General features: G+C 41.4%; 1 protein-coding gene across 1 annotated transcript; it reads left to right on the top strand.

Moving 5' to 3' along the window:
- Positions 1-11,399: 11,399 nt before the first annotated feature.
- On the top strand, positions 11,400-37,374 carry VSTM2A (V-set and transmembrane domain containing 2A; the record flags this gene model as incomplete). The annotated part of the gene is made up of 5 exons (XM_080701946.1): positions 11,400-11,475; positions 13,214-13,374; positions 14,767-14,817; positions 17,562-17,898; positions 37,286-37,374. 5 exons carry the CDS (start codon positions 11,400-11,402, stop codon positions 37,372-37,374), a joined length of 714 nt encoding a protein of 237 aa, XP_080558072.1.
- Positions 37,375-72,089: the final 34,715 nt, after the last annotated feature.

Here is a 72,089-nt window from a genome sequence, read left to right on the forward strand (position 1 = left end):
ACAACTAAGATTGGTTATCTGTGGAGATTCATTATTTATGTTAGTCTTTTACCTATCTCTAAATGGTATTGTTTGCCTTTATTGTTGTTAATTTTTAGGATTTCTAGTTGGAATATTAATATACCTTCAAATATAGCATTTGGAAATATTTTATCCAATTCTATTAGAAACTTTTAACTCTGTTTACATTGTCTTTGGATATACAATATTTTTTTTATTTTTTAGGGAGTTTGTATACTCTTCTGTTGCCTATGCCATTGAAAGCATATCCAAGAAATCACTGCCAATTTCAATGTTGTGAGGTTTTATGACCCAGATTTTCTTCTAAAAGTTTATATTCTTAAGATTTATATTTAGGTCTTTTATCTATTTTGAGTTAATATTTGTATATGGAATTAGGTAAGGGTCCAATTTTATTCTTTTCCATGTAATTATTATTTTTCAACAATATTTAGTTAAAAAATTATTATTTCCACCACCAAATGTTCGTGGAAACCTTGTCAAAAATAACTTGACAATATAGGGAAGAATTTAGCTCTAGGCTTTTATTTAACTCCAATGGTTTATATATCTGCCTTTAGAACAGTACTACACTGTTTCAATTATTGTAGCTTTATATGGTTTGAAATTAGAAAATATATATCTTCTAGCTTTGTTCTTTTTCAAGATCGTTTTGGGTATCTAGAGTCCATATTCCATATTAGGATAGATTTTTTTCTGAAAAATAAATATATAAATATATGATCGTTTCACCTAAAAAAAATAGAAAAAAAAATATTCTCTGGTAAGAAAGAAAGCAAAAAGAAATATTGAAATGTTATCTTTAAGTCATCAAAAGCTTGGTATCAGACAAATGAAACTGTTATGTGAGATTATCATTTTTAATTTTGGATAAATTGCTATAATATTAGATGTCAACCACTAAGCCAAGCATGGGAAGGAGGGATGGGGAAAGAATGGGGTGGGGATCGGGTGGGGGCTGACTGGGCGATGTGTGCATGTATGTCTACAAAAGTTTGTATCCCACTATGATGTATGAATACAGTGCACCAATAAAAAAATAAATTAATTAAAAATAAATAAATAAAGAAAGAAAGAATAAAAAATGAAAAAAAATAAAACCTCTTGAAGCAAGTATAATAAATTTAGGCCAGTTACATTATGGAACAAGCAGTTTTTACCTCAGCAATAGCCCAAACATTGAGCATAAGTACATTCAGCTTCTAGATGTTCCCAGGGACAACTTTTTAAACCAATGTAGACAAAGCTATCTAATTAAAATATATTGAGCAAGATAACTGAAATTCTGTACCAACAAAGCTAGTAGTTTGTCATGAAATATAGAATATGCATAAGTATCTAATCAGCCATTCTCAAATATTCTAAATTTTATAAGAGAAGGATGGAGTGGTTGGAATTTTAGAACAAGTGATTGGAGTTATAAAGGGCCAGAGAGGGCTTCCTGAAGGGATATTAAAGTATTGTCTTTATGTTGATTCAGAATAATCCAGATGAAAACTAGAAATGGAAAAAATGAGATTAGAGATGATGTTCATGGAGAGAGAACATCCTGTGTGCTGACAAATCATAATTCTTGCCAGGTATAGAAAATAAATATAAAATTAAATGCATTGATGCAAAAGATGAAGTCAATGAAGAAGACGGGAATCTGATCTTAAAGACCTCCCAAAGCCATGAAGCAATTACTCTAATGATGACGTTGACTGAGTAACAACACCTGTCTTCCATTTCTGCAGGACCCTTATTACCACACAGATGTGGAGTCCAACTGTACTGAAGGTAGAGAAGTATGCTAACCTGGCAATCCAATAAGAGACTGCGCTAATACTGTAGGGACAGAAGTGTTGTAAATCAAGTAGTAACAGGATAAATCAGGAGGACTTGTTAACTTAGGGTAAATAAGAAAGAAAAAAACAAGGCAGCACATTGGCTCAAGCTCTCTTAATTGTGGGATGATTTGCAATATACCATCTATTGCTTAATTAGAAAATAACAAAATAAACATGAATTTGGGGAGATAATCACAAGACAAGTCCTGAGTATGTTGAATGTCTGTGATGTATTAAAGTGGCTAATTTTAAAAAGTTAAATGGTCATAGATATCAGGAAGTTTTGTGTTAATTATATGAGCCTAGAAATTATCGACAATGCAACTGAAATGGAAATAGTCAATATTGTTAAGGATTGGGTGAGCTATAACAAGAAGGCATCACCAGAGAAAGTCATTAGTAGACTAGCACTGAACAGTGGTTATAAAAAGAGGGCATTACAAAAAGTGCACTGTGGACAGTCCAAAAAAACAGAGAGACAATGATTAGAAGAACATGATGTTCACAAGGACTCAGGAGAGACAAGGTAATTCTGAGAAATAAGAACAATACTGGGGGCATCACAATACCTGATTTCAAATTATACCACAGAGTAACAAAACAGCGTGGAGTTGGCATAAAAACAAACTCACAGGCTGATGGAATAGAATAGAAAATAGACAAACCCGCAGCTACAGCCAACCAGTCCTTAACAAAAGTGCAAAAAACATACCCTGAAGAAAAGACAGCATGATCAACCATGGGGAAACTGTACATCCTCACATAGAAGAATGAATCTAGACTCCCATCTCTCACTGTACACAAAAGTCAACTCCAAATTAAAAAAAAAAAAACCCTAGGAATTAGAGCTGAAACTGAAATTACAGTAAGAAAACAGAGAAACAACTTTCCAGCATATAAGCATAGTCAGAAACCTCCTCCTCCGTAAGACCCCCATAGGTCAGGAAACGAAACAAGAGTTAATAAATGGGAGGCTGTTGCATTCGAAAGCTGCTGTACAACAAATGGAACAGTCAAGTGTCCAAGAGCACCTGCAAAATGGGAGACAAACTTGCCAGCTACTCTTCAGAGGGCTAAAATCCAGAATATACAAAGAACTCAAAAAGCTCAACAGCAAGAAAACAAATAACCCAGTCAATAAGAGGGCAATTGAACTAAATGGCATTTATCAAAAGAAGAGACACAAATGGCTAACACGTGTATGAAAAAATGTTCTACAACCTTAGCAATCAAGGACACGCAAATCAAACCTGCCCTGAGGTCTCATCTGTCTCCAGTCAGAATGGCCATTCTGACTGCAGTGAGAGAGAATTCTATTCAATTATATTCTAGATGATAAATACAAATAGTAAAAAAAATATTGGCAAGGATGTGGGGAGATAGGAACTCTCATAACTGTGGGTGGGATTGCAAACAAGTACAGCCACTGTGGAGACTGGTATGAAAGTTCCTCAGAAGACCAGAAATGGACCCACCGTACAACCCAGCTGTACTGCACTTCTTAGCATCTTTCCAAAGGAAGTGAAGTCAGAATACTAGAGAGATATGTATATCTGTGCTTATAGCAGCACCATTCACAGTAGCCAAAGTATGGAACCAATCCAGGTGCCCATCAACAGATGAATGGGTAACGTGAATGTGGTGTATATATACACATTAAATTTTACTCAGCCATAAAGAAGAAAAAATGTAATTCACAGGAAAATGAATGGAACCGGAGAACATCATTGCTATGTGAGATCAGCAAGACTCAGAAAATCAAGGCCCCCAAAATTTTTTTTGGTGATACTGGGGTTCCTGGAAACCCTTCTACTTCCGGGCTATACTCCCAGAACTATTTTATACTTTTTATTTGGAAACAGGGTCTCTTAAGCCAGCACAGCTGGCTTCAAACCTGCACGATCCTCCTGTCACCACCTCCCAAGCGTGGGGATTATAAGCGTGCGTCACCACGCCCAGCAATGCCCCCAAAATTTTAATTTTGTCTCATATATGGAAGCCAGAGGAAAGAAGGAAGGGAGGGAGGGAGGGAGAGAGGGAAGGAGGGAGGGAGAAAGAAAGGAAAAAAATGGAAGGAAGGAAGGAACAAGGGAAAAGGAAGGAGAAGGAAGGAAAAAGACATTATGAAAATGAGAAGAGTGGAGTAGTGAAAGGGGATCAGGGGAGAATGGAGAAGGAAACAGAACAAAGACATGTTCGCACACATGAATGCTATCATTAATCAAAGTTTATATTACACCTTGGTATCTAGTAGAGCAAGTCTGCAAAGCTGCTGTGGACTGAATGTGTATGTGTGAAGAAACGCGGTGGGGAATCTAGTAAAGAGGATAAAGACGTGCAGAGTGTTGTTCATACGCCTGGACCAGCCTGGGAACACACCCCCTTGGACACTGAGCACGGGTACTCCTCTGACTGGGCAGAGAGTGTATCCAGCACCTGAGATGGAGGAGCTCCCCTGGCAGGAGCACTCTTATGGAGTGAGTCTCTATTGCCATCGCTTGCCCTGTTCTTACTCCCCTTGCCCCCGTCTGTTACATTTGTGAACTTTACTGCGGCAGCACACCACACAGACATGCGCGCGCGCACACACACACACACACACACACACACACACACACACTTCTGCTCTCAATCTGACTTCCTCCACCTTCAGTAGCCAAGGCCTCCAAATTCACAACAGACCCAGGCATGTGCTCTGAAGGCCTGCTCTTGTCTCTCTCTTCTCCCTAAGCTGCAGTGCCATTTTCCAAAGCTTAGTTTCCTGTGCTCACACTTCCTTAAGCCTAAGGTATGCTTGCTCCTTCTTAGCAATTACCAAGGCTGACTGATGACTCAGCCAGCCATCCGGGTGACTCCCGCAGGGCCCCGGGCCCTCCAAAGGGAATGCCAGCTGACTCTGACTCTCTGAATTTAGAACACACTACTTGAGATCAACATCTTCCTTCATCCAACCTCAAATAACCTCCTAGCTAAGTCCTAACCACATAAAGTAGATTTGAATTGCAAATCCTGTTATTAATTCCATGTGCTCAGTAGTCTGAAGTTCTGCGTTTGACTCGGCCTGTTCTAGCACCCAGTTACTGGGCAAGGTGCTCCTTTGGAACCCCAACATATATGGAGGTCTTATGTATCCCCAAGTATCCTAGGCAGGCTTGCTATCAAATGGCTATTATATGATTCTCTATGGTAATACACTTTACTAAACTTAGTCTGACCACATTTGGACCCATCTTGAGGTCCAGATAATCCTTGATCTTCAGCCTGGTACTGGGCCTAAAGACCTCTCCTCCTCTTTAACTGGAGTGGTCTTCTCCTTTATCCTGCCAAGAGGGCACTGTATCTAAGCTAAAGTCCACTATTAACAGCTATGAGGAACCACTAGTAGGCTCTTCACATTCTTAACCACCTAGAATTTCCATGATACTTCTTTAAATCTCGGAATTCTGGGAATTCCCATAGTCCATGAGTTCTAGGAAGAGAGGTCCAAATGTGGTCAGACTGTTTAGTAAAGTGTATTGCTATAGAGAATCGTGTAGCAGCCACTTGATACAAGCCTGCCTAGGGTACCTAGGGATGCGTGAGACCTCTGAATATGCTGGGGTTCCAAAAGAGCACCTTTCCCAGTAACTGGGTGCTAGAACAGGCCGAGTCAAATACAGAACTCTGGACTACTGCCTAGGCCCTCCCCACTCAAATCTCATTAATACAGTCTCAATACATGACTGCTTCCTTAGTCTTATTTGGAAATAATTCCAGTTTTTCTCTCAAATATCAGTTGCTAATTTCTCCAAATTAGATAGATTACAACTGACCACAGCTTGTCTCTGGAGATGCTTAGAATGCTCATGCCTTCATCCTGAAAAGACCACTATAAGATTTAATGAGCCATTCTCTTTATTCCATCTGAATTTTATATCTCAAATTCATGAGTCAAATATAGGGATATATGATGATAAAATCTGCTAGCTTTTATTGAGCAACTTACTGTGTACCTGGCACAGTGATAAGACATGTGCTTTATATCACTACATCCAAACAAAATATGAAACAGAAACTGTTATCTACAAGAAAGTTGGGTGCTAGGGAACTTAAGTCACTTGCTTAAAAAGACAGAGATACAAAATACTGAGAGGAAACTTGAACTCAGGTCCATCATACCCCAAATCACATTTAATTGGTGTCACGCATACTTAAAAACATAAGGCTAGGTAAATGTTTACAAATCACTGTTTCTTTAAGGAGATTTCAAAAGCATCATTAAAAGTTATCATTTGCTTTCACTCGAATTGTAAATATAGGCATAGAACCAAGGACAAGCTTGGAAATTATAGACTCCACCAAAAATTGCTGTTCTTTCTTGTATTTTCACTTTCTTTCCCCAAATAATTATCTGTTGCACAAAAATAGATGTAGACAGTACTTATTCATGTCTAATCAAACCCACAGAATTTTTAATGAAAAAAAGCATACATTGAAGTTAATAAATACCACAAATCCCAAGCTTGAACAGCAACATAATTTTAAAGCAGAAAGAAACATTCCCAAGATAGTGGATTCAGTTCCAACAACCTCATTCTGTCTCACCTGGTGGTGTCTTGCTAGATTTTACGGAGAGATAGAATCATCTTTTTTAAATGAAGAACTCAACAGAAACAACCTACATTTGATCATGGGCCCATTTACTTTTCTTGTAAAAAAAAAAAAAAGAGAGAGAGAAAAGGAAAGAAAGTGGATATAAGGGCTTGAGATTTGTAGAAAGCATCTCAGTGGATTGTGCTCTGAACTTTGCAGAAAGTGAAACTGCTCCTGGCTTTCTCCAGAGGTCTCCTCCAGGCCAGACATCACAGTTTTAGAATGACATAACAAAACCTCATGAATAATTGGAGTTCTAACTTTGTGAACTTCCATTACCAAGCTAACACAGGCTTCCACAACATAAAAGCCAGGCCTAAGTAATTTACATTTCAGCCCTGTATACAAGGAAAATATAAAGGGAAAATTTCCATCTGGGGGACTAAATCAGCCATCACCATGCAATGGGCAGGTAGAGTCTACAGGCCTACTGCCTAGGACCAGTTTCCTATTGTGCCCAGAAACCACCAGCCAGTCTCTCTGTTCAGTTGTCTACTCTGTGAAACACACCTATGAGACAAGAAGAGGCTGTGTTGAGGAGACCTGAGAACTCTTTCAGATTCTAGACTTCAAAGCAACTTGGTTGCCAGAGTCTAGGAAGGAGTTTCAGCTCAATAAATTTTGTTTTTGTTTTGTGTGATCATTTTTTCAGTATAATTGTAGAACCAAATGCATGGATGATTTTCTGTGCTTATCTTAAGATAAAGTTACATTTCAGACCTTTGGATTATAAAGAAATGAAGTGCCTACTTGCTTTGCAATGCAGGTAAGGGTGGCAGGTGCCACCCAGGTGACATACTTGAGTGGCTTGGGTACACTTCACTAAACTCTTCTTGGCTTCTCAAACACAACACGAGCTCACTGTGAGAAGACCTACTGTACATGTATGGAAAGAGATATCCCCCTACACACACACACAGTCTCACCTGCCATTACTTCATCCTGTCTTTGAAGTTGTAATCTCTAGAGGAAATGTAAATTTACCTGACTTGGCTTGTATAATTCAGTGAGAGGCAAATTTTAAAAGCTCATTTTTGATTAACGTGACTTAGTGGCTCTCTCCTAAGACTCTTTGATTTTTCTTCAGTTGAAATAAAGTTTCTCTGTGGACTTTTTTATACAGGTTCAGCATTTAAATTTTGCAATAGTTTCTTTTATTTTCCCAAGTGAGAAATAAATTAATCTAAGAATGAGATTGTGAATGAAATTTTTTTCTCAATACCTGGAAATGTTCTCTCTTAGGCACTTTGGATTATTTCTAAAGTGTTCCAGAGCACAGTGGTGTATGCCCCCAGGGACAGGGACAGAAACCATACGCAGCACATCTAAGCCAGTGAGATATTTACAAAGAAAAAAAAAATCCTGCCTTTCCGGAGCCACAAGGATTATTTTTCAGTTCTATAGGTGGATATTTTAAATATTTTAAATAATTTTTAAAGTTATTTTTATGTCTTCCAATTATTTGGAAAAAAATTTAAAGTTTACTTTTGGTCCATAAGGCTCAACTTTGGAAAGTTTTTGAAAGTGTGATATAGAAAGTCAACCTATCACAAGCAAATGGGAGTGAACTATAGTGATTCCTTCCAGGTCCAAAATAAAAAGATGCCCAAAATCCTTCTCAGGAGATAGTGATTATGTAGTCCATGGCCATAGAGCCAGAGGACTTCCTCTCCAGCAAAGCCACTGCTGGGTCCACAACTCTGAATCCTTACTGGAAAGCCTCAAGAGACAACAGTGAAGCAGTGCTTGAAAGAGAGCTTTACGCACATTTGAATATGCAAAAAAGATAAAAAGGGATGCTTTATTATTCTAAGAAACATAACAAGGGAGAACAATGGAAGGACTGGGCCTGAATTATGTCTGAGGAAGGAGCATATCAGATAACCGTTCCTCTGATAAAAATTCAGGGGAAAAAAAACAATGGTAGTGACATAGATGCTTACAACTTGAAAAAGCAAAATAATATTCAAAAGCTAATTCAGAGCAAGAGTACTACCAAGAAGTGAGATGGTAGAATTTTATTTTTGGAAATAGGTGCCCCCCCACCCTGCCTCCGTGGTACTGGGGTTTCACTCAGCAGCACTCTACCAACAGACCTCTTTTCATTTTTTTTGTTGTGGTTTGGAAAAATGATCTTACTGGGATGCTGAGCATCTCAATCTGTTGCTGAGGCTGCCCTCAAACTTGGGATTCGACTGTCTCAGCTTCCCAAGAACTGAGGTTACAGGCATGTAGCAGCACAACTAGCTATAAATAAATATCTATTTGCAGTCATTTATGAGATGAGGCATCAACAAACACTTGGGGAAGTCAGAAATGGGTGGAAAAATGTTTCTCTTATATATGGACGTGGATAAGTAATCTTTCTTGATTACTGACCTCCAGACTTGTAAAAAATGAAATGTTTTACAAAGACTTTTTAAAGTAATGAGACTTCATCTCAGATAATATTTTATGTACTAGATAGATTTACTTTTTTATTAAATTTTCTTATTATTTAACACTGGCAATACGGATATATTTTCTTTGATAAGGTGTGTGTTCTGAAGAGGAATGGGAATGTATTCACCAGCACTGTGTAAAGTCTTAGAGAGGACACCAGATATCCAAGAAAATATTTTTGTCTACATTGACAAGACTGAAAATAGGATGCCTACTGAGCGACTTTCATAAGAAAAAGGACAAAGGTGTCTCTTCTCTATTTTTCCTTCCTTTCTACTTTCCTTATTTCATAGCTTGGCTGCTTATAACAACAACTCTCCATTGAAAGGATTCCAGTGATATATCTGTTCTATAACAGCTTTTCTCACATTTCCTTTTTTACATTTTTAAACTTATTCTTCTTATGCTTTTATAAAGTCAGTGATCAGATTCTCCAGAAAGCAGGTGAAGAGCTTTGCTCAGTCAGTTCAGAACTTCTGTTTAAAATGCATGCCCTTTTCTTTATAGTGGAAACCATTCTAACAGCAGATAACCTTGGAGGTAGGTCATTTTCACGACCTACTAAACGCATGTTTACAGTGAATGTGGAAAGAAAGCTAAAGCCTTGTTATCACTCTGCACACCTCCTTTTAGACAGCAGCATGCAAAACTGTGGATGCAAATCTCTAAATATCTAGTACCTGCAATGCTTTGCAATCTGCTTTCCAGACAAGGTTTAGCAGGGACCAGGCCTGCTAAGGTGGATTGTGTTTTGGGTACTTAGCATCTTAGAGGAGCACTTGAACATAGAGACATCTTTTCCGAGAATGCCAAACTTTAATATTCTTTTTGTTGAATACAAGGGTATAGAAGCCTGGTTGGTCTAAACATGAACAAGCATAAAATATCCCCACGAACAGGTGAAAAATCTCCTATTCTGCCTCTAACCACGGTGGTACATAAATATCTATCTTCAGGAAACAAATGATATTGTTACCAAGTTACCACCTTTTAGTTTTCTGACATATTAAGTTGCTGCCACATTCAGAAGCAGCAGAGATGTGGTTTAAAAACCTCACGGCTATGCTAATTTCTTTTCTGGCCAGTAAAGGCATTAGCCAACTACAAAGTCTTTATCAGTAAAATGAAAGCACATATACTGCATTGGTTTTCTGACAGCATTGTTAAGACAAATTCATAGTTCCAGCCAATATTAGAGATGTGCAGTATCGTTACAAAGAGATAAGAATGGGAATTTTTAAAACTATACTTTGCTTTTTTGGAAAATGATTTCATTTGTGTTAAAAGAAAAAAAAGACTGAAAACCTCTGCCTAATGGTCAGATTTCAGGATAAATTCTGTCCCTAACGTGATAAAGACTATTGCTTCAATTCCTAATGGAAAAAAAAAAAAATGGAACATTCTTCGCCAGCTTCACCCAGGCAGGCACTGGATCCCTTCCAAATTCTAAAACTTACAGCTTTTTGTCCCCGAAATAATCTCTCTTCTCCATATAACCCTGGGAACATTACATAATTATCGTTATGCAAAAGAAGAAAAAATTGAACAAAACAAAAATACACTGCGCCTGGAGGCCTGGATGGGGCTCGAGCCCCTCCCCCCCCTGGGCCCTGGGTTGGAGGGACCTAGGCGGAGGGCGCGGGGATAAGAGATCCGCGCGGCGCACGGGGCTCCCCTTCTGGAGGATCCCGGCCCGTGACTTGAGTACTTTCCGCGTCCTCCCCGGCCAGCCCCGGGCAGGGGCTCCGGCCAGGCTTCTCTCCCATCCGAGGCCACCCCGCAAGAGACCTGGGCGATACTGCAGCCTCGCAGTAGAGCAGCTAGGAACTGGTTAACAGCACTCCCTCCAATGGCTGTGCGGTCTCCCCAAAGCAGTCTGCGCCCTGCCGCATCCCTCCCCTCTCCTCGCTCAGAGCCCCAAGTCCCTCCCAGATCTCCAGCCGCCGGGCCCGCCCGCCGCCCGCAGTCCTGGGCCGAGGGGAGGCCGGCTGCGGAGGCCGGCTGCAGAGGCCAGCTGCGGAGGCCGGAGCAGAGGCGTCGCCAGGCCAGGCGGCGGCAGGTGCGGCGCTCCGGCGCGCACAGGGTTAAGGGCATCATCGCAGCCATTAGAGGGAAAGTTGCGGCGGCCCGGCGAGTCCCGCGGCCCGCCCCCCGGCCCACTCCGCTGCTCGGCTCCACTGGGGAGGGCGCCGGGCGCCGCTGCTGACGCCGGACCGCGGCAGGTGGCTGGAACCTGAGCCCGAGCCCTGCTGAAGCCCAAGAGCCACCGGCCTGCCGGCGTCTGTCCTAGCCACCCATCCAGCCAGCCATCTACCCAGCCATCTACCCAGCCATCCAGCCAGCCATCCAGCCAGCCATCCAGCCAGCCAGCGGGATGCTGTCTGCGTTGCGCCCCGGGCTCTGAGAGGCAGCCCCGGATCCACTCAGCATCCTGCTCTGCTCCGGTCACACTGATGTGACCACCCCCCGAGAAGGATGGGGATCTTCCTGGCCTACGTTGGATTTGTTTTCTTTTCGGTTTTCTATGTGCAACAAGGTCTTTCTTCTCAAGGTAAGTCTGAGCTGGATGGCAAATAGGCATCTGCTGGGCGTGTGTGTGTGTGTGTGTGTGTGTGTGTGTGTGTGTGTGTGTGTGTGTTCCCCTTACATTCAAAGAAGGGACCAACAGAGGTACTGGGGAATGAGCAGGGCTGGGTTGTATAAAGAGTGTTCTGTTTGGCGTTTTTCTTTAAAGTTTATTATATCTTGGCAAGCTGGGTTTCAGAGGAAATTTAGTTGGTGACTGGCGATGAGGTGGGGCTCCCCCAGCCCAGTGTGTGTGTGTGTGTGTGTGTGTGTGTGTGTGTGTGTGTGTGTGTGTGTGCACGCGCGCGCGAGCGTGCGCTTGCAGGGGTAAGCACTCATGTGCACAAACACCAAGCCAGCCAGGTTGGGGACTTTCCGCCGCCCGCTGTCCCCTCGCCCCTGTGGGCAGCGAGGCTTTAGAGGTCCCTTTTCCGTGTGTCTTCCTGTGCATGTGTGTTTGTCTAAGGACAGAGTCCTCTGGACTTGCCTTCTGGGCAGCAGCAGCCTGCGAGCCCCGAGCCCCAGCTGGACTTGGGGCCACAGGGGTTTCTTCAGCACCAGGAACCCAGCTCTTCTGCTCCCAGAGGCAGCCTGTCTGCAGCAGAAAGGGCACATGCCTTCCCGTGGTGGGAGCAGAAAGGTCCTTTCAGATCCCACTGCCATCCTCATAGCTCACGTTTCCTAAGTGCTGCCCCATTGCTGTCCCATTTCACGAGAGATCAACCGGGGATTATATACGATTTTAAAAAGAGACACTAATCCCATGGAGCTCTAAAAAGCATGGTGGGTGCCTCCCCCTCCAGCATCCCTGCAGTCCCCCAACCTCCATAAGTGTGTGATGGCTGTGCACTCCTCGGCCACAAAGCCAAGGCTACTTTTATGGAACCATCAGTCCTTTGCAAAGTGTCCCTTAGACAAGATAGCAGCAGCATGGCATGCTCACGAAATGCCTTCGGCAGGAAAGGGACGTTTTGTTTATGTGAGTTTCGCCAGGGAACTGGAACTGTGATTCTTACACTCTGGCCTTATCATGGTTGGTGATGAGAAATATTATCTGCTGTGACTTCAAGATAATCTTGGATGTGAGCTAAGCCTGGGTGGAAGGCTGCTAGATCCCAGGAGACAGGCCAGTGTGCTCTACCCTGATTTGACAGGAACAGATGGAAAGAAAGAAATATACACAGCTTAGAACGTGTGTGGCAGGCTTCTCAGGGCCGTGGCTTCGGTTCACCAGAGCCCGTAACCGATTTTCGTATGTCAAGAATGTGCATTTTGACAGCTCCTCATGGTCCAGTCTGTAACATGAAAATCCAGTTAGTCATGGATTATTCAGAAACTTAGAGGCGAGAGGCTTTCTTCATCCATCAACTTGACAGATGGTCTAGATTGTACCTCATGAATCCCTCAGTAAGTTTTGTGGAATACTGCAGTCTGACGAAAGGCATTTGCATCTAAGTCTAGCCAGCCAGCTCATGGAGTTATTGGCAAGCTTGTTAACCATTCCATTACCGGAACTTAACCACCGACAGAGTGGTTTAGTTGTGATACCAGAAATAACAGGCAGAAGAGGGGTGGGGGGCAGGCAGGGTCAGGATGTCAGAGGGGGACTCATCTTGCTGTTTGTTCTTCTAAGTCCAGAGGAAAATGTAACAAGGAGCTCTCAAGGAAAGGGGCATTGGGAGCCTGGCATCCCTATGCCAAAAGGATGCGGTTCTGTTTTGCAGCAAAATTTACCGAGTTTCCGCGGAATGTGACGGCCACAGAGGGGCAGAATGTGGAGATGTCCTGTGCCTTCCAGAGCGGCTCCGCCTCGGTGTACCTAGAGATCCAGTGGTGGTTCCTGCGGGGGCCTGAGGACCTGGAGCCTGGGTCGGAGGGGTCACAGGTAGCGGAGCCCTGTGGTCTGTAAAGCCCCATGCATCTGTCCACACTCCTAGTTTTCTGGTGTCCCACCTGGTGGGGGGACACAAGGTGCAGCCTAAGCATCCCTGTGGACCCTCCAAGCTCTTGGTTGGGGGGGGGGGGACTCCCAAGGTTACCAGGGAACAAGACTACCTGGATAAGACAAGCTTATTAACACTAAGTTAAGGCCACCACGGAATTCATGCTGGAGTTTTTCCTGGTTAAAATGGGAATAACTTCCTGGTGCTCAGTACTGGGGATTAAGATGCCTGATGCACTATGGTGCATATACATCTCAGGATGCCTGGGGTCCCTTGCCAGATGCTGTGTGTGTGTGAAGGGGGGTATTCTGTCCAGGTCTCCATACCCACACCACCCAGTGGGTTATTCTCAGGATGGTCTTTAACTGAGATAGGTGAGTGTGGGGAGATGGGGAAAAGATGGAAGAGGAAGGGAAAGAGGAGATAAAGGACCGCAGGGTGACAGCAGGGAGAGGAGAGAGGAAGGGGTGCAGGAGCCAGAGGGACCAGTGGGGACCACTAGCAGGAAAGCAGTAAGGAGAAAGGGTAGCAAAGAGAGTCTGGGTGGAGAAGGAGAGGGAGCTGAGCCAGAGAGGCCAGCTGTAGGGGCCTTCGTCCAAGGAGGAGACCTGGCCAGGTGCACCCAGGACAAAGGCACAGGAATTCAGCCTGAAAACTTCCTCAGGGCCCCCACCCACCTTGGCTTCTGTCCCTGCCCCTCTGGAACCCACAGTCCCAGACCTGGAGGAAGAGGAAGACACCCCCCCCCCCCACCCCCCCCACCCCCCACCCCCCCACCCCCCCCCCCCCCGGCCGCAGGCTGGTCTCCCCTAGCCCAGTGGGTGTCAGGGCCAGGACTGGAGGGAACAGAGCGGGGCAGGGAACAGGGATGCCCGGGGGTAGCACAGGGACCTAGGGGGTGCCGGGAGCAGGGATTGGGAACCCGGCAGTAGCGCGACCAAGTCATGGAGGGCAGGGACTGGGACCCAAGGGGTATTGCGGGACCTTGGGGGCGCGGGGGCAGGGATTGGGGATCCCGGGGTTGGTGTGGGGCCCGCGGGGGAGGGAAGAGATCCGGACCTCAGGAGTCCTCGGGGCGGGGCGACCGCAATAGAACCGCGGGATGGCGCGGGGACAGCGGGATGGTGCCGAGCGATGGGGATGCTGGCGCGGGGACCGCGGCGGCGGCGCAGGCGGCCCGTGTGGTCCAGCGGCACAGCGTGGACCAGCAAGGCTGCCCAGCATCCGAGCTCCTTCCCGGCCCTGGGGAGCGGAGACGTGGCCGCGCTCCCACGCCAGCCAGCACCCCGGGACTCGCGCCCTCCGGGCTGAGCCTCGGCATCTTTGTCCTGCAGGTGGAGCTCCTGCCCGACAGAGACCCGGACAGCGACGGGACCAAGATCAGTGTGAGTGTTGCGGGCTGGAGGCAGGGGGCGCTACCTGGGCAAGCAGCCCGCAGACCCAGGCGACAGTGGCCCTGCCTGGGTTTTAGAAGTAAAAGCCTTTAATTTGTTGTCCCTGAAAATGGCAGTTTTGCAAGCTCGGGATGAGAGCTGGTTTTCCCTCTTAGCTCATCGGGCATATGAAATTTGAAGCAGCTTTAGAGTCAGTAAATAAAATTATGTTTTAAGCATGTAAAATACCTGGAATTAACTAGAGCATCATTTTGCTATCCTGAGAGGTTACCCAAAGACAGTTTTTCCTGGTCTTTGTAAGTTTGGAGGGCTGCAATGCTAATACCCATTAAAAATTGTGGATATGAGTGTCCTTTGATAGAAAGTAACAAAATAACACAAAAATCTTCCAGCTGGATTTTGAAATTGCAATGAAATAAAACAGCTAAATTTTTCAATGCATCTGCATTTCATGTAATGTATTTCAAATGCTGCTGTTCAAAATCATGAGACTATAAAGCCAGAAGCAAATGTCGACCTATAGTCACTAGTAGAGGAAGCCGGCCCATTGAAATTACTAAAACCGTATACTTCTTCACTGTTGGTTATCAGTTTTAATAACTGTGTGTAAAATAAGAAAATTAAAATCTTATCTTTTGCTATACCTCCAAGACAGCCATGCACAATAACTTTATGTTAAGAATTCCGCTTACCTTACCAAATAGCAAACAGCTTTTCACTATTAGAAATGAAAGCCATTTAATATAAAAAGAAGGAAATCTGTGAGCTATTATTGTTCTCAGGAATCTAAAAATTCAATGATGTACATGTAAAAAGGACATCTTTTTTTGAGATTTTGACAATAACAGAGTAGAATCACATTGGCATTACGTTATGTCTAAAGTGTAAAACATAGGTTATACACAAAATTAAAATCTGTGCTCTAAATATGTAATCTCAACATGAAAGAAAAATAAAATATAAATAATTTCTAACTCACAGCTCATAAAATCACATTCTTTTAGAATATTTCAGTTTAAATTATTGCTATATGACAGACATTATTGTTTTCATACAATGTGTTGTTTGCATGCCAGAAAACCTCCTCCATTGGTTAAAAACTCAATTAACAGTGTTTTCACAAATATTTGACTTTTTACATATGCATATTGTTGGTTAACTATTCCTCTTTCACCCTGACCATACCTGTAGACCCATGTGTGGTCAGAGATATAATCATGCACACTACTGCTAATAGACTCCCTAGGCCAGCGGTTCATAAAACCCAGGGAGGAGAAGAGTCCTAGATGCAAACTGAGGCAAAAATAACTTTGAGCCCACCAGAGCCACTGTGTGACCTTGAATATGTGTCCTCAACAGCAGTTGTTACCTTGGGATTCCCTTGAAAAGCTGTTATAAAACACCGATAAAGCTGGCCCTGGTGAGGCAGACTTAAAGCTCTGCTTCAAGGCAACTGAAAGTTTTAACAGCTTCTAGATGACTTTAACATACAGTCAGCATAGAGGATAAAGCTGTCGCCCTCCAAGCCTCAGTCTACTGTACTGTAAAACGGGATAATAATGACAGAAATATCTGGACTGCCTCCGACTTTGTAAGGAGGCTTAACCCAGAATATATGCAGAACCAGCGTCCATTCTTCTATAATGCTAGTATAGTTCTGTGAACCTTTGCATACACATAAATACATGCTTATGTTGATGGTCCAGATGTTGCACGCTACTTGCCATATACCTCTATCTGAAAAAAAAAAAAAAAAAAAAAAAACAGAGGGATACCTCTCAGATCTTCTAAATCATTTACGGCCACTTAAGTTGCAATGGCTGTTAGCAGAACTAATATCTTTCTGTTTCCTTCACTCCTTTTCTATCAGAATCAAACAAACCCTCACATCCTAAATGTCTTGTTAAATCTGTCACGCTGTCAATCATGCATAACACATGATTCATTTAAAATCGAACTCTTCTTACATGTAGCATATGCATTATATGCTATATATGTTATTTTACATACATATAGATATCTGATCTTACCCTTTATTGGGAATAAAAACTTTATTAGAAGCAATTAAAAAGCCAGTTTCAATTGGGAAAACCAAATCAGTGATCGATGGCAGCCCGGGTTCCTGTGAAGGCCTCCTGCCTGTCCTCTGAGCCATGCGATTTCAGGTGACATAAATATGTACCCTGAGCCCTGCTGCTCCATAACTGTAGGCAAGACAGAGTCGAACAAGAGGGAAGAAAACTGTGAACACTCAAGTCTACGTAACAGCACCTTTAGAAGTCGTCCCAGTGTGGGATAAAAGTAAATCCTCTCTCGAGCTGGCATGGCCAACAGCAGAGCTGTGTGACTCCCAGACTGGAGGAAGGCATTTTGTGGCCCACGGTGAAGCAGAACTGAGCTGGCCTCGTGGCTTCTTGCTCCATTCAGTGAGATGTCTATGCAGAAGCCGACCTCCCGAGAAGGGATGGCACCATTGTGGGCCACATGGCCACTCTGGCTCTGCAAAGGCCAACCTAAACATCCTTCCCCGTCAGTGGACGCAGTAGCTACAGAATAGGGTGAATAAACCCTTCAGTGCTGATGTTCAGGAAAAGCCCCTTGTCCTTGGCTGGGGCCATAAGACCCTTTCACCCCCCACCCCCAGCATTGGCGGGCTCGGGGTGAGTAACGGGATCACCAGGCTCTGACGCCGCACTTTCTTATTACCATTGATTCTTGTGCCTGCAATTTTTCAGACAGTGAAAGTCCAAGGCAATGACATCTCCCACAAGCTTCAGATTTCCAAAGTGAGGAAAAAGGATGAAGGTCTGTATGAGTGCAGGGTGACGGACGCCAACTACGGGGAGCTCCAAGAACACAAGGCCCAGGCCTACCTGAAGGTCAGTGCCAGCAGCCACGCCCGCCGAATGCAGGCCTTCGAAGCCTCGCCCATGTGGCTGCAGGACACGAAGCCGCGCAAGAATGTCTCTGCTGTGGTCCCCAGCAGCGTCCATGGCCCTGCCAGCCAGCGCACGCAGCCCACCTCCAGCCCGCAGGCGGTAGCCAAAGCCCCCAAACAAAGTCCACAATCAGGTATGGAAATCCATTTGAGCCTTTCATTAACCACTCACACACCCTCCACAGGAAGGTCGGTGGACACGAAGCAGACAGTGAGACAAGACGGTTTGGGATGGGAGGCCAGGGTTGGTTGGAGTAGGAGCCAGGAGCCCCAGAGAGCGGAGAGTGAGCCCCGGGCCATCCTGCTCAGCGGACGCTTGCCGAGCAGGGGATCCAAGAGCTGGACCTCTTCTTTACCGTATTTACACACTGCAAGCACAATAAATCATGTCCTCTCAGTCACATTATAAATACACGTTCATTTCTCTGCCGATTTATGTATCAATAATGGACCAAATTAAGAGGCTTTCACTTAATCAAAATGGAAATGGAAGCCACACAGCACATCTCCTGCATCCTTAGCGACCCAGAGCTTTTTAAAGCAGGGTTGCTCTCAAGGACTCTGGGTTTTGAAGGAGAAACCTGAGCTGCCTGGAAGGATAGGGGGAGAGGTGAGGGATGCAACCAGGGTGGGTAGACAAAGGCAGCTCCTTCCAGCAGGCTTCGTGGTCAGCTGAGCAAATCTGTCCCCTTGAGCGCTGATTTGTGCCCTCCTCCAACCAGTGGAAACCCACTCAAGTCTCACCCTGAGGAGCCACAGAGTGAGCAGGATCCTTCCGCACTCTGGCTGTCCTCAGGCTCTCCCTCAAGTGTGACAAGGTGCCAGGAAATGCAGGGAGCTCAAAACATGAGGCTTAGCCAGCCCTGGTGGTGCATGCGCACCTGTAAGCTCAGTCTCATGAGGATTGCAGGCTCAAGGCTGGCCTCAGAAACTTAGTGAGGTCCTCAGCAACTTAGTGAGACCCTGGTTCAAAAAGAAAATCAAATAGGGCTAGGGTATAGCTCAGAGGAAGAACATCCCTGGGCTCCATCCCCAGTACAATAAATAAATAAATAAAAGCCAAAAAGGAACCATGTAATTTATGATCCTTTGAGGTATTTATTTTAAATTTATCACTGAGGTTTCTTATACAACTACTGGTAATAGATTTATATTGTTAACATTTAGGATCTCTTTAGCTATTAAATTAAGAACTCTGATCACCACGTACACATACACAAACATCTTAGAAATAATTCTGATCAAATATCTATACATATTGAGTAGATACATATATACAGGGACATTTGGAAATATATGAATATAGATGTAGAAATATATGTCGTTAAAGGAACATACATAAGGCTATATACATAATTTTTTTTTTTTTTTGCGGTACTGGCAATGGAACCCAGGGGCATTCTACCTCCAAGCTCCACCCCCAGCCCTATTTTTTATTCTTTATTTGGAAACAGGGTCTCACTGAGTCGCAAAAGACCTCACTAAGTAGCCGAGGCTGTCTGCGAACCGCGATCCTCCTATCTCAACCACAATACTCTTGTCTCAACCTCCCAAATCCTGGGATTACAACTGTGTGCCACTACGCCCAGCTACATAAATGTATTATTTTAAAAGCATTTTTACAAGCCAGGATATGTATATATATTGGATATATCAGATTTGTATTGGTGTGCATTTACATTTGTGTAATTAGCATACAAGGATTGACATAGATAAATGTGTGCTTGTTTGTGAGAAATGCTTTAAAATTAATGCGTGCCGGTGTTGGGGTTGTAGCATGATGGTAAAGCACTTGTTTGTCCATTTGCACAAGACCCTGGGTTCCATCCCCAGGGCCACAGTAAATAAGGAGAACCTTGTCAGGCAATGTGGATCTCCTGGTGGGGCACGCCTTCCCAGCGGGTGTGGTCTGTCACTGCTGGGCGCTTGGCTCCAGCCCCTGTGAGCTCACCCTGCTTCACTGCTGGTGGGCGTCTCTGCCACCATGCCTGGTCAGGACAATCCCCCAGTGTGGTGAGCTATTGCTCAGCCCCTCTGACGTCCAATTTGTGGCTTTGTCTTGTTTTCCTCTATATCATCTCCTTTGTTTCCAAATTAAAGGATAAAACCAAAGAGCTAAGACTGGTTTTTATCAACAGAGCCAATAATGGTTTTCATTGTATATAAGGGTGCACACACAAATTTGTATCTATTAAAATGCTGTAGCCATTATTTGACAAGACTTAAAGTCTTTGAAGGACTCCTCTTCCTCCTCCTCCTCCTTTACACTGCCAGAAGGAGCTAGACCCAACATGCAGAATTATAGTGTGGCCTCAGTAGATTATTTACTGTCTAATTAGTGAGGACTCCAAATCATGGAAATGCAATTATTAGCCTTCCAAGAATATTCCAAGCTAGATATCATATGGAATAAAATCAAGCAGACTATGTATTCCAAGTGGAAGATTCTTAGTGCAAAATTTGTTTTTAAATATTATCTTTGCTTTGTGAGATTAAACAATGTACTCTAAAAATATCTATTTTATTTTAATATCTCTTTCTCAGCACTGTGATTAGAGCTAAATTATGAACTCCATCTTAAATAATTTTCAAACAAAAATCTCTTGCTCACTTTCAATCTTTCCACCAGCCTTGCTCTCAGGCACAAAGTTCTTTTTTTTAGAATTAATGGTACAAGGGGAGTAGCAATTTTGTCTCATAGAAGGCTATATTCATTAAAAGCCTTTTTCACTAAAGCCTGTCTGCTTACAGCAAAGATTAATCTCAAAGTACTTTTTTCCTATCAACTAGTACCAGGAAATGTATATGCTCTTGGCAGCATTCTCTAACTTCTTTCTCGGTGCCCAATGTCCCAGCTACCCATTTCCTTTCTGTGTAAGTTTTGTACTTGCACAATTATTGGCTATAAGGCCAGATCTGGGATGGATATTTATATATTATATTCACTGTCACAACCATACACCCTAGTTTCTAATTTTGCTTTAGAAGTTTTCAAATTATATGCAAATAAAGCTGATTTCAATACCCATGCTTCATTTTTCATTCATTCATTTATTTAATTCATTCATCTTCCGTCCCTTCAAGGAGCTCACGGGGCAGACACAGAGGCATAAAAATGCAAGGCACACAAGCCCGGCATAATGGTGCACGCTTGTAATCCCAGCAATCAGGAGGCTGAGAGCAGAGGATTGCGTTTCACAGACAGCCTCAGCTACTTAGTGAGGCCCTTTGCAACTCAGTGAGACCCAGTTTCAAAATAAAGAATAAAAAATAGGGCAGGGGTGTGGCTCGGAGGTTGAATGCCCGGGGTTCCATCCCCAGACCCGAAAAAAAAAAAAAAGTAAGACACACTTCATCCCCTCAGGAAGCTTATCTTTTGGCTTGGGGAAAAGCAAAATGTGTGTAAATTCTAATCATAATGCATTATTATTGCATTAAAAGCAAGACATGGTAAAGACACACAAATTAAAATCTTGCTGGGCTAAGGGCTCTACTCGTCTTTTATGACTTGATTCAGGGAGACAGCCGGCAGCGTAATGTCCACCTGTGGGCACAAAACAAGTCTATTCGGATTTTATTGACTTAATTATTTAGACGATGGAAACGCTCAACTCTTAACTCATACTCTTTTCCTGTTTGACAGGAAATAATGCCTGTGTCTCTATGTGGGAAAACATTAGCTGAAAATGACTTCATATAAAATATTCAAATTGCCAGGCAATTAATTTAACCAGTTTCCTTAAAGCAGAAATTAACATGAAGAAAGGAAAATGAAAAGATCGGTCCATGGCCATGTGCTCCTTACAAGAGGGAGAATGAGCCATCATTAACATGGCTGCTCATATCTTTTCCAGATCTTTTTTCAAAAGTTAGTATGTGACTCCCCTCTTTTGCTTGAAACTGTTTATAACATTTCATAAGTCAGTAAATTAAAAATTCTTAAGTTATTTTAATTCTTAAATATGTGTGAAGAAGTGGGGAATACTAGAAATTGAACCCAGGGCCATTCTACCTCTGAGCTACACCCCCACCCATTTTTTATTTTTACTTGTAATCTTGTAATCGAGGTCTCGCTAAGTAGCTAAAGCTGCGCTTGAACCTGAGACCCTCCTGTCTCAGCTTCTCAAGTACTGGGATTATAGGCGTGCACCACCAGACCCAGCTTCCATTTCTTAATTAATAATTAGAACCAAAATAATGAAGAAAAAGCTAAGGCAAACCGATAAAACTTGGCTCTGGCAATTTCTGACAAGTTTCCCATCTCCAGTATTTCACGCCCTCTCTAGTTTTCTGTCCCCAGAACCAAATGCTTTTCCTATCAAACCCATGTCCCCTACCATCTGCCACTGAGGGTTGGGGAGGCTGTATTTATACAAAGCTTAGAGAGAAAGTGCCAGAAATTTCAGTGAGTGGAATTAAACGCGTGGGACTAGAAATTACAACAGTACTCTTTAGTAGATGTTCTAGGGGAAAAGACCCTGCTTCCATCTGATTGGACCCGGGTGGCTCTGGGAGAAGGGGATCAGAGGGCCGGCATGACAAAGATGAGGAAGAAAGGTTTTGGGGGAGAAGAGTAGCCCTGGCCAGCAGGCTGTGGAAGAGCCCGGCATCCCTACCAGGATGAAGCCACTTAGCCCTTCTCCACAGAGCGCGTGGCAGCTCCATCCAGCTCCCTCTGCTAGCTCTCCATGACTAGGGCACCAGGCCCTCCTCTGCCAGTTTCTTCCTGCCTCGCCCAGTACCCAGTCCTTTCAGAAGCTAAAAGTCTCCACCACAGTCCACTTCCACTGGTCTTTCTTTAGTTCTGTTTCCCTTCTCTTCTATTGATTCTCCCAAACCACCTTAACAGCAGGCAAAGAAAACGGGGAAGCCGGCTTCTCCATCCCACTGAAGCCAAACCTCCCCGTGTAGACCCACGAGCCTTTGGCCCGCCGTGCTCAGGCGGGCACTGTGCTCTTGTGCTCTGCTGCGTCTTGCATCTCCCTCCGGAGAACTCTCTCCCATCACCAGGCCTCCGCAGACGCAGGTGCTTTCCAAGTCCCTGGTTTCCTGAGCTTTGATTACCGCGCCCTCTTGAAGTCCTTCCCCACTTCTAGCAGTGTGCATCCCATCACCCTGCAGCCATGTGAGCACTCAGCACCGCCCCTCTTCTGTGGTCCCTCTGTAGTTCCTCTGGATGCCTCTCTCTTCCTGGTCCACTTCCTTATCTTGCCCATTCCCCTGCTTTAACTGTGAACTCTGCCTTAGAATGTCCCCCCATTCATATTTCTATTAGCTTTTTTTTTTTCCTGGAGATCCAGACCAGAGCTCATGATTTCCCCTCTCCACCTGTGTGTCCTGCCGGCCCGGATAGAGGACAGGTAGCTGCACACTTGCTGGGCTCCTCGCTTTGGGAGATGGAACCTGTTTTCCTCCCTGGTGCTTGGGCTTACCCGTGAGCGCTTTGACCACAGGGGTGATGCTGGGATAGAGAACATTCATTTGTCCATTTACGGGAGCCAGGTAGTAGGGTGGTTTGTTTCATAGCAATAGACACCCAGATCAGACACCCAAAACTCAGATATTCAGAACTGAATTAGTGACCCCAACTTTCTCTTTCCTCCTGCATCCCTAAACGTTCACTAGCACGGCCAGTCAGTCACAGGTCTTGAGGAGTCTTGAAAACGTTCTTGTCTCTTCTTGTGCCAGCTGGCAGGCTGACTTAGTGGTCTCATCCTAATTCTCTTCCCAAAACATCCTTGAAAACCTGAACACTTACAGCTCTGTTTACACGATGCCCATCCTCAGCATACACCCCCTTCGCTTCCTGTAGTCCCTCTGCTCCTAACAGTGAAGCTGTTTCAGTCCCGGGGCGAGGAACTCATCACACCAGCGCATCTATGAAAGGGTTGCCATTTCCAGAGGGCTACCACTGTCCCAGACAAATCCCAGGCTGGTTTCTTTGGAATTCCTAATCCTCACCCTCCCCTTCCCACTTGGTATCTCCAAATGTTTCCAGACACTTCCTTCCCACTGTGACGCTATTTTCTTTATGTGGGTCTTTCTCAGTTAGCTGAGTCCTTCTACAAATGCAGATTGCCTTAGACTTCTCCTGTTCCTTGAGTTATAGGGGGCTGGACCCATCCAGTCACCTGCCACAGGAGTCCATGGTTCCAGTGCAGCCTGTGTCTCGCTCTGTATCATAGTCCCCTCACATTCTGACCCTCACATTCCTGGAAATCTCTCCATCTCAGGCAACCCAGGACAGGCATCACCGTGTGTGGGGGAGGGGCACCCACAATGCCTAAAACAACTTATTTAGAGACTTCTCTCTGGATGTCACCTCTTCCAATGTTGTGATGGACTTCTGCAAAGCTACTCCATCCCTCCTGTGATCAAAAGCCAGTATTTGTAAAAAAAAGAAACTGGCCATGGTCTTGGCAGTAGTTACGGTCTCCACACGTGGAGTCTGTCCTGTCTCCGCAGGAAGGCCGATTCTCTGAACTCCAAAATATGATTCTTGTGTTTTTGACACGGTGTGAACCTGACTGTCGAGAGGCAGCTGCTGCTTTAGCTGCCAGTAGCCAGGCGCTCACCGGAACGCCTCTGCCACCAGGAAGCATGGCAGCTTTCCAAGACGGCCAGACCTAGCAGAAATGACCTTAAACCACAGCTTCAAAGCTACTAGGAAGAGGGAGATTGGAGGCCCAGCATCTCAGCAAGAGGCCGTCTTCCTGACTTAATATGCAAGTAAACAGGGCCCTGCTTTGAGGTAGAGTGCCAGCAGTGTAATTCATACCTTAATATTGATTTGGGCTTAAATGATCCAACTTGGCTGCTTACACAGGATGAATTAATCAGATCCTTGTAATTCTACCAGTTCAATGGCCACTATGTAAATCAAGTGTCTGTGAATAACAAGCAGATTTAAGGCAATGGTTTGGGTAACACAGGCTAGGACTCTGCTAGGGCATGTCTGAACCAGAACGATGTGCCTTAAGAGTCTATAGTGGTTAAATGCTGCACAGAGCGGGCGTGGTGGGCACACTTGTCATCCCAGCATTTAGGGGGCCGAGATAGGAAGATCATGGTTCACATCCAGCCTCAGCTACTTAGTGAGGCACTCTGCAACTCAGTGAGACCCTGTTTCAAAATAAAGAATAAAAAGTAGGGCTGGGGTGTAGCTGGGAGGTAGAATGCCCCTGGGTTCCATCCCCAGTACTGCAAAGCATAAATAAATAAATAAATAAATAAATAAATAAATAAATAAATATGCTCCACAAGGCAGGTTTAACCTTGTTGGGCCTGCTGGCTGAGCCTGCGTGTAAGCAAGGCACTAGAGTGGACTGGGGGCTTCTCCACTCACAAAGGTCCCTGGTTATTGCCAGATCCTTTGCATGAGGAGGCATGAAATTGAGTTTCCCAATGTCCTGAGCCACCATCTCTGGATTTTAGGCCTCGTCTAATTTCAGGAAACCATGTAGGAGCAGCTTCCTGGTTAGGTTACCAAGGTTGAGAAGCTGCCGGAAAGATGGCTGTCTCATTGGGCAAAGTAACACATGCCCCAAAAGAAAAAGGAAGGGTGGACTCCCAATCCTGAGGGGGGCCAGTCCTGCTGCCACTGGGAGGCAAAATGTGACGTCCCTGCAATGGTCTTGGCGGGGTGGGGGCTCCCAAGTCCTCCACCTCTGGCCCTGGTGCAGGGAGCCAGGAGGACACCCAGGTCTCTGCTCATCGGCAGAGATGGGCATCTGTTTCTTTACCTCTTCAACGGTAACTACAGTACAATCCTCAGAGTTTCAAGAGTGATATGTGGAAAGCCTGGCGTGGTGGTCAGGCTTGTAATCCTAGAATTCGGGAGGCTGAGACAGGAAGATGGAGGTTCGCAGACAGCCTCAGCTACTTAGGCCCTTTGAAACTCAGTAAGACCCTGTTTCAAAATAAAAAATAAAAAATAAGGCTGGAGGTATAGCTCGGAGGTAGAATGCCCCTGGGTTCCATCCCCAGACCTGCAAAAAAAAAAAAGTGATTGGTGAAATCACATATATTTAAGACATAGCACCTACCAGTCCCTTAATAAGTGACAACTCATTGCTATTTTAGTATGACTCTGACTGCATCTGCTGTATGATTTTCTTCCTATGGGAAACAAGATGAGCAGATAGCTCTCTTCCTCAGCTGCAGGGGACATTGCACGACACCCAGTAGACACAAAAGCTGCACACAGTCTGACTCCTCTAAATGCTGTTAGTTTTTCCTCTGTGAACATACAGATAAAAAGTTTAATATATAAATTGGGCATAGGAAAATATTAACAAAAATAGATAATTGCAAAATTAGAACAATTATGCCATAAAGACAGTGATAGGAAGGTGATCTCTATCTCTTGAAAGATATGAGACAAAAATTACAGGTGTCATGTAGGTGGGGTAACTGAAATGGAGAAATGGGTCAGAGGGTCCAGGAAATGGTCTCTTCCACCTGGCTCTCTTGGGCACATGTGTTCTTTGCTGACTTGGCCAGGCATGGGCCAGCGAAGGGAGGTTGGGTCTTTTCCTGGCTCACATCTTTCTCTTTATAATCCCAAAGTGATCTTGGGTTTCTTCAGTCCCCATGCCATTAACTCATGACTTCCATCTGTATTAGCCGTAACGTGTTAGCCACCAGTGATCTTCATCCAGGTTCCTTACTGTAGAACAGCAACATTCCAAAAGATTTTTGCGAATCTAACCTGAACAAACAACATGTATCTGGGTGGGATAATCTTATGAACACCATCATATTAATTAAATCCAAGACTCCGAAAAAGACCCTCTGACCTGTTGGTCACAGAGTGATGAGAGATCCATGTGGGAATGGGCAGAAGTGAGAGTGTTTTACAAGATTTGGAAAGAAATAAAATGAAAGTAGAAGCCAATCATAAAAAGTCAGAGTTTGTGGTACCGTATTAATGCAGATTTGATTCCCAGTCTCACTACCTACAAGCGTGTCACATTGAATAAGTAATTAATATAAAGTTGATTTCCTTATTCAGTGCCCACAAGCCTGTCGCTTTGACTGAGTTGCCTACAGAAAAGTCTGTATTTGTAAAACTGATATGGCAATAGTTATCTCCCAAGATCATTTTAGCTGTAAGAAAGATAATAAATTTTAACCATGAAGGAAAGTACATAAACTTTGCCTGTGTGTGAGTTCAGCTACTGTTTCCTCTCCACCTCTCTGACTACAGAATATGAAAATATATCATTACATTACCATGACTTAACAGGATAACAAAAAATAGAAAATTGAACAGAGTATATTTTAGAAAGTTCTAAAGATATACAAAATAATGTAATATCTGATGAATTAGAAATACAATTACAGAAGGATTTGTTTATTTAAAAGAGATAAAAGGGAAACTTACTACCACAATTTATAATATATATTCAAATGAACTTAGACTAAAGAACTAAGCAAGAAAGAAAAACCAAATATAGGATAATCAGCATACAATACAATTTCAGAGGCTTTAAAAGTTTAAAGTTAGAAAATAACTTACAAATGAAAGTACCATTTTACTGTTATTTAAGATGTTCATTTTATTAAATTTAGTAGAAAAGGGAACCACTAGACAAGGGAGCATTGTGTCTAAAACATAGGAAGAAAACTAAACAGGTCAATGATTCACACACCCTGTGATCATGTAATCTACTCCCCATCATTTAGTAGTAATAAAAATGATCATGTCATGGGAACAGAAACAAGATAAATGTAAAAAGTATTTCAATCCTCTACCTAATAGCAGTAGTTAAATAGACGAAATTGAGGGTACAATAGGGAATTCTCAGTGCAACAAGAAAAGACAAAATATATCATCTCCTTTTGAGAATAGGCTACCAAGTAGTATAAAAGTGAAGCCCACTGAGCTAGCTCAGTGAGAGAATCAAGGCTGAGAATTGAGTCCATGACGCATTGCTTGGACGGCCAGCCTGGCACTGCAGTTAGGGTATTTCGGAAGTATTTCTAGATTTGGTGCAGGTCCAGTCACAATCCTTAGTGCTTTTTCTAAAACTCGGCAGATATAATCACAGCAACAAGCCTCTCTAAGCTGTCGTGTATCAGGCACCTGCACTATCACCCTTACCCCAGGCAGATATTTCCCTCTCCAGGGACATTTGGCTAGAAAGTTTGGCGACAGGGCTTGAGTGGTACAGCTCAGGCGCTCTGAGACCTCACTTCTGGGAGGAAGAAGTTCCAGGCAAATCAGTCATGAGTCAGACACGATGCTTGTCGTCAAGGTTTTCATGTGACTGGAAACACACACGTGGCTAGGGCAGAAAAGTGACTAAGTTAGGAAGATCTAATGGCATCAGGAAAAACTCAGTGCGTAAAGTAACATGACAAAATAGAGCATACAACGTCTCTAAGGGAAACCACGTGGCATACAAACTCTACATCCATCTGAGCTATGGGCGTAGAAAGCTGACATGAAAAATATAGGAAAGCTACCCTGGGAGTCAAGTGATGTTTTAAATTTTTCATCATTTTGTTTGCATGTGTACTATTTATAGAGTAATAATTTGTTAATGGAGAAATTGAACATTTAAAGATTACCAGGTAAAAATAGCAGGCATGCATCTAGTGACAAATGAAAAGAAATGACGTAAAATAGTGTTGTGTGATTACAGAGGTTGTGATGGAATAAAAAGTACACATGTGCGTGTAGACATATGTGTTCACAGGAATTCACAGAAGTGTGAATATAAAGCACTATTACAAAAACAGTATACTCAGAAATTGCTTGTAGTACTGAAACTATTATAACATTTATATATGCATATATACACACATATATACATGTATGTACACACACGTACACACACACACACACACACACACACACAAAAGCAGTGTGTAGATATCTTCTTTTCTGAGTCCTTGATGGAAAATCTATCAAGTCATATTTTTGTTTTTCTAAACAGAAGGTGTGGTCTAGATGAATTGATACTGATTAAATAAGTTAAGTGCACATAACATCCATAAATAGAATATCATCTGTCCTCACTGACTTGACTCATACAGCCCCGATTCAAAAGGATATTAAGGTCATGAGCGGCCCATCATCCCTGGGCTGCCAGGGGAAATCAATACATGGGAGGATTTATAAATAATAAGCATTTTGACTCAATGTGACTGCTGCAGAAAAGACTAGGAAAGAGCATTTTTGCATGAATTCAGAACCCCATCTCCATCAAACAGACTCAGTACAGGCAAAGCTCTTGTGCTTGATTTAAAGCAGATTGTAAAAACCAGGAGCTAAGATTTCTTATTCCATAGAGCTGACAACTCTGGAGCAATTGAGGAAATAAAGATGAAATTAAATTAAGCAGTGTTATCTTCACGGTCACAAACATTTTAATGGTGACTAAGCTATGGCACCAAATAGTCCACGTTTCAAAGTGGAAGGACGTCAGCCACTATGTAGCAACAGAGTCCAGCAGATCACTTTGTCTCTTGACTATTTTATGTCTTATATTACAGACACATCCTTAGCAGCATCTTCTTTGCCAATTTGTAGAATATTTTATTAAACAAATTCATATTCTATGAAGGCAATTTTCTCACTTCCAGTGTTGTGAATAATTAATTTGAAAAATGCTACATTTAGAGAAGAAGCAGTAGAATCTCACACATATGCGCACACACACTCACAAACTTCAGAATTGAAAATGCGTTCTATCTCAAACTATCTGAAGATAAGAATTCTGACTTGATACTTTTGGTTATTATAGTCCCTAAAACTCTGCCTACAATGATATTAGAGTAAAATTGGTGTTTAGGGATTAAAGAATTGGGTTTTGTTTTATGTGTGATGTAAAACATTTATGATGATGATACCATTGCTAAGAGTATACATGAATTTGTTTTTAATTTGGTGACTCTGTAAGAAAACAGACTGTGTGTGTTGTACTGGCCACAGGAAACTGGAAGATAGCTCTTGGGCCACCAGAATCACATACTTAATGACCACAGCAGTGCCAGCTCATTTGAAAGGCTATTTGATGACAGGAAGATTGTCTAGAAGTTTAATGAGAAGCCCCTGGCAACTCACTTTTGTTCTCTGATTTACATGTCTTGATACATATGTAGATGAATTAAAACTGCCTTAAATGTCTATGATTTCTCAATTCTGATCACTAAGAAGATAATTTCTGATGTGATAACATAAAACATTACAATTCTGAAAAATTTTAAATAAATTAAATAGGCAAAACCATTAGCTCAAAGTTAAAAAGTATATGGGCAAAATCTTAAGATGTTTTGGGTTAAAATGAGTGTGTTTTCTGAGGTTATGCGGTTGATAATTTGTATGCATTCCTGGTTTAGGTCCTGAAATAATTTCTTCTTCAAAAATCAAATGTTTCTGAACAACAAAAATTAACTTTTAACGTGGGCAAGTTACTTTCCTTACAAGTTATGGCAGTGTCATTAATTTTCAACTTGTATAAGAAGAGCCGTGGGAATTGAATTGCATATTCAGAGTGAAGTGTACTTCCTTTCCTTTCCTTTCTTTATTTCTTTTTTTTTTAACTCTGAATCTTTCAGTTGCTATTTTTGTAAGAATAAGCAGCGCTTGGCCTTCTCTGCTGAGGAAATTGTCCCTGATGGCACTGGAAATGGGGTCTGCAAAATGGTGAAAATGTGGGTGAAAAGTGCTTTTCTATATTTCACCAACTGTTCAAAGATACAGTGGCAACATCCCCATTCGCTCCACACAGGAGTAAGTAAAGCCCATCTCTGTGGCCTCCTCGTACTTTCTCTGGGCTGCTCCCACTGCCTGGGTAGGTGTCCCAGTGTCCTGTCCCTGCAGGACGCTGGCCTGCCAGTGGTCTTCACTGCCTCCTCTTCCTTCTCCAAACATACATACACCCTTAGCCAGATGCCATCACTCACCAGTTCAGTGTACCCAAACCACACGTATGCCGTTCCCAATATGGAATTTGTGATCATTCAACTTCTGGGTCAATATCCATCTTTACCATGTGAGCAAGAAGTTTATTAGTTAACAATAAAAGGACACATGCAGGAAGCATATTTAAATCTGATGAGTAAATAGTTTCCAGCACGCTAGTAGCATTTATTTATATGTCAACAAATGTAGCGCTAACTATAAATCATTCTTATTCTGGCATTAAAGCAGTTAATAACTATATGTGGTACCAAAACTTCTGTCTTGGAAAACATGTTTTTCCAACAAATTATACTATCTTCCCTTCCATTTGGTCAGAGCCACTCATATTTCTCTGTGAGACATTGAGAAGGTGCAGAGTTTCAGGTATGAAGAACTGCTGGGTGAAAATACAGCACAGATCAGCATGTAGCATCTCAGTTCTGGAGTCAGACATGAGCTTGACTGGAGTCCAGCTGAACTCCATCCTGTAGTCGCTAAGCAACGTGAATGGAGCCTGAACTCTCTGGGCCTCGTTCCCATCAGCAAAGGATTTATTGTCACCTCATGCAATCATAGCCAGGGGTGAGGAGACAACCAGGGGTCGAACACTAGCTTCTTCTTTCCTAATGATCATCCAGTCCTCTCAAGAGTAGCCCGGCTCAGATTGGGGAGTTATGGGGAAGCGCTGTGGTCTTGGGAGGCAGGAGATGGCATCATTCACCTGTGTCTGCTCCAGAGCAACAGCAGAAAGTAGACAGATACCCCAAAAGGTCACAGGACTGGCTGTAGGTAAAGTCTGGAACTTTCCCTGGAGAATGGGAGCGTGTCCCTCAGCTACAGCAAGAAGCCTCGTAACTAGAATAGAGCTATAAATGTGCGATTAAAGCGAAGTGAGAAAGGAAATTCACACAGCTCCTCCAACATCTCCAGAACAATAGGATCAGCGGTTTATGTATTAGTTCAAAATGAAGCACATTTCCTTTTAAAAAATGAATTTCTGGAAGGATTTCTAATAAAAAGAATTTCTTCTCAAAAAAATTATAGGTAAAAAATCACCCTTTTAGTTGACCTTTCCCCTGCAATAACGACTCAGTACATGCAAACCTGAATAAAAATTGCATTAAAAGCTAGCTCAAATTTTCTCATACGACTATTTCCATTTCTTAAAGCTGACATCTGTAATAAAAGAAAAGTGAGTTGAAGAGCCCTGTCTGCTCTGGGAGCTGTAATGGACACTCAATCCTTCATAAACTGAAACTCTTCACAGATTAAAAAAAATAATCTTGCCAGACTGCTGCTGCTTTGAGATTGGAGGGAGTCCAGTTTTAGACTGGCCCATAAAATGAGCATCTCTAATAGTCATTTTTAAAATTAAGCATTTTGAAGACAGATTCTGGAGCCACACTGAGAGAACTTGTTTTTTTGTTTGTTTTATTTTTTTTTTTCTCTCTTCTTGCCTCTTTTGCTTTCACTAGATCCTCAAATAAGAAAGCGAAGAGAACAGCCTTTTGAGAATCAGGCCTAAAGTTGCAGACAGACTCCCTGAATGGGGCCTGTTTTGTTCACATAGGAAACAAATGCATAGGAGTATCCACGAGGCCAAGAAAAAGGGAGTCTATGAAGAGCCGGGAGAAGTGACACCAGATCAGTGCTTTAGTGGTGGTCTCAGTGCTCTCTTGAATCTTGAACTGAATACTCACCTCCTTTTCTGCTGTATTTCCTGGTAGCCAGAAGCCCTGATTTTTACGAGCTTCCTGCCACTAACAGGTGATGATACTTTGAACAACCAATGTAGTCATTTTTATTCCCAGGCTGTTAAATTGGAATCCAAAGCTTGAAGGAAAGAGGTTTGAAAGAAGGGGAACATATCAATAATGCTCACATGAATTAAGAGGAACCTCTACATTCGAGAGTCTGTGATTGGAAAATTTGAAATATTGTGATAAGTGTTGGGCATGTTATAATATAAAGAAAAAAGCATACTTTACTAGGATACTGGTGGTACTTCCATATCCAACATTTGTTCAGAGTTAGGAAAACTTAAATTTTATAAGAAAAAAAATTCTCTCAGAGATGTTATATCCAGCTCCCTTTTTTTTCTGAAAGGACTGGCATTCATTCAAATGGCAGTGGCTTATCAGTTGGAGCAATGTGCTCACCCCAGGGAGTTTTGGAAAGAAGTCATCCCTGTTCCCCGCTGAAGGGACCTTGTGCTTTCATTTCGGTGTCTGTGCTTTACCCCCTGTTATCTGTGGAACTGGGGGAAGAGTTATTTCACATCTCCGAGTTACATTGTCCTCCCTGTGTGGTTGCTGTATGGGGTGTTTGAGATGATTAACCAAGATGATGTGGGTAAAGTGCCTACTGCCTCTTGCCTGGTGCATGGTAAACACACTCCTAGTACACGCTAGTTACTTTGGAGATTCAAAGGGCTTGATGAGAGAGAGATACAGCCTTATTGCATATGGCCCGTCATTGGCGGTGCATGCCTGTAACTCTAACACTTGGTAGGCTGAGGCAGCCTTGGAAAAATCCTCAGCAACTTAGGGAGACTGTTTCAAAACAAATAAAATAGGAATGAAGGTATAGCTTGAAGGTAGAATGCCCTGGTTTCAATCCCCACTAACAGAGAGAGAAAGAGAGAAGGAGAGAGGAGGGAGAGAAAGAGAGAGAGAGAGAAGAGAGAGAGAGAGAGAGATAGAATATGGCCAGTGTCTTCCAGCCTAATAATTGTAGACACAGGAAGAAATAAATGTACAGATGGAAGCCCAAAAAGGAAGGTGCTGACAGGGAGCTGAGCTCTTCCATCTGGCAGACAGATGAGAGGGGCTGGGAGTAGGCAGAGTGAACATGCTGCGGCTGCCGCACACCCTCCAGCCTGGGCTGCCCTCATGAAGGGACGTGAGGCATGCTCCGAGCTCTCCAGAGCTCCTCTGGAGTCAAGAGGGGTGCAGCCCCAGTGCTGACCAAGCTAAATTTTACTACTGGGCTTTGATTGTTCTGTATTTTGCTTTCCTTTCAAGAAAATAGATGGCACTTCTGTGATTCTCTGAAATACTAGTGATAGTGGGGATAACATCTTCAAGACTCTTTCAGTAGTGCTCCTTGGTCAGACTTTCATCTGTCATCCTCTGGGGGAAGTCCTGCTTGTCCACATCCCAGGAGAGAAAAGGCCAACCCTGGCTCATGACAGTTATAAAGGGTCAAGAAACAGAGCCAAGTTTCTGTACTGCTCAGACTTCTAGGGAGACACCTTGGACTCTTCTCCACTTACAAAATGAAGAAATACATCCTCTGTCTTACAAAGGCACATTAATGACACCTGAGAATGTTCTGAAAAAACAGAGGAAAGGCATTGCTATTAAGCAGAAGTCCAGGGACATCATGAACTGGCATTAGGAGTCCAAGAGAGATGGATAGGTCTCCAGGTGGGCATGATGCATGCATGCTTTTTTCACGTAATTTAGACAATAGCATCCCCCCCTTCTTCTTTACAGGGTATTTTATGTTGGGTCAAAAGTTTAGCAACTCTGGAGGGTTTATTGTAGATATGGAGAGCAATTTAAAATTGTCAAAAATATCGGTCCTTCTTTTCAATGAGCTAATAGTGTGATCAAAGAAATAAGTTGTGACTATAATAAATTATGAGCAATATGGTCTGGACAAAGGTCACAGAAGAGGCAAAGCCAAAATACTGCCTGAGTTCGGAGGAGAGAGAGATTCCCACCAGTGGCTCAGGGCAGGTGACATGAAGGCAGCAGTTACCTAGACACATGATCTCATTAGGGACATAGCAGATATCTGCTTGGCTGAGGCATAAAGCAAAAGACACAAAATTAAACAAAAGAGGTGAACCAATTCCAACAGAATATCTAGCTTACTAATATGAAAGCAAAAACTAATAATGCAGATAGTTATGCTTACTCAGAAAACCTAAAAGAAATAAGTGTCATATCAGAGATCTCAGAAGAGACTGGCAGTAGAGGAAATCAAAGCACAGCCTCCTGGCAGCCATACAGGCCCTCATTGTCTCACAAGAGTGACGCATTTCTATATGCAAAATGAGAACAGAACTTGATGGGCAGCCCACGTTTGCTCTAGACAAAACATTATTGTACTATTCTTGTGGAATAAGCCAGAGGACCTCTGACAAACATCAAAATTACGTGTTAATAGCATAAATCTGAATGTATAACAGCAATGATAATTGCTTGTTAGCATTAAGCAGGACAAATTGCAGTATTTCAGGTTCTCAGATTTCACTGTCTAAAACTCTCCAGAGGTGCAAGGAGAAAGGAGGACATCTCTCTATTATGGACATAAATTTAAAAAAGAAACAGAAAACCAACCAATGATTTGGTGACAGTAAGGACTTAACTTTCAAATTTACTGCACAAGGTAAATACGCTATGATTTTCTTGACAGAAATAAGTTTCTCCTACTTAGCCAAATGCACAGAAGTGATGGTCCCAGAATGGATGGATGTTTGCAATCAGTAAAATAGTATACTCTGTTGCAATGGTGAGCTGCATATTTGAAGGCAGTCCAAAACATTGAAAGCCTTAAAATATTTTAATAATATAAAACTGGGTATCTTTCCAGTTCAGATAGTCCTGTAGACCTGTAGACGATGATGCTTTAACTTGCGCCTGCTGGCCATCTACCGGGAAGTGGTGTGTTGAGAGGAGTGACCGGTCCCGTAGTAGCTTGCAAGTGGTGATGGGCTGGGCATGCTCTGTGCAGGTGGCTGAACTGAGAAGGAGCCAAAGACAACCGTGAGTCTAGCAAACGCAAGCCCATCTGCAAGGCTCAGGCTACAAAGGAAATGTTACTAAGCAAAATGATTTTCAAGGAGATTTTAAGTGTTTTAAAGAGTTATAAAAAGTGTTTTTAAAGAGTTTTAAAACTTATACCAAGTTTTATTGCTTTCAGAATGTTACAAACTTTTATTTGATACCAGATATATTTTGTGTCAAATCAAGAGCCTTTGGCTAAAAGGTAGATTTGTGATAATTGGTCTTTTTTCTTCTTCTTTTGTATCAAATGATTCCCTGTCAAAGACTCTCCCTGTAGACGCTACCAGGAGGGCATGCTTGTATGTGGGAAGCACGGATGTTGTGGTTCTGCAAGGAAGTATGTGTATTTTCCATTCATGATCTCTGTACTCAGAGCTATGTGTGGACTAAATTATCAGTTTTACATTGATGAACCTTGCCACCAGCTTGCAAACGGGACCACTCTGCAGGGATCCCCACTTAACCTCTAGGTCTTCAGCCACCTAGATGTCTGGGAGGAGATAGGTTACATCTACAGCCCACTTACCAAAAAAGCAAACTAATGACAACTCTTATGTATGTAACCTAGCAGAAAAACAGTAGTGTGAGTCACCAGGTAGCCATTCTAAAGCCCCAAGTATTTATTCTATGGTGGTATTTGAGTTACAATGAGTTCTGCCCCAAATTTTATTATTTACCATTACAGAGCCAAACACAATTTAGCTGAAATATTGAAAGTTGAATTTCTCCACCCTTATCCCTCTCCCATTAGCAAAGAAAAGAAATGTTCTATGCCTTGTTGTGTCTTCATCTTACTCTAATAAAGGTACTTAATCTATTACTCTTAACTAGAAGCTTAGTGCACATATGTGTGTGTGTGTGTGTGTGTGTGTGTGTGTGTGTGTGTGTGTTTACATAAAGAAAAATGCAGGAATGCAATTTAATTCCTCCAGCTGGGCATGGTGGCACACACTTCTAATCCCTGTACTTGGGAAGCTGAGATAGGAGGCTCGCAGGTTCACAGCCAGCTTCAATACATAGTGAGGTTCTCAGAAATTTAGTGAGACCCTGTTCCAAAAGTAAATAATAACAAATAGGGCTGAGGGTGTATCTCAGAGGTAGAATGTCCCAAGATTCAATCCTTGGTACTGCAAAAAAAGAAAAAAAAATAGAATTTAATTCCTCCCTCTCTTGCGCTCTTTCAAGAATCTCCAGCTCTTGGTAGTAGCACTAACGGTTCCTCAGATTTGAAGGATAAAAGCCTAGAAAGCTCTTTTTCTGAGAGCAAGGCCCAGCACATCCTGACACGGCGAAACCCGCACTCTGGGGTCCCTGTTTCTCCTGTGGTTTCTGCTAAGGCAGAGGTAGAGCAGGGCCTGGGTTTCTAGGTACTAATATTGGAACACCCAAATGGCTGTAGGGCATGGCCTTCAAGGAATCTCTTGAGGGGACAAGTGTTTGGATCTGTCGCTCTCAGAGTTGCCAACCATGGGACGGCATTGTTTGAAAACAGACAAAGCAAACACCACCAACTTGCCGGACTGAAATACTCTGTATGTGTTGTTATTTACAGTGCATGCCAAGACATTCATGAGCACCACAGCCAAGCTGGCGAGCTAATTAAATATATATATGTATGTGTTTAAAACAGCCTAATAAGGAGCATTGGAAATCTTCAAGATGAGCGAATATCTTATAACTTCTTCCGCAGGTGCGAGGATAGCTACAAGCCATGGACTTTCTGTCCTGCTTCTTGTTTGTGGCTTTGTGAAGGGTGCTTTGCTTTAATCTAAAGTGCTGACTTTTTTCCAATATCACTTTCTCTTCTTAAAGCAAAGAGCAAATCGCCTGTTAAATCTACGGAGCGGACAGCAAAGTTGACCCTAAACTCCAAGTACCATTCTGTACCCTCTGTCCTCTAATTACCTACACAAGGAGCGCCTACTTCCGGAAGCATAAACGAAGAGGCTATCACACGCTTTCTTGATAGTATTTTCTTTGGCAAATCACTGATCTTTTATTTTAAGAGAATTAGTGTAAAGTGATAGGACATTTTCTAATAGCAAGATCTATTTTTTCTTTTCTTTCTGCAAAATTATCGTCATCTGGCTGACTGCTCAGGGGTTGGCCTGAAAGTCATCAGTAGAGTAAATGCTTACTTATTATGGATACCACCAATTTCCCACTAAAGGACCCACCATCTACAGGAAGCAAACAGAGACCAAAAGTCTGCAGAACATAAACTATCACCAAACAAAATCCCCACTTGGGGGCGAGAACAAAATTATCAACACTTTGAATCAACAAGGAGAACATTATTTTAAATGAGGAATAATTAAAGAAAGATTTATTTTTTTTAACTTCTTTTTTTCTTGGATTTTTCTTCTTTTTTTTTTCTTGGTTAAAGTTCTTGTTCAATGGTGGCAAGTGCTGATCATGGCCAATCCCTGTCAATCCTGGGAGGTTTCTGTAAATACATTTTGAGTGTTCTATATTTCAATGTATTTTAATTCATTTTGCAATTCCTGTATATGCAACCCCAACAAATTCTGTAAATTGCTTATAGTATGTGTGATATAACTTCAAAGTAGATACACTATGACTTTCATGCAAGCTGATTTTTATCATTATATATAAATAGATACATATGACTATCTCTATGTTGGGACACCAACCAACTTCTTTTGATACACCATTGGATTTTCATTTATAACTCATATGTTGCGTGGATTTTGTAGTGCACTGGTTCCCTTCACAGGCTTGACAGCTGCGGTGGCCTCTGCTGTCTTCCGCCTCCTTCTGGAAAAACGCACGTTCAGAATTGTATCCGTCACTGGTCACTGACAAATGAGTTTATATGTTGTGTGTATGTTGGGTTTGCTGTGTTCCTTTCTATGTGGTGTTTATGGAGGTGTGACGGTCTCTGGACTCTGAGAACACACACCCTGGTTGTGATGGCTTTCCCTGTGTCACCGTTGTTCCGTCCTGACAAAGGATGCTGCCACCGGACATTCTGCCCGGGAGGCAGATTTGGAGAAGGCAAAACAGACGCCCCCATTTTCCCGAATCGTGGGAGAACACCTCTTGCTACGGCTTTGGGGATGCCACTGCTTCCTTTGACCTTTAAGCATTTCTGTAGCTTTGTTATTCTGTTATTTGCTGCTAATTATATTTTAATGTCTCCTAATTAAAAATTAAAATTTGGTTGTTGGCTAACTACAGTTTGCAAATGATGACTGCAAACCCCTCACTAAAGAAGATATGGGTTCAGTTTTCACCAGTGAAGTGAGTTACGATTTTCAATATTCTGTCTTATTTAGGGCTTTTTAAGAAGTCAAACTATTTTACTTACGACCTGTTTTTCACTCTTGGAAAGAAAGGTAGGACACTGTTGTGCTCCATGTGCCCCATAAAATAGACATGGCTTGAGAAAGAAATGACCTAAGTTTTCCTTCCAGAGAGATTCTTCCTTTTTCTTTGAAAATGAAACCAGAAGATCATGGGTGGAAACCTTCCACCCAACCTCAGCCCTACCCCAAAGCCTGAAGGAGTGAATAGCCCTGCTTCTCCAGGGCAAACGCATCCACTTTCTACTGCTAGTTTTAAGCAACGTGCATATTTTCATAATATTCTAGACATTATCTTCAAAAAATGTTTCATGCTAAATATTTTCTTGCCATTTTTCTGTTCATTTGGTTTATTATTTCAGCCCAATGAGAAAAATAAATAAAGGTTTTGATTGCGCTATTTTATTAACCTACAAATGTATTTTCTTTCAAAGTTTAATAATGCATAACATAATGGTAAGATAAATAGCATCTGTTACATTTATCTGAACTGTAAGGATTACATGCATTCAGAATAGGTTAGTATACTGTTTCAAATGCAGTCCAACTGGGAAAATCCACCCTGTAAGGTACTTAAAGTTCAGATGATGAGACTAATCAGTGGTAACCCGTGTCTGTCTTGCACCCATACCAAGTTTGCCATGTGCGTGACAGGCCGCATGCTGGCGTGTGAAGATCTCTCCACTCTCGCAGTGTCAGTAACTTGTCACCTTGGTACCAAAAGCCCAGCTCCCGGCCGCCTTGGTTTCGAAAGAGTACAGCGTGCTGCTCTGCTTGCTGCAAATATAGATCCTTAAATCTTAGGACAGAAACCATAACACATTACAGAGATCTTCTAGCGGTTTTGATATTACATATATCCTTGTGGGACTATGACTTTGTACATAACTATGACTGCGGAAATGAATAAATAGTGGAAAGTAGGCTATTTGACTTCTCAACCTAGTTTCCAAGGGTAAGGGATGTCTTTCATAAGAGAGAATCATAAAGCTTTGAAATTGCTTACTTGAAGTCAAGTCAGATCCTTTATTATTTCTTAAAGATGCCCAGACTCATAAAAAATAAAACAGCACAAATTAAAACACTTGAGGATAAAATAAGATAAAATTCTCTGGAGCAGATGCACTTATTCTGGACTAAAATTAGTCTGATAGGTAGAAAGAACCCACCTAATTTATAGTCACCCCCATCTCTAAGCAATATGGCATAGCAAATATTTATTTTAGGTAGTGCATACATTATGTTAGGCATAATCTGTAATCTAGAGGCAATTTAAAGGATGAAACAGGCTGCACCTATGTTATATGCAGATACCATGCCATTTTACATAAAGGAATTTCATGTACACAGATTTTGGTGTCCCAGAAAGTTCATGGAACTGCTCTGTGCAGATGTGGGGAATGGCTTTGTGTGTATAGTTTTGCATATATGTATTGTTTTATGGAGATAGTCCTTCACATTTGTTGAATCTGAAAGTGGCTTAATTATGAGTTGCTGGCCTTAAAAAGATACATAGATGATTTTGAGAACCCAAGATAACCTAATTACCACATGTTTGAATTGGTTTGCCTTGAAACTCTTGGAAGCAAGATGTGTTCTGGGAAATATATTAGGACACTCATACACACATACACACACACATTTGTCAGAGAGAACATATATTTTTAAGTCTAGAAAAAATCCTGTAAATCTGCTATATATAGAATGGAATAAAAAATATGGAGTGATATTTGTTGAATTTTTATAACAGATTTAATGTAATTTTGCAAAGGGCACACAGATACCATTCTAATCAGAGGTCTCGATATTGATTCTGTATAAAAGCAAAGTATTATATAACTTAGTGTGAGTTTGTATGAGACAAAATAATTGCAGGAGGTATATATATAATCTTTATGGGAAAATTTGCAAACTCTAATGATTATATCTTGGCATCAAGACTATAATGCTACAAAATATCTGTATACATTATTTCAAGCGTTAGAGCCCACATCATTTTATTTTTAGAACTGCTTATTGATTAAATGAATTCAGGGAATATGAAGACTTAAGGACTTCAGCCATTAAATAGATAAGTTCTTTCCTATCCCCAGGGAAGGGCAGATATAAAGTATTCAAAAGTAAGAAAACAGGATATTGATAAGGAGTCCCCAAGGGTGGCCTAGGGGATGGCCTAGGATGTCAGGGGCCAGAGGATGCTGCCATGAGGAGATGGCATCTAAGTAAATCTCGAACAAGAAGCCAGTCAATAGAGGACCTGCGAGAAGAGCTTCAGGGAGTGCACACAGCCTGTGCAAAACTCCTGAAGCCAGCCCATCCCTTGAGGCTCACAGTGAGAGGAGAGCAGCCTGAGCCAAGACTGGAGGAGGGAATGTTAGACAAGCCTGAGCTGAGGAAGGCGGCCGGGGCCGAGCAGGGGCTGGAGAAGACTCCAGTGTGGACTGTTCTTCTGGAGTTAGGACCTGGCCTAGGTGTAGTTGACCTGTGAGCCAGACTCCTTTAGGAGCAACACTGAGTCTAATAAATAGGTCAGATTTTGAATTGGTGTTGTGTGGGCACAGGCGGCATCAGAGATGAGCTCAGCATCTTAATGCTGATTTACAGTTGATGATTTTAAGGAGCAAAAGGAAGAAATGAAAGAAAGGGTACTCGCGACAGTCCCGAGTGTGGTAATAAACTAATTATAGTCATTCCAAATATAATTTGGAATAAAATTATGGGATCAGTAGTTCCCACTTATTTGTGGTTTTGCTTTCCTCTGGTTTCAATTGCTTTCCTGTGGTCAACTCTGGTCTGGAAAGTATTGATGAAAAAATACCAAAAATAAACAATTTATAAGTTTTGCATTTTTCACTTGTTCTGAATAGTGTGATGAAATCTCACACAATCCTGGTGCACCCCACCTAGACCAGGAATCTTCCCTCTATCCAATGTATCCACACTGTATATGCTACCTCCCCGTTAGTTACTGAGACAATCATCTCAGTTATCAGGTGGGCTCTCTCAGTTTCACAGTACTGTGTTCAAGTAACCCTTATTTTAGTTAACAATCTCCCCAAAGCTCAAGTGTAATCATGCTGTCAATTCAGATATGCCAAAGAGAAGCTGTAAAAATGTTCTCTTTTAAAGGTGAAAATTCTCAACTTTATCATAGCTTTGAATGTACAGTAAAAAAATACATAGAAGATGCAAAGTTTGCAATTATTCTTAGTTTCAGGATTCCATTAGAAATCTTGGAAGAAATTCCCATTAAGGAAAGGAAATGAGACTTCTTTCTATAAAGTGAAGAGGAAGGGAGATGGAGAAAAAAGAAGCTCATTCCTAGACATTCATTAGAAAGCATTGTAATCAAAAAAGGAGAGAGAGAGAGAGAGAGAGAGAGAGAGAGAGAGAGAGAGAGAGAGAGAGAGAGAGAAACCCAACTCTACAATATACAATATAAAGACACACAAGGGTTATTTTAAAATCAGAAAATGTGATCTTAGAGTTTCCTACCACATGAATTCCAGAAGACAGCATATCAGCAGATGAAAGGGTACAGTGTTTTCAGGGGAAAGGTTTGTGACAAAATAATTTTATACTTAGGTTATATGCTCATTGTTGAAAAACCAAAATCATTCCAAGGTGGACCAGTTCAGTAAGAATAGCATGTGAAGACATTTTTGGAGATTATGCTTGTTTGTATTCCACAACTGAGATAGGAATCAAATGTGAGGTTTAAAGAGCAAATAGGCATAATATAAACTGTCTACCATCTGAGTTTTGTAATTGTATTAAATCGAAAGAATAATGGAGTAATTTGCTGTATTTTGCTGTATATGAAAAGAAACAAAAGCACCACTAAAAAGTACCTACCCTTCTTTTGTGCATGCAATGCATTCTGATATTTTTTATTTTGTTCTGTTCATTTCTTTTTTGTTCATGCTTGTCACAAAACATTAAATTGACTTTACAACTCACAATTTGAAAAAAATCACAAGTGTATTTTATTTCAAAGTATAATACAAATGAAAACATAATTAAATGAAAATATGTAATATGAAATAACAACCTGAGTTCTAAATTCTCATTGTGTTGCTAAGAGATAAAAAGTCAAGGATGAGACAAAGAAGAAAAAAATGCATTATTTTTGTTCTCTGCTCAAGTGACTGTTATTCATTGTTGGAAAACAGTGGGGTTTTTTTTATGTCTGTAGTCTTTGTGTCTTATTTTAGGCTTGTGTCTTTCTTTTCTGGATTATCATCATCCAAACTTTCTATTTGGAGCAATCTCCAGCCCCTTATTTACAATGGATTTACAATTGGAAGCTTTGAGAAATGCATTGGAGAGAATCACACTAACACATAAGCCTAATCCACATCCCCTAGATACCCAGAAAAGTAGAGGGAGACACTGAAGTCACAATATAAAAATTTGACTGGTTGGCCTGGTAGATTGGTCATAGAGTTTCTAGGCAACAGGACAGCCTTCTTGAAGTCACCCTTAATTTTACTAGCCTTTCAGTTTTATTAATTGAAAACAGTTTGGGGCTACTATAATAGTCACACCCCTCATCCACACACACCACCAAAATCCATTTGTGGACCCAGGTATTCCTCCCATGAAATATTACTCCCAGCCTCCTACTAATGAAGCTATCTGAAGACCATCAGATAAAGTGACATACCCAGACCTTACTGAATTCTCTAAAGATAGATCACAACTAAAGCTATGTTCTGGGGTCCCCGGTGCACCCTCATCCAAGACCTAGGGGACATTCAATTAGTAGAATATTTATCCGAATCACTGTAGGCTGAATGATACCACCATACCAACCTACAGTCATTTCCCCATCTCCTAAAAGCATCATTGGAATGTGTAGCATTAGAGATGAGAGAAGTTTAGCAATGATTCTGTTATGTAAAGTTGCAGCTCTAATTCTGATAAGGGCCTTGGAGTTTTTCCTCTATATCATGATGGTCCATAAAAACAATGTCTTTTCCCTTAAGCAAGTGGGAGAAACAAAGCTATTCTCAGAGACATGGATGAAGCATTTGCCTCCATCTTCCCTGTAGGGAAGGTGCTGCGTCTTGGGTCAGGATGGTAGAGGAGGCAGATACGTCTTGGGTCTTGATAATCACAAGTGTAAATAGGTCCTCATGCAACTGTACCTGCTGCTCCAGATGTGGGCAAGTTAACTGGAGCAGTAAGAGAGTTCCCAGCACCTGCATGCAGTTAGGAATTAGGTAGCTTTCTTTTTAAATACTTTTATTGGTGCATTATAATTATGTCATAGTAGTTATGAGCTTTCTTTTTATTGCAGTTATACATCATAATGGTTATGGAACTTCTACTTCATTGCAATCTGAATTTTTTGAAAGAGGATTATTTTTACACCTGGTTAGGGCTAAGAATATGTCTATCATCTCACCTCACAGTTGTAATCCCATTATTTTGGTAGGCTGAGACAAAAGGATCAGTTCAAGGACAGCCTTCATAAGTGTGAACACTCTTATCAACCTAGTGAGACCTTGTTTCAAAATAAATTTTTAAAATTTAGGTCATGGGGTGTAGCTCGAAGTTAGAATGTCCCTGTGCTCAATCCCTAATACCTTAAAAATTTTTAAAAATACTAAAATAATAAAAAACCGCATTGACTACATAGGTCTGATCTAGAAGTCAGGCCTCCAGTTAGTCATTCTGTAGAATGGAAGATGAGTTCTCTAGATGTGGGCCATGAATGGCTTCAGGCATCTTGAACATTCAAGACTGAGATACTAATTGCAGTCTTTCACAACTATCACAGTGAATAGAAAAAAGCAATATGCTCCCCATTTGCTCATGAGGCAACTGTTACTTTGCTAGAGAGTCTGAAGAAGACAGAAAGAAAGGAGGCCTGCAGGCTAGTCTAGCTAATGTTATACCAGCAAGTGCCACCCGCAGAATCACAGCAAAGCAAAGGCAGAAAGTTTAGTGCATCATGTGGAATACATAAGCTGCATTCCAAGAAGGCAAGCCTGGAAAGCCAATGACACTACTTACTGAGGCCTTCCACAACTTAGTGAGACCCTGTTTCAAAATAATGAATAAAAAATCAGGCTGGGGAGGTAGCTCAGAGGTAGAGTGTCCCTGGGTTCCATTCCCACCACCACCACCAAAAAAAAAAAAAAAAAAAAAAAGTGTCAGTGTCAGAGTGGAATTCCCCACAAGTGCCTCCAGATGAATATTTGATTCTAACTAATTTGGGAGGTTCAGGAACCAGCAGTAGCAGAGAATGCGTTATCAAACTTGCAAGCAACTGGAGTTTCATTCTGTGAGGTGAATGGCAAAAAGTATTAAACATTCATGTCAGACTTATCACTAGCTGAAGGAGAAGCTGGAATGTTTAAATACCAGCTTCTGACAGTCACTGCTGAGGGATGCTGGCTACTGGGGTTAATTCTCAGGTGCATCAAGCCTGCCTTGTGCAGGGGCACAGCGACTTTCTGCAGCTCCCCAGACAATCTCTAGAGAAAGAACAGCAGCTGCTCACTGCTGGAAATGGGCTTAAACGGTTTTCCCTGTTCACAGCAAAGCACACACCTATCTCAGTGGATGTCAGAGCATTGGATGAGACCCAATATCTACTTGTGATGGACATGTTCTTTCACAGTGGAAGTCAGAAACAGGACAGGGATGCCCATCTCCCAGATGTCTCCCACACAAAATGTTCTTCGAAGCACTTAATCATCCATAATTAGAAGACAGAAATGAAAATTAGTAGGAGGTTCTATAAGCAAATGGTATATTCACAAAAGAGAAGACTGAAATGCAAAGAAAATAAATGAACAAGGATTATTTGAAGTATTGCGGGCAAGTCCCAGAGCCTCAGTGATTGAAGTCATAGAGATTACATGGAGTAGGATTCTCTCTATCAAAAAACAAAAAACAAGAGAAAAAATGAATCCTTGTCCAAATCAAGCCAAAAACTACTTCCCAAACAGAAAACAGATGACACCTGGTAAGCTGCTTACTAAATTGGATGGGTTACGTGCCATTGTTCCTTGGTAGAAAGTAAGTAAAGATGAGATACCAGACAATCTACTGGGAACATACTGCAATCTATAAATTCAGGTAAAGTCCACCATCAAATAGAAGCTAGACAGTTGCAAAGACGATTCTGAAGGTACAAGTAATTACACAATAAGTTCCCACTCTTGAATTCCCCTATTTCTGTTACACAGTCAGGCCTCAGCCAACCCACCTTATCATATCATGAAGAATTTGTTCTCTAGAAAGGAAAACATTTTAAATTGACCTATGGATAGATAACATTGCAGCCAGAAAATTTACTTAAGATATTTAAAACACCTTAGATAAAATTAAAATGCACCAAATAAAAAATTAAACAGATATTAGAGGAGACATAAAATGTAACACGAGATGTTTAACAACAGATATTAATAATCAAAATGTTATATATAACTCATGTATGTGTGTTAAAAATGATAACAGCATTTCAAATGGGAGAGAATTGTTCTATAAATATTCTAGAAAAAACTGATTATCTATCTGGGGGAAGAACTCAAGCAAAATAAACCTTACATGACAAAAGAATAAATTACAATACAAACTTGAATGTTATATAGGTAAAAATTCAATATCAGAAAATAAACTAGCCAGGCATGGTGGTGCATGCTTGTAGTCGCTGTGCTTGGGAGGCTGAGACAGGAGGATCACACAGGTTTGAAGCCAGCCTCAGCTACTTAGTGAGGCTCTCAGCAACTTAGTGAGACCCTGTTTCCAAATAAAATATAAAATAATAGGTCTTGGAGTTTATCCCGAAGATAGAAAGCCTCTGGGTTCCCCCAGTACCACAAAAAAAGAAAAAAGAAAGAAACTAAAGTAGCCAGGTATGGCGGTGCACATTTATAATCCATTACTTGGGAGGCTGAGATAGGAGGATTGCAGGTTCACAGCTAGCCTCGGCTACTTAAGCCCTCACAATGTAGTGATACCCTGTTTTAAAATAAAAGATGAAAAACAGGGCTGGGAATGTAGCTTGGAGGTAGAATGCCACTGGGTTCTGTCCCCAGTACCACAAAAAATGAGAAAGAAAGAAAAAGAAAGAAAGAAAGAAAGAAAGAAAGAAAGAAAGAAAGAAAGAAAGAAAGAAAGGAAGGAAGAAAGAGAGAAAGAGAAAAGAAACCATTAGAAAACACCTGATACTCCAAAATCAACATATTTTTAAAAACTACTCCAGAAAGAAATGAAATCTACCTCAATTATTTTAACATTTGGGAAATAGTTATAATATGAAAAGAAACACTGTAAATACCAAATATATATGAAAATATTCAACCTCACTAAAAATTTAGTAAAAATAAAAAAATGCAACAAGATTATGGTGGATGGCATAAATAAGTTTCCCTACAACCCATGTATGGAAGCCCTAGCTCAAGGGTGATAGCAGAGTCATAGAGTGGTGATGACATCACCAGAGGAGAGACTCCAGAGAGGACCTTCTAGTCCCTTTTTACTATGGGAGGGCTCAGCGAGAAGAAGCGATCTGTAAACCAGGAAACAAGCCCCCACCAAATCCGCCAACACTTTCATCCTGGACTCCTAGCCCACCAACTGTGAACAATAAATCTTCTCTGTCAAAATCACCCAGTCTGTGGTATGCTTAGCAGCTCAAATGAACTAAAGACTAATGCTCTGAACACATGAAACTGAATTTTAGGAAGTAGATGTTCCTAAGTGTTTTAGTAGCATGCAAAAGGAATTAAAGAAACTTACTTCCAACTCATGAGGATAAAAATTAGCATTTAAATGAAATGGAAGATAAGAAGAAATAATAGAGACAAGATAATGAATTATATAATAGAAAAACTTACAGAGCAAATGTAAGAGAAAGCTGTTTGAACAACCGGTAATAAAATAGGTAAACCTCTGGGTGATAGAGTCAAAAATAAGTAAAAGAAAACAATGACATTTTTAAGATATAACAAGAAATGAGACACTAAAAGTTATGCAGGAATATAATGTATGTGTCTTGATGATCTATAATAGATTTGGTTGCATGAACAGCTCAAAAAGAAAGAAACAGAAAGATACAGTGAGAAAGTCTGAGAAGTCCTAAAAACAGTCTCAGACTCATCTGTATCTGACAGTTTAAAATTTCTGAAAATATCAGAAAGTGTTAGATGTGTTGTTTGCCTTGGAGCCGAGCTCATTTGCCCTGAGCCTCATGCAGGCTTTTCTTAAAGAATCTGTGTCATGTGAGCATTGACTTCAATGATAGTGATGGATGAAGAGGGCATGCCTAGAATATTCCAGTGTACTAAGTCAACAATGCCCGATTTTCTTTTTTTCTTTATGGTACTGGGTACTGAACCCAGTGGTATTCTACCTCTGTGCAACATCCCCAGCCCTTTTTTTATGTTATTTTTAATTTTTTTAGTGGTACAGGGGTAGGACCCAGGGGCTTTTCTACCTCCAAGCTATACTCCCAGATCTATTTTTTATTGGAAACATAGTCTCACTAAGTTTCTGAGAGCCTTACACAATAGTTGAGGCTGGCTTCAAACCTGTGCCATCCTCCTGTCTCAGCCTCCCAAGTGTGCCCCACCACACCTGGCACCTTTTTTATTTTTTATTTTGAGACAGGGTTTAACTAAGTTGCTGAGAGTCTTGCTACATTGCCAAGGCTGGTCTAAAACCTGTCATACTCCTTAACTTTCAAAGTACTAGGATTCCATGTATATGTCACCTTGCCTAACAGACTAAAATTTTTAATAAGTATTAGTACATTTTTCACTTAGCAGCAGCTACACATGTTTGCATATCCCTCAGCACTAATACATACCTGTTCCCTTTCTTAAAATAACAGCACCATGGAAATAGACAGGAATAACACTCCATTTTATATGTCGTCTGCACTGTATCATTACCCATTATTATCTGGATCTGGGTACCAAATGACAGTGATTTATACAAGCTTCTAAAATTAGATCTAACGGTGTGACAGTGATCCATTCTTTCATTACATATTAATTTGATCATCTTTTCTCTTCCTCTTGCATCCTCGTTCATCCTCTTTCAGGAAATAGAAGAGTGGAAAAGAGAAAGCAATAAATCTGAAAAAGAATGCGCACAGGCCATTGGGCAGAAAGGAAATTACAAAGACAGGTGTGTGCTCCTGGAATGGGACAGCAATAATGATGGCCCTGGGACCAGTGCAAAAGCATGTTAGGCAAGAATTCAAAGGGGGTTAAAAATCTCTGAGTGAGTCAGAAGCCCAGGATGGCACCACCCAGTCCCAGGCATATGGAACCCCAAGACAGAGTCACCCAGGCCCTGCCATATGGAGGCAAATACAGGAGGCCTATCTCAGGAAGCAGAAATTAAACCTGACCCAAGCTTTTGTTTCAGTACCCTGCCTGTTATTGAGCCAGTCAAAACCTGTCCCATCACTACTGGCGCTATATAATCTGTATGTTTATGCCATTAAGCGGTCAGACCTGAAGCTTTGCTCTCTGAACTTAACTGGTAAATAAACTCACTGCATCCTGATCTGGGTTTCCTTTCTCTGTGGATCTGACTCTCTGTCAACATTTTGGTGAGTTGGCTAGGAAACCAATCTCTCTCCTTAGCCCATTCCAGGGACAGGACCCAGAGCACTTTGCCTCCTGTCTGTGTCTCAGGAGATGGCCCTTCCTGGAGCCAACATAGGTCCACTGAGTATACCAGAGGCCTGTTTCCAACATGTGTGAGACCTTGCCTGGAGATGATTGACTCCAGGACTGACAGTCACTGAGGTTTTAGGTTGGAGACCAAATGAATCCTCAGTACAGTTGTCTAAATCATGGCAGACCTCCTGGAGCTCAGTCAGGTTCCATTGTCAGAATAGCAGAAGAGGGACCTGCTAACCCTTTGGGAATTCCCCGGGTAATGTCCAAGGGACATGAAAATGGAATTCAGTTTAGGATTCAGATAGCATATGTGTGAATATTGAGTGCAAGTGTGTGACTGAGATGGACACCGAGGTCAGACTCCAGTTTGCACCTCACAGGGCCAAAGTGAGTGTTTTAGTCTACTGCCTGGACCAGGGCCATCCCTTATAGGATAAGTGGCAGGTAGGATCTAAAACATCCTTGGTCTGACCAAGCCTGCGGCATTATACTGATTTGCCTATGTTCACAGGATGGCTGAAACTCCTCCATCACGAGGGAGAAAGCCGGGTAAGGATGAAGCAAGTGCTGTCTGTTATCTGTTTTAAGCATCGGGACTCTCTAGGCAGGGATGAGAAGGAAAAGCAAGCCCACTCAACTTGGCCTCCTGATCAGGAATTTTGGAAAGGCTTTTACAGATGACTATGCAAGTCCTCAAGTGGGGCCATGAGGTACCTTTCAGCTCCTCTCCTGGAAGTCAGCCAAGCCAGTTTGTTTGACTGGAGGAGACTAGACCCTGAAGCCTTCAGTCTGGGATGAGGACAATCTTTCTGAAATGGCCAGATTCTAAGCACCAGTGGTCATTGAAGTCTGCCCTAATGCATGCCAGTGCAAATACGGCAGTATCCAGTCTCCAACTGGCCTTGGAGAGACTACCCTACATAGAAAGGTTCCAAAAACATGGTTTCATTATGCTCTGTCCATCCCAGTGGAACTGTCATCTCTTGCCAACCAAAAAGGACTTGTGAGACACATCAGCAAAGCCACTGTCACCATACGTCCTACAGTGCCTAACCCATACATGCTCCTCAGCTTGCTCCCAGCCACTGTGACCTGTTTCACTTGCCTGGATCTTAAAATGTCTTCTTCTGCATCCATCTGGCTTCTGTCAGCCAAGAACTTTTGAGTGGGAGGATCCAGAACCAAAATCCAGTTCACCTGGACCTAATTGTCCCAAGAATTTTAAAAACTCCCCACCATTTTTTGAGTAGCTCATGAGCTCAAGTCCTTCCCACATCTTGGGTTGCACCCTCCTCTTATACATTGATGACCTCCTCCTTGGACATGAGACTCTTGACGGCTGTGCCAAAGGAACAGGCCAGCTACTCACCCTCCTAGAGTACTGTGTTTTTAAAGTTTCTACAAAGAAAACTTAGGTCTATCAACAAAAGTAAACTATCTGGAGGTCTTAACCCTCCAGAAAGGGGAAAGACTATTAAGAGCAGAATGAAAAGTGTCAGTCCAAATATGCCAGCGCCCATTAAGCAGAAATTTTGAGAACAGTAGAGTTCTGTCACAAGTGAATTCTAAACTTTGCTGTCACAACAAAAAATCTTTATGAATCCACAAAGGGGGGAGATAAGTACCCTTTTTGTATGGGGGAAAAGAGCAGTAACTGGCCTATCAGAAACCCAAACGGCAACAGCTGACCCCCATCACCTTAGTACTCCCAGACCTAGAAAATCCTTTTACCTTCTTCATATCCAAAAGAAAGAAAACAGCAGTCGGGGTTCTGTTCCATCAGATTGGATCTTCCTACTGATTGGTCACTTACTTCTCAAAGCAACTGGACCACGTTGCTGCCAGATGACTACCATTCATTGTCTGCAGACCCTTTCCGAAACAGACCTTCTTAACAATGAGGCCTATAAGTTAACCCTGGAGCCAAGATTGAAAATAAAAGTTTCCCATTGTGTGGTCTTGCTCATGAACTCTAGAAAGCATCATTGATTAACCAACACCCACCTCACAAAATATCAGGGATTGTTTTGTAAAAATCCATGAATAAGGTTGAAGATGTTACATATGCTAAATCCAACTACTCTGCCACCACAGTGATAAGCAACTGATTCATGACTGTGAGGAAGTGCTGACACAGACCTATTTCAGGAGGTCAGACTTGCAAGACCAAACTTACCCTGACACAGACTTAGAAATGTTTGTGAATGGGTGCAGTTTCATAAATCAACAGGAAAAACAGTAATCTGGGTATGCTGTTGTAACTTTGGACAGTATCTTAAAGGCAGTACTTCCACCCAAAATGCTGAGTTCATTGCCCTTGCCCAGGCACCAGAGCTGGAGACAGATCAAGTAGTCAACATCTATACTACTTCCAAGCATGCTTTTTAACTTTACACTTCCGTGGAGCTTTTTACAAGGAAAGAGACTGTTAAATTCTTGGGGAAATGACCTTAAGCAACTCCAAGAGATCCTAAAACTGCTTCCAACAAGGGAAACCATCATGCACTGTAGAGGGAATCAACAAGGCTCCAGCTATGAGTGAGGTTCATGAAAGCCCAACAGTGAAACAAAAGGGCCACCCAAAAGCCCCCTACAACATACAACCACCTGCTGGAGACCCTACTCCTGCCCTGGATGCCTGACCACCTCCCTCTGTATGAGTTCCAAGAGCAGATAGCTAAGAAAACTGAAAGACAACTGAAACCCCAGGAAAATAGATTCTACTGTCTGTTATCTGCAGAAAAATTCCTTAAAAGCTTGAGCCAATAATTGTGCAGGAGGCTCATGAAATTCACTCACATCAGGTGAGAAAACCTTGAAAAGCTTCTTGGCTGGTATTACTACATAGATCCATCTGTAAGCCTTAGGGTAAAGATTCTACTGAATGGTATCTGCAAAACCATTCCTTAAAAGCTTGGAAGTTGCATTCTGTATATAGACTACAGAGTTTAGGAAAAGTACAAAGAATGAACAGAATCATCAAAACTGAGTTAGGAAAGATGTGTCAGGAAACCAAGCTAATTTGGGCTCAAGACTTACCCTTAGTCCTGTTGAAGACTTGTTGTACTCCATCTAAGAAAACAGGGCATTTTCCCCTATATGATGATGTTTGCTCAGCCCCTTCCTTCCTAGATTCCAAGAAGGCTATTTGAAATAGGAGAAATAGAAATTAATAGGTTTATGAGAGAACTGGGAAAGTTACCCATGACCTACATAAGTGAGTACTAGTTAGAACACCACTTAGTTTAACTACCTCAGTCCATCCTTAGAAGCCCCAACACTTAGTTTGGGTTAAAGATGGGAATCAAGATCCCCTCAAGGCAAAATATAGAAGGCCCTTTACTATTAACTTCACTACCTCGACAGCTGCAAAAATAGAAGGTAGAGCTGCCTCAAAATGGCTGCTCTAAAACCACTGTGGGAAGCCGCAATGAACCCTGACAACCCCTGATACCTGACCCTGAAGAAGACACCATGCATATCTTCAGTCACACCCAGGAAGCTAACTGGTACACACAGGGTTGAAGTGTGAAAATTCTTCTCATTTCTTTCTTATTTATTAAAATCCCCTTTGCCTCAGGGATCCCCTGAAGCCATTGATATCAACCCTTCTGAGTAGGTGGGAGAACAGTACAGACCTTTACCTCCTAATTCATTTCAATCAAACCTGAAAACAGGTAAATTTCAGCAAAAGCATTTGCACAGAGGGAGGCAGCTGTAACTATTGGACTAAAAACCAAGAGCCTGGGGGCTCTAAAAATGAGCAGATATGTTCACGAGGAAAACAATATTTGTCTTTTATTCTCATTGGGAAATGGGGAGTAAATTCCCAAGTTCTCAGGGACATAAAGGTAGTAGAAAAGGTTGTTTAAAAAAAAAACTAACTAAAAACTCAGCTAGCCAGTACAACATTCTTCCCTGTATTCCAAGAATCTGATTCCAACTTATATGGCTTTTTTAAGACAGAACTTCCAACTATCTGAACTGGAAAAAACTTCTGTTTGTAGATCGAGCTGAGGATATTGCCCATTCTCTTAATATTTCCAACTGTTGGGTCTATGGTGGAAGGGGGTAAGATGAGTAAGCAGTGGCCTATATCTTGCCCATCAAACTAATGTCTTCTTCTCCCCCTTTCAGAGGTCATTTTCCTGGCTACTACTAACATACCTCACAGTAGAACCAAAGGTGTCTCAAGGTTTCAAAATGACATGGAGGGAAAGCCAGTTGGGGACAACCATTGTGTTGACATCCTAATCACAAATAGCTCTGCAGATTGTTCAGCAATAACCCTCCTAGCCCACTTATCAGCATCCCCTATGAGGACTAGCCCAGCTCTAGCCACTCTCTGAGAACAGTCTGTGATGGATCGCCCTGGATGGGATGTTTTGGCTTTGTGAAACAATGGCTTATACTCTCATCCTCAATGACTGGACTAGCACTTGTTCTCTGACACAATCATGCCAGGGTTCTTTCTGTTACCCAACACCACTGGTTAATCCCTGGGAAGCCCCTTATTTGATGATTTGCCCCTCAAAACCTCATGCCAGCATCACCACACAGTTGAGATAGGAAGAGCTCAGCAATGGAATGGTGATCAGTGACCACCCCAGTGAATTGTCTAATATTATGGCCCAGTCACCTGGGATAAGGTTGGGCCTGGGGCTTCTGGACACTTATTTGCATGCTAATTTGTATTATCTGGCTCCAGGCAGTTCTCAAAATCATGACTAACCAAATAACCACTGTGCTGGAGCTTAGAGCTAATGAACAATAGCAAGTGAGAACAGCCATTTACTAAAACAGCTAAGTCCTAGGTCACTTATGGCTGAAGAAGGAAAGATTTGCAAAAAGTTTAATTTCACTAACTGCTGTCTAAACATAGTAGATTATGGAAAGGCTATAATCAACACTGTTGATAATATAAGAAAGATTGCCCATGTCCCTGTACAGACTTGAAAGAGTTGGGATATACATGATGTCTTTGGAGGATGGTTTTCCACCCTCAGGGGCCTAAAGACCTTGGTTGTCACCTTTCTCATGATCCTAGAGTTTCTCTTCTTCCCACCATTTGATCCCTTTACTCAAAAATTCTAGCACCGCCATGGTCGAGGCCTGAGTAGCCCAAACACTGCTGCCCACTTTATGTGGCTGTATCACTACAAACCCCTTCAAAGCAGCCTCAAGGAGGAAAATTTAAAATCTGAGACCCTAAGTTAAAGCTCAATTCAGGAACCTCAAAAGGGGGGAAATGAGGCAGGAGCCCAACATGGTGCCAACTTGTCCCTGCCATGTTTCAATTCCTTGCCTACCATCAAGCCAGTCAAAACCTGTCCCATCACCACAGGGGCTATATAGTCAGTATGTTGGTGCTTTGGGGGCTCAGACCTAGAGCTTTGCTCTCTGAGCTTCACTGGTGAATAAACTTGTTGCATCCTAATCAGACCTTAGTGTCTCACTTCTCTGTGGACCTGACTCCTGAAACATAAATGCTAATTTAACCTCTAATACTAATTATGCTAACAGTAAAAGAACAAGAAGCGTCAACATTACTGGTGCCATCACTACATTTTCAGTAAAATGAGACTTTAAAGTCAATGCTGACATATCCCTCTTGGTTCCAGCTCCAGGGCTGCCCTTCCAGACTACTAAAAACTTCATGGGACACTACCACAGGGCATTAGCTTAGACATTCTTTGCAATAGCTACAGATTCATTGTAAATAGACATTAGATTTAGCGATATGCACACAATTATAACAATATACAAACCACAGGATGTAAATAGTTTCAACTTTTAAAAAGTAATTTAGCTTGTGAAATTCAATTGGAAACCTGTGAACACAGGAAATGAGTTCAGAGTAGAATTCTGCTCAGTGCTTTTCAATGTCCCACTTTGTCCAAGAATGTAAATTATATAAAGAGGGGCCAGGCATGGTGGTGCACGCTTATAATCCCTGTGCTTGGGAGGTGGAGACAGGAGGATCATGCAGGTTCAAAGCCAGCCACGCTGGCTTAAGAGACCCTGTTTCCAAAAATAAAAATGTATAAAATAGGTCTGGTAGTGTAGCTCGGGGGTAGAAGGGCTTGCAAGAACCCCAGTACCACAAAAAAAAAAAAAATATATATATATATATATATATATATATATATATATATATATATATAAAGAGGGAGTTAAAAGTCTCCCAGTCCCAGACTCACCCTATTAGTGCAGGCTCATCTCACACTAGGACTTCCCCAACATGCTCTAAAGAAACCCTATTCATCATGCCCAGTACACTGCAGGTCGCCCTTAGTGATGCAAGCCTGGGGCTACACACCTCAGGCTGTTTTTGGTGTTTTTTCTGATCCCTATCAGCCAATTCTTTTCAAACATATGTCAGATAGTATGGGATAAAGCTATAATGTCCAAGACAATAAATTTCACATGTTCTTCAGCACTAAAAATGCCTTAGGTCTATATCTATACACCCAGATAAGTGTTTTAGTGAAGAGAACAAACACAAATAAAATAAAAATAAGTAATGATGATGATGCTGATGAGGGTGATGGTGATGATGATGATGGTGATGATGATGATGATGGTGATGGTGATGATGGTGATGGTGATGACAATGGTGATGATGGTGGTAATGATGGTGATGATGATGGCGATGATGATGGTGATGGTGATGATGATGGTGATGGTGATGATGGTGACGGTGATGGTGATGATGATGATGGTGATGGTGATGATGATTATGGTGATGACAATGGTGATGATGGTGGTAATGATGGTGATGATGATGGTGATGGTGATGATAATGGGATCTGCCTTTCCACTTGGATTTCATCTTTCTTTATGGGCCTGGTGCAACCCTGGCCAGCCTGAACCCTCTCCCTCATCAGATCCTTTATCTCAAGCTTCAAATCATCCTCCCGACTATGTGATTTCAGGTTTGTGTGTCTCACTTAGTGTCACTGACTGGGAGCTTGAATGATGTGGCCAGGACTGCACAGGAGGTAGGAGGAGATGGATGCAGTCTGCCGCAGGCGCCATTTCTCCAAGCCATGATGCTTTCTGCAAGGATGATACCTGCACCTGATGGCCACTTGACCTCCTGGCACCAGAGTCCCTTGTCTGTCAGTGGGAATCACCAGCCCTTCCACACCTATTCCACATAATGGCTGCAAAAAGCAAATAAGATTATGCATGCAAAGAGGTTCCTGAAGTGCTAATAAAAATTAAATGTCTCACTTTATTATCTTCATATGGAAGACAACTGAAGAGCACAGGGAATAGAAGTACCAGATTTAACCTCTCACTCCCTGTGTATCATGCACATAAGGAAATCTCTTCTGGGCCCAATGTCTTCCCAAATTATAAAAGAAAAGTGTCAAACAAAATGATCATGCAGGCCTTAGGACTGAGCCAATGTTTGCATTACACCGGTACTGATTCAAGCCTCTCCAATTCCCCAATGATATAGCCTTTAAGACATCAAAAGCAGAAGCAAATTTACAAAAGATTAAGAGTATTTAAGAATTCTTAGAAATTATTTTCCTAAAAGTACAGCGCCTTAGGGTTTTGCATAAAAAATTGATGGAGTCTGGATCAAACTGAAGTCTCTACAAAATTCCAGTATAACAGCTATGAAGAATAATGGAAACTCACTCCAATTTGAAGAGCTAAAATTGACAGGGAGTGTGTTACCAGAACTTCCAAGGATTTTGTGTTCATTACAACCTTAAAGAAGCTGCAGTCAGGGCTGCTCTCCCCACCCAAAGCAGAGTGATTTCCAGCTGTCCCTCTTGCCCTCTTGCTCACAGATGACAGCAATGGTCAGGAGCCATCTGCCAGGCCCCCTGATGCGAGTCTGCTCATGATGTGACAGAGAAATGCGGCAAATGACTTCATACATGGAAAAAATAATTGGCATATCAGTTCATTGATTATATAATCAAATCATTGTGTTTGTAGTATCATGGAAAAATTTTATTAAATGTTTTAACAAGAAATCTTATGCAAACTATGATGATGAGTATGTTAAGTACTCACAAGGTGTTGGGCACATTTCTAAAATATTTACAAATGTTGACTTACTTCATTTTCATCAAAGTACGAAGTATACACTGCTATTTCCCCATTTCATGAAAGAAGAAACTTAGATTAAAAGAAGTTAAATAAACTTACAATGACTCAGTGTCAGAGAGGGAGGGTGAAACAGACTCAGAACTTGTGACACATTGTTTTGGCTTCAGATGAGGCAGTGATCATAACTTTACTATATCAACAGCAAATTTTATATGTGTGCATGCATATATTGACATGGAAAGTTAGAATAGTACACATCATAATAGTACTGCCACTGTATTAAGTTATGGGGTACAAAGATATTGATAGTCCTTTTTTTTCTTTTAACAATTTTTATTGAACATAAATAGTATACATTTAAACTATATTTGGTGCCCTCTCCCCCCCACCCCCACTTTCCCTTCCCCCCTCCCACCAATGGTTGTCCAGGTTAACCATGTCTTATTCATAATTTTACACATGTTCAGGTGTAGACCCTCATTAATCAAGATCAGCCTTCCTCCTCTCCTATCTTTCCATTCAAACTTAGCTAGTATTTCCCCTCTAATATCTGGAGTCCCACTGGTATCCTTTGTGTTTCCTAGTTTGGGCATATTAGAGGAAACATATGTATCTTCTCCTTCTGTGCTTGGCTGATCTCACTTAACATAATGTTCTCCAGGGCTTTCCATCTTCTTGTAAATGATATAATTTTGTTCTTCTTTATGGCTGAATAGAATTCCATTGTGTGTATTTTCCACAGTTTTGCTATCCATTCATCTGTTGATGGTGATCTGGGTTGGTTCCATATTTTGTCTATTACAAATTGTGCTGCTATGAACATAGGTATGCACATGTTGCTATATTTCTCTGAATTCAACCCCTTTGGAGTGGTATAGCTGGATCATATGGTGGATCTATTCCCACCTTTCTTAGGAATCTCCACACAGATCTCCATAGTGGTTGAACTAGTTTGCATTCCCACCAACAGTGTAAAAATGTTCCTCTTTCCCCACATCCTCGCCAGCATTTGTTGTTGTTTGATTTCTTTATGCTTGCCACTCTGACTGGGGTTAGATGGAATCTCAGTGTAGTTTTAATTTGCATCTCCCTGATGGCCAGTGATGAAGAACATCTTTTCATGTATCTATTGGCCCTTTGTATCTCTTCTTTTGTGAAGTGTCTATTTAGTTCATTTGAACATTTCTTGATTGGGTTGTTTGTTTTGCTAGTGTAGAGTCTTTTGAGCTCTTTGTATATTCTGGATATTAGCACCCTATCAGAATGGCGGCCGGTAAAGATCCTTTCCCATTCTGTAGGCTTCCTCTTTAGGTTATTGATAGTTTCCTTTGATGAGAAGAAACTTTTTAGTTTGATATTATCCCACTTGTTTATTCTTGCTTTAATTTCCTGAGCTTTGGAGGTTTTGTTGAGAAAGTTACTGCCTGTGCCAATATGTTGTAGTGTTGAACCTATGCTCGCCTCTACTAACTTCACAGTCTCAGGTCTAATTTCTAAGTCTTTGATCCATCTTGAGTTGATTCCTGTTTGGTGAGATATAGGGGTTTAGATTCATCTTTTTACAAATGGTTAGCCAGTTCTCCCAGCACCACTTGTTGAAAAGGCTTTCTTTTCTCCTTTGTCAAAGATATGTGTTTGGCACCTTTGTCAAAGATTAATTGACTAAAGATGTGTGGGTTTGTTTCTGTATCTTCTATTCTAATCCACTGGTCAGTATATCTGTTTTTGTGCCAATACCATGCTGTTTTTACTATTATTGCTCTATAGTATAGTTTGAAGTCTGGGATTGTAATGCCTCCTGCATGTTTCTTATTATTGAGAATTGCTTTGGCTATTCTAGGTCTTTTCTTTCTCCATATGAAGTTCATGATTGATTTTTCTAGGTCTCTGAAGAATGTCACTGGTATTTTAATGGGAATTGCATTAAACCTATAGATCAGTTTTGGCAGAATGGCCATTTTGATGATATTTATTCTTCTTATCCATGAGCATGGGAGATCTTTCCATCTTCCAAGGTCTTCTTCAATTTCTTTCTTTAATATTTTATAGTTTTTGTTGTAGAGGTCTTTTACATCTTGGGTTAGGTTTATTCCTAGGTATTTTATTGGTTTTGAGGTTATAGTGAATGGAATTGTTTTCTTTGTTTCTTTCATTGTGGATTCGTTGTTGGCATAAAGAAAAGCCACTGAATTCTTTAGGTTGATTTTGTAACCTGCAACTTTGCTGAATTTGTCAATCAGCTCCAGAAGTCTTTTGGTTGAGTTCTTTGGGTCTTCCAGATAAAGGATCATGTCATCTGCGAATAAGGATACTTTTTTTTATTAAGTACTGTTTTATTTTTTTATCTTTTTTTATTGGTGCAATGTATTCATACATCATAATGGTGTAAAGAAAATACTTTTGTAGACATACATGCACACATCGCCCAGTTAGCCCCTACCCAATCCCCACCCCGTTCCCTCCCCATCCCTCCTTCCCATGCTTGGCTTAGTGGTTGACATCTACTTTTATAGCAATTTATCCAATAGTAATGATGATAATCTCACATAATAGTTTCATTTGTCTGATACCAAGCTTTTGATGACTTAAAGATAACATTTCAATATTTCTTTTTGCCTTCTTTCTTACCAGAGAATATTTTTTTCTTTTTTTTTAATGTGAAACTATCATACATTTATTTATTCATTTTTTAGAAAAAATCTATCCTGATATGGAATATGGACTCTAAATACCCAAAACAATCTTGAAGAAGAACAAAGCTAGAAGATGTATATTTTCTGATTTCAAACCAATAATTGAAACAGTGTAGTACTATTCTAAAGGCAGATATATAAACCATTGGAGTTAAATAAAAGCCTAGACATAAATTCTTCCATATATTGTCAAGTTATTTTTGACAAGGTTTCCACAAACATTTGGTGGAGGAAATACTAATCTTTTAACTAAATATTGTTGAAAAATAATAATTACATGAAAAATCTCTACAGATAACCAGTCTTAGTTGTCTGTTGGATGGAAAATCTTGTTTCTCTAGTTCTGGAGTGTGTTACCTATTTCTTCTTTGTAGTTAATCTCTTTGAGTATTTTCTCTAGTGCTGGTTTTGAAGACATAAATTCCTTCAGTTTCTGTTTGTCATGGAAGCTTCTTATTTCCCCATCTAATTTGATAGAAAGTTTTCCTGGGTAGGAAATGTTTGGCCGAAAGTTGTTTTCTTTCAGAGTTTGGAATATGTTTCTCCAAGCCCTTCTGGCTCTCATGACTTGGTTTGGGAAGTCTGGAGTGATTCTAATTGGTTTGCCTCTGAATGTCACTTGGCCCTTTCTTTTTGTTGCCTTTAAGATTCTCTGCTTGGCTTCCACATTGGTCATTTTGACAATTATGTGGTGTGGGGATCCTCTTCTCTGATCCTCTCTAAAGGGAGTTCTATAAGTTTCCTGGACCTGTGTATCGACCTCTTGCTCTATGTTTGGAAATTTTTCTGCTATTACTTCCTTGAAGAGATTGTTGATCCCTTTGGTTTCACTTTCTTTTCCCTCCTCTATTCCAATTATTCTTAGGTTAGTTCTCTTAAAATGGGCCCATATTTCTTCAATGTCAGATTCCTGCTGTCGGATATTTTTTTTTCTAGATTAGAAACTATGTGTTCATTTTTGGAATGATCATCTTCTAAGAGCAAGATTCTGTTCTCCATGTGGTCTAATCGGTTGTTTGTGCTTTGAATTGAGGCCTTAATTCATTAATTGCATCCTTTATCTCTCTTTGGCTCTCTCTGAATTCTTTTTGAAACACCTCTATTATTCTACAGTTATTTTCCCAATTTGATCTTCTAGAAATCTCTGAATTTCTGTTTTATCGGGTTCTGATGTTGTGGGGTTGTGGGCATTCATTGCTCCATTGTTATTCCTCTTTCCCATGATTTAGGAAGTTTGTGCCTTCTCTGGGTTCTTCCCTGGGTCACTACGACTTCGCTTAAGGTGCTCTGGATCTCGAGTCTCTTGTATCTCGGTCCCCACTACTCCTTTACTAGGTTGTATCGAAGAGTCTCAGACCCTGGGAGTCAATTGAAGCTGCTTTAGACCATGGGGGGTGCCAGGTTGGGCGTTCTCCTATGGTGTGATACCTCTGCCACGCCACTCCCCCAATGGGTCAAGTCCCTGGGAGTACAGTACTGGGATTTCTCCTCTAGGGGCCACAATTTGACTCACTGTTGTTGAGTGTGCAGATGGGGCTGTTGTGGACTCGGTGAATTCGCTGCTGCTTCCACTGGTGGCAATATGGCGCCGCTGCTATGCCCTTGGCCATGAGGCTGGCGTATTTCTTTTCTCTTTTTGAGCTCTGCTCTGAGTCCCTACAGGGTGTGCTGAGCCCAGCCTCTGGGAGTGTTAGATGCTCCCTGTGCCAAGAAATCTGCCGAATTCCTCCCAGCTGATCCGCAGCGGCTCACCTCGGCTCGCTGTCCGCTGCTCCTTTCTGGAGCCTGGTGGGCTGTTGAGTGCGTTGGTCTGGTGCTGTCCGGTGAGCTCGCCGCTGCCGCCGGCAGTAAGGCGCTGCTGCCGAGTCCTCGTGCGTAAGGCCGGCATATATCCTCTCTGGTTCTGAGCTCAGTTATGAGTTCCCCTCCTCTCTGGAGCCTGGAGATGCAAGAGAAAATGGTGCGCATCGCTTTGTGCCGCAGCTCCGGCTGCAGCACTGCGGTCTGGTTTCTGGTGTTTCATTTTTCCAGCCCTCTTTTTCTCTGTCCCTTGAAATTACATTTTTTGTTTCTCTGCTCATGGTGTTTTCTGGCTATGAAAGGCGCTGATTTTGTGGTACTAGAGATTGGTTGTTAGCGGGAATTGTAAGCCCCGCTTTTCTCCGTCACCATCTTCCGAATAAGGATAATTTTAATTCCTCTCTTCCTATATGAATTCCTTTTATTTCCTTCTCTTGTCTTATTGCTACAGCAAAGTCTCAAGGACTATATTGAAAAGGAGTGGTGATAGTGGGCATCCTTGTCTTGTTCCTGACTTTAGAGGAAATTCTTGCAGTTTTTTCCCCATTCAATATAATGTTGGCTTTGGGTTTACAGTATATTGCCTTAATGATGTTGAAGTACTTTCCTTCTATCCCGATTTTTTGCAGTGTTTTTAACATAAATGGGTGTTGGATTTTGTTGAATGCTTTTTAAGCATCTATTGCTATGATGATGTGGTTTTTGTTCTTGGTTCTATTTATGTGGTGAGTAACATGTTTTGATTTGCGTATGTTGAACCAGTCTTGTTTTTCTGGGATGAAACCAACTTGGTCATGATGTATTATTCTCTTGATATAGTTTTGAATGCGTATAGCTAGTATTTTGTTTAGAATTTTTGCATCTATGTTCATTAAGGATATTGGTCTGTAGTTTTCCTTTCTTGAAGTATCTTTATTTGGTTTGGGGATTAATGTGATACTGGCCTCATAGAAGGAATTTGGGAGAGTACTATCATCTCTTTCAATTTCCCAGAAAAAGTTCTGAAGTATTGGTATTAGTTGTTCACTGAAGGTTTTGTAGAATTCAGCTGGAAACCCATCTGGGCCTGGGGTTTTCTTTGGTGGAAGAATTTTTATTGCCGTTTCTATTTCTTTGGTTGTTATTGGTTGGTTTAGGCTTGCTATATCCTCTTAAGTTTTCAAGTCTATTGGAGTATAATTTTTTAAAGTAGTTTCTGGTAATCTTTTGAATTTCTTTACTATCTGTGGTGATACCTCCTTTTTCATTTCTAATTTTGATAATTTGAGTTGATTCTCTTTTTCTTTTGGTTAGGTTGGCCAGGGGTTTATCAATTCTATTAATCTTTTCAAAGAACCAACTTTTTGTTTTATTGATTCTTTGAATTGTTTTTTTGTTCTCTATTTCATTTCATTTATTTCTGCTCTAATTTTAATGATTTCTTGCCTTCTGCTGTCTTTGGGAATAGACTGTTGCAGAACTTCTATGTCCTTGAGTTGTGTCATTAGGTTTTTTTTTTTTTTTTTTTTGGTACTGGGGTTCCTGGAAGCCCTTCTACCTCCAGGCTACACTCCCACGGGCTACACTCCCAGACCTATTTTTTCAACTTTATGTGGAAACAGGGTCTCTTAAGCCAGCGAGGCTGGCTCCGAACCAGCGCGATCCTCCTGTCTCTGCCTCCCAAGTGCGGGGATTACAAGCGTGCGTCACCACGCCCGGCCTTGTCATTAGGTTCTTTACTTGGTGGTTCTCTGTCCTTCTTATGTGGGCATTCAATGCAATAAACTTTTCTCTTAATACTGCCTTCCTGCTGTCCCATAGATTTTGGTAGGTTGTGTCTCTGTTTTCATTTGTTTCCATAAATTTCTTTATTTCTTCCCTAATTTCTGCTCTTACTCATTCATCATTCAACAGTGTATCATTCAATCTCCATGAATTTGAATACTTTCTTTTGAGTTTCCTGTTGTTGATTTCTACTTTTATTCCATTGTGGTCTGAAAAGATGCAAGGAATTATATTACATCTTTTGAATTTGCTGGTATTTTCTTTGTGTCCCAGGATGTGGTCTATTTTGGAGAAGGTTCCATGGGCTGCTGAGAAGAATGTGTATTCTGTAGTTCCTGGCTGAAATATTCTGAAAATGTCTGTTAGGTCCATTTGGTTTATTGTTCCCTTTAGTTCTAAAGATCTTTTGCCTTGAAGATCGATCCAGTGGTGTGAGAGGAGTATTAAAGTCTCCCAGAATTATTGTATTTGGGTCTACTTGGGATCTTATGTCCAGAAGGGTTTGTTTTACAAATGTGGTTGCACCCACATTTGGGGCATAAATATTTACTATCATTATATTTTCTTGGTGTATTGTTCGTTTTAATAAAAGGAAGTGCCCTGATTTGTCTCTTTTGATGTGTTTTAGTTTAAAGTCTGTTTTGTTGGATATCAGGGTTACTACCCCTGCTCTTTTTTGGTCATCATTGGCATGGTATATCTTTTTCCATACTTTCACTTTCATTCTGTGAATGTCTTTGGCTATAAGGTGAGTTTCTTGCAGACAGCATATATTTGGATTATGTTTCCTAATCCACATTGCCAATCTATGTCTTTTGATTGGTGAGTTAAGCCCTTTGACATTAGGAGATATTATTGAAATATGATTTTTGTTTTCTGCCATTTTGTGTTCTGTCTATTCTTGGGTAGTTTGATCTTTCTTCTTTACTTAAATGGCCCACTTATTAACTTCCTCTCTTCTCTGGTTCTGAAGTCTGCTCCTTTTTTCTTCCTTATAGTTTATTTCTTTAAGAATTTTCTCTAGTGTTGGCTTTGAATTCATAAATTTTTTAAGATTCTGTTTATCCTGAAAGACTTTGGTTTCACCATTGATCTTGAATAGTATTTTTGCTGGATAAATAAGCTTTGGTTGGAAGTTATTTTCTTCCAGGGTCTGAATCATGTCGTACCAGTCTCTCCTAGCATTCCTGACCTGGGTTGTATAGTCTGGGGTGATTCTTATTGTTTTGCCTCTATATGTCACCCATCCTTTTGTTCTCACTGCTTTTAAGATTCCTTCCTTGGCCTCTATGTTTGTCATTTTGGTTATTATGTGGCGTGGAGTGGTCTTTCTTTGGTCCTGTCTCAGTGGAGTTCTGTAAGCCTCCTGAACATGAAGGTCCAAGTCTCTTTCTATATTTGGTAATTCTCTGAGATTATTTCCTTGAAGATATTACACATGCCCCTGGTCTGTACCTTCAGTGTCTATTATCTGTAAATTAGGACGCTTCATATTATCCCATATTTGCTGGTTGTTTAGGTTTTGTTGCTGTAAAAATTTCTGTATATCGCTGACTATGTTTTCAGTTTTGGACGTACTGTCTTCTAATATTGATATTCTGTTTTCCATTTCATCTAGTCTTCCAGAATTTCTTTCTATTGCTGTCTTCATTTCACTTATTGCCTCTTTCATTTCATTCCAGACCTCTTTCTGATTCATTTTTAGTGTTTCTAACTCACCTTTCACCTCCTCTAGACTTGTTTTAAATCCTTTCATCATATTGTACATCAAGATTCTGAACTCCCCTTCTTGCATTTCTAGTAGGTCAGTATTCATGATTTCTGCTGTCTCTTCATTATTCCTGGTTCTCATATTTATAGTGTTCTCTGTCCTGTTTTTCTGATTTCTTCCCATCATTTGTGAGTATTATGCTTAGTCCAATGTTAATATTAGGAGTTTAGAGGTATCGGCAAGTCAGCAGAGCTTTTCCAATGTTGAGGGTGGGTGATGTGGGAGGAGCTGGGGTGATGGGTAAAGGAGTCAGATTAGATGGAGGATATGTTTAGGTTGAGAAAGACTTTAAGTATGATAAGGTAATATCTTGCTGAGAATGAGAGAGAGTTAACTAGTAGGACTCTTGTAGTTAGTAGAGTAAGTATGGAGATATGAAATACTTTGAGTATTAAACAAGGAGGTATATTATGGGGAAAAGTTTTTGGGGAAAAGAGTATATAGGCTTGTGTGGGGAAGTTTGTAAGAGGGGTGATGGAAGGAGCAGACAAACATAAAAAAAATCAGCACAAGGTACCAAGACTATTATGTAATTCAAGAAAAAGAAAGGAAAAACCAACCAAAAGAGGAGAATGAAAAAAAGGAAGGAAAGAGGAAAAAAGGACAAGAATAAAATAAAAGGAACTAGTGGCTGTGTGAAATCAGAAAACATGGCAAACTATCAAATATATATATAAAAAAACAACAAGTTAAAGTAAAAGGAGGATGGGAAAAAAAATAAAACAGCAATAACCATAACAAAACAATAGCACTGTAAAAGCAAAACAAAACAAAACATCCACAATAAAAGTAAAAAAAAAAAAAAAACAGTCCTACTTATTTACAAATATGGGGTTAGGTCCATATAATATCTGCGTATCTGATTGCTCGGTCTCTTAGTTTCCTTTGTACTCTATTTTTATTTTCTTAGGTCACTCTGGGTGTTTGGACACCTTTCTTTCCTTTAACTGCTTTGGGTTTATGTGTCAGGATGTCTGGTATCACTGTTGTTAGATTCTGTACAATTCCCAGGTTCTGCGTAATTCCAACCTGTAGTCAGCACCTCTGCATTCACCACCCTAGACTCTGGCCTGTGCTTCCCTATAGCAGGAGTGGAGGATATCCAAAGTAGACTTGGGACCTCCCCCTGAGGTCCTGTGCAGATATTGTGTCTCAATGGATTTTCCTGTGTCTCTGGAAATTCTAACTGGACTAGCCGGTGTGGTCCCAAGATGTGCCCTGGGCAAAGGGTTACTGGTTCCTGGATGCCCACACTTTCTGCCAGAGCTCTGCCAGTTCTGAGAGTGCAGGCTGGGTGCACTGCTATTACTGGACCCACGTGTGAGTGGGTCCGATAGTCCTTCTTTACAAGTGGATGATTTCAGACTACTAAAAACCCCTGCAAGCTTGGCATGGTGGCACACACCTGTAATACCATTACATGAAAGGCTGAGACAGAAGGACGACAGGTTCAAGACCAGCCTCAACAACCTAGAAAGACCCTGTTTTAAAACAAAACCAACCAAAAAATGTAAAGGGCTAGGAGTGTAGCTCAGAGGCAGAATGTCCCTGGGTTCAATCCCTGGTACAAAAAGAAAAAAACCTGAACCCATGTCTATCTGAAATCTTTTTTATTATAAATCTGTTACAAATTAATTCTAGCAGACTCTGAAAAAATAACTCCTTCTCTTCCTAAAGATGATCACTAGTTACAACAAGGGCCTGGTATGCCTTACTAAATTATTCTGTCCACTGGAAATTAGCAATTGACCTGCGGATCCCTTTTTAATAAGAACTATCGTGCTGGTATTGATTTATAGGGAGCGTTATTTCCTGTTACAATATGAGTAGTAATAATTTTTCCTCAGAGGCACCTTACATTTTTAAGAGTTCCTATAACAAATGGGATTTTAACGAGGCAAGAGTGATTTTTATGGGATTGGAGGCTGTTTGTTATGCACTGGTGATTTGTTTAATTGCACACGTTCTAGAGACTCCAGTATGACAAATCCACACCAGCAACTACTGCCTCACACCACACACAGCTAGAGGTAGAAACAAACCAAGGTGGTGGAAACATCAGGCACATTTAACTCACTAAGTGATGGAGACGTCTACTTTAAACTGGGCACCAGCTTGGATGCCCTCAAACATCTCAGACTTTCAAACATTAGAAGCTTGCATTTTCCCAGTAAATATTCTTCTTGTCCATGGGACTGCCCATCCTAGGTGGGCACAATCCATTCTTAGATTCCCTGGCTGAGGCCCACACCTTGGCCTAGCTATGAGTTTCTGGTCCTATTCAATGAGTCAGGCTTCTTGGTAGATTCTGGTTTCCTGGATTGCTTCATCCACCTTGTGTAAGACAGGCTTGTTAAAATGGATGAAGGTGCATTTCCATTGATGCAACTAGTTCTACTAGTCTCAGATTTGCACAAAGGTGACCACCTCTATCCATGAGCCATTACTTGCCACACCATGTAGGATGGGCACTGGGAAACAGGTGAGGTCTTCCAGAGCTCCAGGTCATCAAAGTGTGGCACTGACAGTCCACAGTCCATGTTCCTGGGAAATACTACTGTCTCCCGCTGAAGACAACACCTCCTCTCTAAGAGGAATGAAATTGGAGAGCAAGTCTCTGGGTGCTTCACACTGCTCCCAGGAATGCTTGCATGATTCTGTGTCTCTGTGGTGTGACAGCACATGCGTCGCGTGAGTGTCAGCATGAAGAATGAGGAAGACATGAGCTCCCTGACGGAACGCATGGGACCCATGCCGTGGAGGGTAACTTCATGTGCCGCGTGCAGTAGTTACTCCTGAGAGAGTCCTCCTTGGTGCTCATAAGACATCAGTTCTCCCTCTTCATAAATCTAGTTTGCTTTTAGCACATGGACAGGCAGCTATATATGTGACAGGCTTTCTGCGTTGCTTTGTCTCCTGGAGGCTGGCGCGGGGCCAGTTCATTCAGCGATGCCTTATTTCCGGTACCATCTCACGACTCTGTCTTTGATTATTATCTACTTTCATCTTTAACTTCTATTATTTTCTTGTACTTTAGTTTTGTGAACTGCCTTAAATCCTTTGTGGAATAGATGTAACCTATATAAGCAGGCTGGAGCCAGGGGACTCTGTCAGACCAAGGATAGTCACACTTCAAGAACATACCCCCCCTGAACAGTCCAATTAGAAACCACCACCTACAATTTATTATGCACTCTGAATTCTTACCAAACCAAACAAATTTGCATAGATAAAGCAAGGAGAAACTTTCCTGACCACCAGGTTCTTTAGACTGAAAATAAACAGGAGAATTTTTAAACAAATGAAGAATCTTTTAAAGATGAACAAATGGAAGAAAAGAAGCTTTAGAAAACCCAAAATAGCTGATTTCTACTCACCTCTCCATTGACTAAAGATAATTTCATTTGTGATAAATAGTCTTTTCTTTTTTTAATTTATTTTTTATTGGTGCACTGTATTCATACATCATAGTAGGATACATACTTTTGTAGACATACATGCACACTTTTCCCAGTCAGCACCCACCCAATCCCCACCCCATTCTCTCCCTATCCCTCCCTCCCATGCTTGGCTTAGTAGTTGACATCTAGTATTATGGCAATTTATCTAAAATTAAAAATGATAATCTCACATAACAGTTTCATTTGTCTGATACCAAGCTTTTGATGACTTAAAGATAACATTTCAATATTTCTTTTTGCTTTCTTTCTTACCAGAGAATATTTTTTTTCTATTTTTTAGGTGAAACTATCATATATTTATATATTTATTTTTCAGAAAAAAATCTATCCTAATATGGAATATGGACTCTAGGTACCCAAAACGATCTTGAAAAAGAACAAAGCTAGAAGATATATATTTTCTGATTTCAAACCATATAAAGCTACAATAATTGAAACAGTGTAGTACTGTTTTAAAGGCAGATATATAAACCATTGGAGTTAAATAAAAGCCTAGAGCTAAATTCTTCCCTATATTGTCAAGTTATTTTTGACAAGGTTTCCACGAACATTTGGTGGTGGAAATATTAATCTCTTAACTAAATATTGTTAAAAAATAATAATTATATGGAAAAGAATAAAATTGGACCCTTACCTAATCCCATATACAAATATTAACTCAAAATAGATAATAGACCTAAATATAAATCTTAAGACTATAAACTTTTAGGAGAAAATCTGGGTCATAAAACCTCACAACATTGAAATTGGCAGTGATTTCTTGGTTATGATTTCAATGGCACAGGCAACAGAGGAGTATACAAACTCCCTAAAAAATAAAAAAATATTGTATATCCAAAGACAATGTAAACAGAGTTAACAGTTACTAATAGAATGGGATAAAATATTTTCAATTGCTATATCTGAAGGTATATTAATATTCCAACTAGAAATCCTAAAAATTAACAACAATAAAGGCAAACAATACCCTTTAGAGATAGGTAAAAGACTAACATAAATAATGAATCTCCACAGATAACCAATCTTAGTTGTCTGTTGGATGGAAAATCTTGTTTCTCTAGTTCTGGAGTGTGTTACCTATTTCTTCTTTGTAGTTAATCTCTTTGAGTATTTTCTCTAGTGCTGGTTTTGAAGACATAAATTCCTTCAGTTTCTGTTTGTCATGGAAGCTTCTTATTTCTCCATCTAATTTGGTAGAAAGTTTTGCTGGGTAGGAAATTTTTGGCTGGAAGTTGTTTTCTTTCAGAGTTTGGAATATGTTTCTCCAAGCCCTTCTGGCTCTCATAACTTGGTTTGGGAAGTCTGGAGTGATTCTAATTGGTTTGCCTCTAAATGTCACTTGGCCCTTTGCTTTTGTTGCCTTTAAGATTCTCTGCTTGGCTTCCACATTGGTCATTTTGACAATTATGTGGTGTGGGGATCCTCTTCTCTGATCCTCTCTAAAGGGAGTTCTATAAGTTTCCTGGACCTGTGTATCGACCTCTTGCTCTATGTTTGGAAATTTTTCTGCTATTACTTCCTTGAAAAGATTGTTGATCCCTTTGGTTTCACTTTCTTTTCCCTCCTCTATTCCAATTATTCTTAGGTTAGCTTTCTTAAAATGGGCCCATATTTCTTCAATGTCAGATTCCTGCTGTCGGATATTTTTTTCTAGATTAGAAACTATGCGTTCATTTTTGGATTGCTCATCTTCTAAGAGCAAGATTCTGTTCTCCATGTGTTCTAATCGGTTGCTTGTGCTTTGAATTGAGGCCTTTACTTCATTAATTGCATCCGTTATCTCTTTTTGGCTCTCTCTGAGTTCTTTTCGAAGCACCTCTATTATTTCTACAGTTATTTTCCTGATTTGATCTTCTAGAAATCTCTGATTTTCAGTTTTATCGGGTTCTGATGTTGTGGGGTTGTGGGCATTTATTGCTCCAGTATTATTCCTCTTTCCCATGATTTCGGATATTTGTGCCTTCTCTGGGTTCTTCCCTTGGGTCACTATGACTTCACTTAAGGTGTTCTGGATCTCGAGTCAGAAGTATCTCAGACCCCACTACTCCTTTACTGGGTTTTATCACAGAGCCTCCGACCCAGAGAGTCAATAGAGGCTGCTTTAGACTGTGGGGGGTGCCAGGTTGCATGTTCTCCTATGGTGTGATATCTCTGCCACCGCCCCTCCCCCACTGGGTTAAGTCCCAGGGAGTACAGTACTGGGATTTCTCCTCTGGGGCCCGCAATTTGACTCACTGTTCTTGAGTACGCAGATGTAGCTGTACTGGCCTCGCTGAATTCGGTGCTGCTGCCGCCGGTGGCAATATGGCGCCGCTGCTACGCCCTCGGCTGTGGGGCTGGTGTTTTTCTTCTTGGTTTTGATTTCCACTCTGAATCCCTGCAGCGTGTGCTGAGCTCGGCCACTGGGAGCTTTAGATGCTCTCTGCGCGGAGAAATCCCGCCTGGCTGTTAAGCAGTGGTTCACCTCGGCTTGCTGTAGCCATCCCGTGAATTCGCCGGTGCCGCCGGCAGTATGGTGCTGCTGCCGCGTCTGCTGTGTCCTTGGGCATGAGGCCGGTGTATCTCCTCTGTGGCTCTGTTCTCTGTCCGCTTTCTCTCTGGAGCCTGGTGATTTTTTGTTTCACTGGTGATGATGTTTTCTGGCTATGAAAGGTGCTGATTTTGTGGTAATGGAGATTTGTTGTTAGCAGGGCTCTTAAGCCCCGCTTTTCTCGGTCGTCATCTTCCCGGAAGTCCTCGTCTTTTCTTGATAATTTCTAGGGGTACCTGATTTTATTTTCTTCCAAGATTCTATACTAGCAGAAAGACCTTGGCATGGAGGGTTAACTTCAAGCATTCCCAGAAGCCAAGGAGAAAAGCTTGTCTAAACAAGAACATGCTGAGGCTACGGGAGGCTTTGAGTCTTGGCAATGACAACTCAAGTGTAACATGCAGGTGGCCGAGACAGACAGTGCCAAGCAGATTGGAGGCTGAAAGCTCCAGACAAGAGCAGTCACCGGGGCATTGGAAACACTTCCTGGTGGATACACTGGCACGACCCACAGGTAGAGTTGTGAGCTGCTAGAAGGGGAGGTGA

The sequence above is a fragment of the Muscardinus avellanarius genome (assembly GCF_963383645.1).
Source record: "Muscardinus avellanarius genome assembly, chromosome: 9".
Taxonomy (NCBI): domain Eukaryota; kingdom Metazoa; phylum Chordata; class Mammalia; order Rodentia; family Gliridae; genus Muscardinus; species Muscardinus avellanarius.